We start from the raw sequence: 69,551 nt of genomic DNA on the forward strand, positions 1-69,551 counted from the left end.
CTGCCTTCGTCTGACAGAGGTGGATTGACGGGACCCGGCAGTGCAACGAACCAGGGGACAAGTAAGTTAACGCCCTAAAGTTGTGTGATTGTGTTGTTGTGAAACGCGTAAAAGGTAGAGGTGCACGGAATATAGCTTGGGTTCGAGTCCCAGGGGAAGTAACAGACTAAGAAAAGCAGAGCTTCTTTTTCGTTCATCGAAGAAGTGCGTAGATTCTTCTTTGTCTGTTCTTCCAAGCTGAGGGATCTGGCTTGGGTTAGAGTCCCAGTGGAAGGAACGTGCTAAGAAACACGGAGCTTCTTTTTTGTTAATCAAAGAAGGGTGTAGATATTTCTTTGTACGTTTCTCCGGCCAAAGAACAGCTTGGGTTCAAGTCCCAGTGGAAGGAACGGGCTAAGAAAGAACAGAGTTTCTTATTCCTAATTGAAGAAGGGCGTAGATTATTTTTTCTGTCCGTTCCTCCAAGCTGTGTTGGAGGGTTTTACACCCATCCTGGATAGGCCTAAAAATAAAAAGCGCTGGTGTTTGTGTGGTTGAGAGTGCGACTGGTAGGATAAATTGACCGCAAAGAGAATTTGGTGGAAGGTCAATTTAAACCTGCATTGAGGATCCTCAAAGAAAATAAAAATAAAAAAATTGTATAAACCTAAAATACCTAATTAAGATGGGAAACAAAACCGGTAAATCCCTAGCTCTTGAAGGAGATGAGAAGTACATGGCATGTAAATTTCTTAATTGTATGCAATACATGCCAAAGTGGAAGAAAAAGTATGGAGTAGAAGGGACGTTGAAAGTTGAAGTGTGGAAGATGGTGGTTGATGTTTTGGAGGAGAGTGTAGATAGAACGACAAAGGGACTGAAAAAGAAAAGAGAGAGAGTTGAATTGTGATAGAATGTGGTTGAAAGCTTCACAAGAGAAAAGAGAACAAATTCAGGAGACAAAACCTGGAAAGATAAAAAGTGATGAGACCGCCATTCAATTAAGATTTGAAAAAGAATTCTGGGTGCACAGTGGCACCCCATTCGATGATGCGGCTGAGAGTGCTTATCAGCAACGTCTTAAAAACGCGCTCATCACTGTTTCCCCCCCCGACTTCGGCAACTGGGTGAGGAAACATTTGGTGGAAGTAGATATTGCAAGTGTGACAACAACTACGCAATGGGCCAAAAGTTCTGATGTATTTCATCTAGGCGATGATGATGATGATGTTGACCTAGATGAAGATACAACAGTCTTCTTTCATGGGTCCCAGCAGGCCAGAGGAAGAGGTAGAGGCCAACAAGGTCGCAGGCCGCAATATAATTCAAAACCCCCATCAGATTCTGACAACTGTTGGAACTGTGGGAGACGAGGACACTTGGCAAGAGCGTGTCGTTTTGCAAAACAATACCAATCAAAGGGTGGAGGAAGGGGCAGAGGAAAAGCCAAATTGTCAGCGTGACTAGATTCCTCCCCTGTGATCTCTTTTCTCATACAGAGGAAGAAATAACAGATGTCCATATGAAAGCAAGACATGTCATTGTCAGATTATTAGAACGTTTTTTAGATTGTTAGAGCTCCTGTCCATGCAAGGAGTATGACAACGCTGTTGTATGCCCAATGACAAATGACCAGAGATCAAATTGTGTATGTACACTAAAGTTAAAATTTGCAAATCAAGTGGTAAATGAATGCAACTGGCTTCTAGAAGATAAATAAAACTTAGAATGTGCTGTCCTCGTGTGCGTGGGAGGGACCAGCTCATGATCGACCACAGGAAATGGCCAGCCTGTGACGAATCATTGGTGCTGGGATCTACCTTACGCGCGCGAGAGCTGTGCATGCGTGTTAAAATTATGAAAATTGGCTAAACTTTTAGTGCACAGAAATTTGCTAGACTGTGGTCTATCCAATTTGCACCGCAGAACAGAAACGCTTTTGAAAGATAAAAATGAGAGGAAAAGAGAGAAATCTGTTTGCGAGCAGAAACTGATCCACACTAGTGCATGTTAAGTAAGAAACGACAGAACATGCTTTCAGGAATTGGAAGAATCAAAATTGTGAAGGAAAACTTCTGATTGATTTGCCAGCAGTTTTTTTGCGTGTTGAGTTTTTTTTGGATTGGTGGATTGTTCTATCAAGAACCTTGAGATGGAAACGGTATGTGAATGTTGTGTGGTGAGCTTGGATGTATTGGGACCGATGTGATAGAAAGTCTCCTTCTTGGAGACTGCGTGTGGGATGCAAATGAGCATTGATGACTGATTGCCTGAATGAAGGGAAAATACAGGTTGAATGGTTGGCGTTGTTGGACACTTCTATCCAAAATTAGTAGAGCGACTTTGAAGAAAGAGTGATTTTGAGTACGTTAAATGCTAAGGAAGAAATAAATATATAAAGGGAACAATCAAAGTGGGTATGCAATTGTGAAATTGCCATACCAGATCGCTGAAGCAGAGGAGCTTCCATACAGCAGGTCGGCGCAGGCTGCTGAGCTAATTGCACTAACAAGAGCTTGTGAATTGGCGGAAGATAAGGAAGTCACTGTATACACAGACAGTCAGTATGCGTTTTCTACTCTGTTCTATTTTGCAAAACAATGGGAGCGCAGGGGGTTGACGACATCAACTGGTAAGCCAGTTACCCATGCCTCCTTGTTGAAGGACTTGTTGCAGGCCATTCATTTACCTGCTAAACTGGCTGTGTGTAAATGTGCTGCTCACACCACAGGCACAGACGAAGCCTCGAATGGAAACAGACTAGCGGACAGAATTGCTAAAGAAGCGGCAGCAGGGAAACATGGCCATGAATTTTTTTTAATAGATTCAGAGGACACGCAACTCATAGATAAGACTATACTGACAGATATGCAGGGCAATGCTCCAATGGTGGAAAGACGAATGTGGACGACAGAAGGAGCAATAGCGGACACAGATAATATCCTCCGCGTCGATGACAAACCTGTTTTGCCTAAGTCACTTTTTAAAGCAGCGGCAATTGCGACGCATGGGCCTTGCCATGTGTCGACAGAGGGGATGAGGTCCATCATACATCAACAATTCACTACCTTTGGTTTGGATGTTTACTTAAAAAAATTTTGTAAAGCATGTCCCGTTTGTGTGAAACATAATCCACAAGGAAACATGAGACCTAAGAGAGGCTCATTTCCAAAACCGTCTTACCCATTTCAAATCATGCACATGGATTTTATTGAGCTCACACAAAGTGGACCTCACAAATACTGCCTAGTGATGATTGATGCATTTTCCAAATGGGTGGAAATAGTTCCGTCTAAACGTGCGGATGCCTTAACAGTGGCAAAAGCCATTTGCAAAGCCATCATACCGACTCATGGCATCCCCCAAACCATTTACAGTGACAATGGTCCACAGATGAAGAACAGTCTTTGGCAGACTGCATGATTAGAACGCTCAGACTGACAGAGGTGTCAAATGCAAATTTACTGCCGCCTGATCTTTCATCCTCACAGGTCGACAACAGCGTCAAGCCAGGAGACTGGGTCTACATCAAAGTCATCAAAAGAAAGAGCTGGGCCAGCCCACGGTGGGAGGGACCATTCCAAGTCCTGCTGACTACCCCCACCGCAGTAAAGATAGCTGAACGGCCCAGCTGGATTCACCTCAGCCACTGCAAGTTGCAGAGAGTGCTGGACCCCTAATTCGGAGTGGTGGGGAAGGCTAACTTCAAAGGAGTCCTATCGTTTAGGGTGGGACGTCTCAATGTTGGTGAAGAAAACAACGATCCCCACTCCGCTAGGCGAGGGGATGTCCCGGTGTCTCTGCCATCCTAGTAGCAACGGGGCTCCATATGCCAGATGGATCCTCTGCTGCGTTGTGGTTGGAGCGTGCTATGGTCTATGGACTCAACTGAACAGACCAAGTGACAATGTTGACCGTGGAAAACGATGGTCACACGATGAGAACTTTGAGGACTGGTCATGGGACCCGAGAAACCCATACGAAACCAACACGTGGTACCGCTACGTCAAATTCACTGTGAGATCGCACACACAGGAGGGCTGCTATGTGTGTTCCAAACTCCCTCCGTCCTCCACACAAGTTCACTTGGAGGCCAGAGCAATGAATGTCACTGAAGCGAAATGCATGGCATCCATGGGAGGAGTTGGATATCAACACCGTGCTGTCACAGTCAGTGATGCCGACCCGTCCCGCCCTGGACTTGCGGAAGGTACCTGTGATCAGCTTTTCTGGACAAATCTCAATGTGACTGTTAAAGGACGAACACTGCCGCAGGTGGCCTTCACAGACCGGCCACCTGGAGTGAACTATACGTGTTACGTCCAAGGAAGTGAGACCCACAAATGCATTGACAGAGACTGCTCTCCAGGAGGGAACTGGATGGGAGCTTTGGACATCGCCACTGAGTGTCAGGATAAGAGAGCCATTTCAGGTGGTGAGGGCTCTCCGACCAACATGGCTGCACCATCAAACGGAACATACTTCATACAGAATGGCTGGTGGCTTTGTGGTCACAAGGTTTATCCGATGCTGCCCGCCAACTGGACAGGAGTGTGTGCACCAGTGTGGGTGACAGACCACGCCTACAGGATACAACATCGTCAGCTGACGACAGCACACAACACTTCTGGCCGTCGCCGCAGGGCGATTACAACCTTTGACCCCCATGACCCTGTCTGGGGTGCGAATGTTCCGGACGACCATAAAATATGGCCTGTCGGAAACAAAGTTGTTCATGCGCTTTTTCCTTGGATCGGAGTTGGAAAACAATCTCTCTTCATCGAGACACTGAACTATCGTTTTCAATCCTTTGTGAACCTCTCACTGCAAGTCGATGATGGACAAAATAGGGAGATCCAGGCTATTAGACTAATGGTCTTGCAAAACAGGATGGTTCTGGACTTGTTGACGGCAGCACAAGGTGGTGTGTGCCACATCATTGGGACTTCCTGTTGCACATACATTCCAGGAGATAACGACACGCACATCAAGGAAGCCATGAACTCACTGAGGAATTTACAGCAGGCCATGTCGGAGGATAACATCCCACATCAATGGGATTTCTTTTCATGGCTATTCTCTGGCGCGTGGTGGCAGTTGCTGTTGAAACTTGTGACTCCTGTGCTTGCTGTGCTGGTATTGTTGTGCTTGTTTACGACCTGTGTTATCCCGTGTTTGAAGTCTGCTGTGACAAGGTTTGTGTCTTCTACCGTGGCACAAGTGCATATACAACTTCTTAGAGATGACGGATGTGGTGACTGTGATGTGCTGCGAGACGTGGATTGCGTAGATGCTGTTTGGCTCAGCATTCTTTTACAGATACTTGATGATTTGACCATCGAAAATGCCTTGCAAGTGATGGGTACAATGATGTACTGTTTCTGTGTTTTTCTTTTTCTTTTTTTATTGATAACATTCTGGTCGCCTAAGGCAAAGGGGCCGTGTAACTCTTTTCCTGCGTTTAATCTGGCCGCAGGTTTTTCGGTTGCACACAAAATTTGGACTGGAGGATTGAGGGGAATGCCTCGTCTTCACTGGAAATTATTGCTGTCATTGTATTTTCTTTCTTATGTTTGAGTGATCGGGTTTGACATACTCATATGATAAAACAGGGGGGATATGTTAGGGTTTGCAGAATATCTTCATCGTATGATTATGTTGGAATGTAACCTGTAATAATTTACCTAGCTTGTCCTGTCTTACCAAAGTAGTAGACCAAAGTGCTAAGATATTTTCACCTGATTGACTAGCTGCAGAGGAAGCAATCAAAGTTGCTTTGTTTCCACAAAGTCGTAAAAGGCCCCCTGCTATGCTTTGATCAGCAGGGGAGCGTCTTCACCCCTTCCTGGGTTCTCACACCCCCACTTTCAACCCCACTGTGTTTCTTCTCAATAAATATGCACCTGATGAGGCCTGACTTCAGACTTCATTCGACCATCGCTGTAAGCACAGCGACGAGTGAACTCTCCGCCTGCAGGTGTCTGAAACGACTAACTTGTCTCCAGTGTGGTTCTTGCAAAATAAGTTAGAGTGAACACTACCCTAACACCCCTGGTAGGGTTTTTCCTTGCCCTTTTGGGAGCTTAAGATCAGGGGATGCTTTGAGAATAATTGTCAATTGTTTGTCTATGTGAAGCCCTTTGAGACTGCTTGTGATTTAGGGCTATACAAATAAACTTGACTTGACTTGACTTAAATCTGATTGGTTGAAGCAACAGTCGGATCGCCAGTTATTTTATGCTACAGGGACCGCAGATCTGATAGTGAAGGCCTCCAGGCAGATTTCTTTGACCCTGGCAGCAAGTAGTGGCTGAAATGTGATTAGTTAAATGTTTCCAGGAAAAATACAATACAGCGCTGGGATTTCATGCTACAATGCTTAAGAGCATAAAGTCCCCACTCAGAAAAAGCAAAGTTCCTTGGTCAGGGTGGGGCCAGGTCGCATGAGAGTTGATTCCATGGGCGTGGGTGTGAGTTTGATAAGAGCTGATTCCATGGGAGGTTGATGCGGTGATGGGCGATTCGCTGTGTGTGTGTGTGTGTGTGTGTGTGTGTGTGTGTGTGTGTGTGTGTGTGTGTGTGTGTGTGTGTGTGTGTGTGTGTGTGTGTGTGTGTGTGTTGGGTGGGGTTTGGCTCGGTGGGGGCTGTTGATTTTCCATCCACCTGCTTCCAGTCTTTCGGCCTTGGCCTCAACCTTTGGCCGAGTTCTTGGCTGCTTCTCCTGCTGCTCTCCCTCTGGCACCTCTGCTGGTTTTAGTGTACTTCCTGTAAACATTTTTCTCCATTCTTGCACAACCGACCTTCTGCATCCATCCACTTCACCCTCTGTCGCACATCATCCATTCATCATCCTGCCAATTTGTCATTTTGTACGGAATTATGTGAAGTTTTGGGTGTGACATAAGCTGTTAGCCGAGATGTGAACATGTAATCATGCTGCATTTATCAATTTCATTAATATTTAATTAGCTTAATGTTTCCTGACTATTTACATTTACTCACCACATACCATGCATTTGTTTATTCTTTTTACGTTCCATGCACTTACTTACTTTCGTCACATTCTCAGTTAATCATGCTTCTAACCCAGGGGTCGGCAACCCAAAATGATCAAAGAGCCATATTGACCCCCCCCCCCACCCTCACCCAAAAAAAACATACCTGTCTGGAGCCGCGAAAATCTAAAAGCATTTTATAAGGCAACATAGACTGTCAATACATGAGCTGTATGCCTACTATTAAAATAATTAAGTAGGCTACAAATACAAAGCAACAAAGCGATGCAAAACGTCGCCCCTGGATAGCCAGCGGACTTTGTTGTGCAGCAGGAGAGCGGCATATTCGCTGTCAACTTCATCTAGCAATTCACGGAACTGGCGGCGGTTTAATGCTTTTGCGATTATTTTGTTCACAATATGGATGACAAGGTTCATTACCTTCATACACTCCGGTGGGAATGTTTACGCACACAGCGCCTCTTGGTGCAATATGCAATGGAACGCAAGCAAATTTCGATCCAATGCTTTCTGTCGTAAAGTCACAAACTTTTGCGACCCTCTCATACTCGGTGCGTCGTCTACAGCGACTGAAATCAGATGACCAGTGTGTATCTCTGTCATTTAAACACTGCAGCACAGCCTCGCAGATGTCCTTCCCCCGTGTTTGGCCTTTTAGTGGTATCAATATCTTCTTGCGGCCCATTAGAGTTCACGTACCTGGATAGCAGAGCTGTCTGTTCGATATCGGTCACGTCACACGCAATTGAGAAAGCTGGAGCTGAATTGATGTCCTTGATTTGCTGATCGGTGATATTGTTTGCCATTCAAATTACCATTTCCTGCACTGTTTTTGCGGAGAGAGGCATGTCTTTAATTTTCCGAATGATCTCGGTTTTGTTTTTGAAGTCAGAAAATAGGCACTCTGATATTTTAACGAATGAATCCTTCATGTACTCGCCATCGGTGAATGGTTTTCCGCGCTTTATTATCTCCCGGGCTGCAACAAAACTTGCAGCAGTAGTAGAGTTTGGAGACGCAATCCACTTCTTGAAACTGTTCTTTCGTTCCTCAAATTGCACCTTTCCTCTCAGTTCCAACTGGGTGATCGGCAGCAAATTTAGCATGCTTTAGCTGAAAATGTCGCTCCAAATTGCTCTTCTTGTTATATTTGACAACTTCTCATTGCAAATCAAACATTCAAGCAATCCTTCAGCATTGGCAGTGAAAGCAAATAGTTGAGTCCATTCTTTCTTAAACCCTCTGTTCTCATCAGCAATCTTTCTCTTTTTGCCTTTTGAATACATGGCCCGTCACTCACACACACACCTGTTTGTTTACAACTCGCCTGTGCTGTGTCGCTTGCTATGACGCAATTTTTCGCCATTCTGAAATTCGGTATTTTTAATATATTTACAACTGCATACATTTTCTACAGCATAAGAATGTTTGTGTCATGATTATCATCTAAAAACCATATTTAAAAAAACAAAACAAAACAAAAAAAACATATTTTTCCATTTTCACGCATTTTTGCAAGAGCTCCAGGGAGCCGCTAGGGACCGGCGTGCTAAAGAGCCACACACACACACACACACGCACGCACGCACGCACACACACACACACACACACACACACACACACACACACACACACACACACACACACACACACACACACACACACACACACACACACACACACACACACACGTTTACTCATTCATGGTTTTGAGGCTTTCCATTTCGTTACCTCCCATAGAGGGCAGTCTTTTGTGCCCCAGGCTCTCGGCCCCTGAATACGGAAGTTGAGCGCTCGCCACTTCCTGTTTTAGTCGGCGTGTTTGTGGTGTTATTCTAAGGCTTTTGTCCCAGAAGACAATTACCGATTTAGCACATCGAGGTCGCCCGAACATTCGACAGCGGCTATGGTAAGAACCGCATCAACACTTACAACTTACACTTATAAACGTTTAAATGAAGCGAACTTGCTAGCATCGAGTGACTGTCCGAGTGGTGATTTTGAATTTCTAGCCTGATCGTAGCTGATTTGTTCATTAATTTGCATTGTGATGAGTCGAGCGTGGTCGTCCACTTTGTCCTAGGCTTTGCCACAACTCGGTCACACGGCCAATGTTAACTCATCGAATTTGTCGACGAGTTGTTCTTGTGCGGGTCACACCTGACCTGCATAATTGTCGTTTTATCTCTTTTGCACGATTAACTACGGAGACTCGGACATTACAAGGGACATAAATGCATGTCGCAAACGTCACAAAATGATGGACGCGTGGGTTGGCAAATGTAGTGCACCCATTTGTTCGAACCTGCTCAAATTTACTTTAGCGAGAGGAGTGGAGCTCTATTTGCATGCACAACCGTCCAAAGATTATGTTGGTGTCGATCATTTGTAGTCTTTGGCCACAATTGAGCGTTTGGTGTAAATTGGAGCAAATATGATCATTGTTGGTTATCTGTGACGGGGGAGTTGTAATGTTGTTTAATGACACATTTGAAATCTGTATGTCTCTACACAGGCTCGAAATGCTGAGAAGGCCATGTGAGTAGGCATGCACGCGCACGCACGCACACACACAAACAAATGATGTGTCCAGTTGTTGGAGCCGCTCGAGTTCTACGGCAACCAAGACCTTAGAACAAAATGTAAAAGTAAAGCGAGAGTCGGTGAGAAATGTGATCATGTCAATTGTGCAGTGTCAAGAAGTCTCGGGAAGGTTCAAGTGTGCGCTAATGCTCATCAACAATCGTTCTGCAAATACCGCAGTTTTTGTTTTTTTATTACCATGGTCGTCCGTCCGGGATGCTCTTTAGTTGGTCAAAGGCAGGTAGGTGGAGGTCGTCGGTGGTTATGCTGACGACCGCAGGCGTCAATGTGCCCTTTTTCAAAATGCGCTGCAACGTCGTCAAATGCTCAACCTGCTGCCGGTGTCATCGCGGCCTTGATATTTTCCTTTGTTTCAGGACGGCCTTGGCTCGCTTCCGACAAGCTCAGCTGGAGGGAGGAAAAGTCAAGGTTGGTTGCATCTCATACACTGGACCTCCACGCGCCTTTACCTGGCTTTACCCTTAAGGATAATTGTGTGTGTGTGTGTGTGTGTGTGTGTGTGTGTGTGTGTGTGTGTGTGTGTGTGTGTGTGTGTGCGCGCAGGAGCGTCGACCTTTCCTGGCGTCCGAGTGCAACGATCTTCCCAAAGCGGAGAAGTGGAGGAGACAGGTAGGTGCACCCGCTCGCCTTTTGGTGCACGACTGAACGCCGGCTCCACGGCATCCGCTTCTAACGTGTCTGTTTGCGAGCGTCTTTCAGATCATCAGTGAGGTTGCCAAAAAAGTGGCTCAGATTCAAAACGGTCAGTCCGAGCACCAGCGGGACCGGCCCAGCTGTCTGTCTGACATGTCTTTGTCTTTTTGTGCGTACACAGCGGGTCTGGGCGAGTTCAAGATTCGAGATCTGAACGACGAGATCAACAAGCTGCTAAGGGAAAAACGGCACTGGGAATATCGCATTCGAGAGCTGGGAGGCTCGGACTATAAGGTCGGCACCTATGCCGCATGTGCCCTTGAATGGCGCCCCTGTCCAGCGTACCTCACGGCCAGTGTCTGTCGGTCTGTCTCTCTCTGTGTCTGTCTGTGTGTGTTGCAGCGCTTTGGGCCCAGGATGCTGGATCACGAGGGCCGGGCAGTTCCTGGCAATCGTGGCTACAAATACTTTGGGGCAGCCAGAGATCTGCCCGGAGTACGAGAACTCTTTGAGAAAGAACGTAAGTACATGCCCTCGCACTTCCATGCTAGCCCGATGTGATGTACAGCTCACATGCTCAAATGCAAATGCTCATTTAGGTGTGTGTGTGTGTGTGTGTGTTTGCGCGCACATGCGTGTGTGTGTGTGTGTGCGCATGTGTTGGGTGTGGTGTGTGTGTCGCGTGTGCGGCCAGCTGCTCCCGAGCTACGCAAGACTCGCGGTGAGCTGATGAAGGACGTGGACGCTGAGTACTATGGCTACCGAGACGAAGACGACGGCGTCCTGGTTCCGATGGAAATCCTACACAAGAAGCGAGGTGGCTGTCACTTGGCAGTTTTTTTTCCAAACGCATGTATTCGGCCCCACTTAGAATGTGTGTACTTGTGTGCTTGTAGCCGTGGCCGAGGCGATACACAAGTGGAGGGTGGATTGCCAATGTCTCCCTTCAGGGGACAACAAAGTGCCGGAAGACAACGAGGACGACGAGCCCAGCATCTATTGCGTCAACAACCGCCAGGTCTCCACGCACGCAGCAGCTCAAACATAAACATGACGCCCCCTGCTGGTTATGTCAAGCATAACCAGGCGCGTGCCTGTTTGTTTTGTGGGCCTTTGTGCGCCAGCCAGAGGACGACGAGCACGACCAGGAGACTCTGGAGGAAGGCGAGGGGGCCGTGGCCTTCTTCGCACACGTCCCCGTTCCCTCGCAAAAAGAGGTAACGCACACGCACGTGCACGCATGCAACACGTAGCAAAACGCGCAAATGGTGCGTGCGCTCACCTTGATTGTATGCCTGTGCAACAGGTGGAGGAGGCTCTGGTTTGCCGGAAGAAGATGGAGCTGCTGCAGCGGTATGCCAGTGAAACTTTGCAGCAGCAAAGTCAGGAAGCCAGAACGTTGCTGGGACTGTGACATGCGCACCTCCCCCACACTCGCCTGTCTCATAGCGGTGGTCTTTATTTGCAGAACGTTCTCAATTTGAATGTTTTTTATTTTTCCCCACAATAAAATTTGTTCTTCAGAAAGCGATTGAGTGCAGACGAGCGTCCTGTCGCCACTTGCCGTGGAGTGAAAATTGCATCATCAGAGTGCCAGCAGTGGACCGCGGCGAGGTCATTTTTGGTCATCCACGGTGAGCGCTGACGGTACGGCTGGACTTTGCCGCCTCATTGCGATTCCCCAAAGGCAAGATTAATCAAAATGGCAGCCATGGTCAGACGAGCGCGACGTCCAGAATGTATCGTCGAACTTTACCTCGCCTTTGCGGTCGGGCCTCAAGTAGACAGTTGAGCAGTCATCGAAGTCAAGTTGCTTTTTTTGCCCTTAATCACATAAACATCTCAAAGGGCTTCTCATGCCCACAGCTGACAAAAAATGGCAACGTTGGGGCTCTCCCGAGTAGCCGACGTGCTAACGGGATTTCCAACGGGAACCGACAACTGGGCTAGCATGCAGGTCGCTTGGTTGCGGCATGAGCAGCGGGGCATGTGACGGGTCGCGCATGTGACTGGTCACCCATGTGACGGGTTGCGCATGTGACAGGTCGCATGTGAGGCGGTGATCTAACCCAAGTCAGCAGCAGTCAATCAGACACAAGCAACCTTTTGTCAGCACTGGCAAATCGGGCCAAGGGCGGTGAATGGGCGTCACGTGCTATGCTGTGAAATCCCCATCTAGCATCTTAAGACATTATTTCCTCAGCACTCTGATTGACTGTTGTGCGGTAGCCCCGCCCCCAGGTGATGATGTCACACGGCAGCACTTCGTTAAGACGTTTGGCGGCTGCACGATGGGCGGCATTAACGTCTTTGTCGTCATGTGGTGCGCGCGCCTGCAGCACGCGCTCAGGACAGTGGCGCGCTGCACCGACGCTCTGCAGGTCAGTGCGCCTGCGTGATGGATGAAGGAGAAAATAGTCGAAAATGAATGGTGGGAATTTAAGCGATAATGGTGGACAGATCCAGGCGAGTCGCCGGCTCTTGCTGTTGTCTCGTTCCACCTCGTGCTCCTTTAATTTGCTGTAATCAGGAAGTTGTAGGATTTGAAAGGCTACCTGACGCGATGGGTCTGTTGTAACTTGATTGCGTTTCAGCTTTGAGAGTCGTATTTAGTGTAAATTGTTGCCTACCGATATGTCAGTCAGCCGGTGAGGGGAGATGAAAAGGGTTGAAAGACAAGAGTGGCACAGCCGGGTGTGTCGCCCTGTGTTGTGCCGGCAGCAGCAGCACCACCTGCCGCCGTCCCCTAGGTGTGAGGCTGGCATCCTGCTGGACGTGGATGGCGTGCTTGTGCGCGGCGGCTCAGTCCTCCCGGCGGCACGGCGAGCCTTCCGGAAGCTGCTCGACTGCAGCGGCGACTTCCTGCTACCCGTTGTGTTCGTCACCAACGCATCAAGTTGTCGGCCCGAACGCAAAGCGCAACAGCTGTCGTCACTGCTCGACGTGCAGGTGGGTGACGAGACGTCTGTATGCCCGTGCGTGCGTGCGTTGAACGGGTTCTGTTTTCTGTGTTGCGATCGGATCCCAGTTGTGACCTGTGTGCGCAGATTAGTCCCGACCAAGTGGTTTTGTCCTACAGTCCTCTGCAAACATTGACGAATTTCCACGACAAGTGCGTGCTGGTGTCCGGACAAGGACCGATCACGGACATCGCGCACTCGTATCCTTTCTTCGGCTTGACTGGCAGTCGAACCGGGCACCGCCCACCACTTTGTAGCCGAGCCCTTCACCTCCGCGAGTCAGTATGGGTTTCAAGAAGGTGGTGAGCATGGAGCAGCTCCGAGAACAGTACCCTCTGCTGGACATGGTCGACCACAGCAGGATGCCCAGAGCAGACGTACGTCCGCCACCGAAGTACACGCCTTAATGCATTCAATTCGTCAAACGTCACCATCGTGAGCAAAACCACAAACGAAAAAGTATGTGTCAAGTATAAAATGTAGATATAATGTACAGTACGTAAGTCAACACGAGTACAACATATATCAAGTAACCAAAACCCAAAACAACAGATAGCCTATAAAAGACGCAAGGTCGCTGACTTGTGTGCGGGGCTTCAGCGATGGATTTCGCCGTTTTGCGTGGGTCTTGCAGCCGGTTCTCAGAGAGCTCTTAAGCCGCTGCCACAAATATGGATTCTTACAGTCAACGTCAATGAAAATGTTTTCTTTCGCACCATAGCAAGCCAACAACGTGGCTGAGAAATATTGGTTGACTGAAGCATTCGCTGCAGTCAGGAAATCAAATGCCCATAGTATGTCAAAAGGAACGTTTCCAATAGTAAAACATTATTTGTGGACATTTCTGAGACTTTAACGGGATGCGCCATCGATGGCAGTGTGCGCAACGACTTCGGTCGTCGGTGGCAATCGATCGAGCTCTCCGTGAGGTAAAAGTCGACTGTGGCATGCCGTGAATCGTTTCTGGTTCCAACCCCATCGATGAATGCTGTCTGAAGTGACAAGTGGGTTCTTTTGTGTTGCAGTCCAACGTTGCTCACAAGTTCCCCCAAATTGAAGGTAAGAGCACTACACGTGCGCCTTATGTCTCGGATCCCTTCTAGCGCTTTATTGTTGATGCCTCTTGGTTTTCGACAGCCGTGCTGCTGTTTGGCGAGCCAGTGCGCTGGGAGACCAATCTTCAGCTGCTGGTGGACGTGCTGCTGACCAACGGACGTCCGTCGGCTGCTTACGATTGGTCGCCGGCCCAGCTGCCCGTGCTGGCCTGCAACATGGACCTGCTGTGGATGGCCGAGGCACCCTCGCCGCGGTAAGAAAAGAAAACAAAACAAAACAAAACAAATGCAACTGTTCCATTGACTTAGTATGAATCCACATGCGCAGAACTGGTTTAGACCTTCATGGGGCCCTAGGCAAAAATATGTCAAGCCCCCCTCCCCGAAGACTAGGGAGACAAAATTTGACTGACCCAAATTAAGTTTAATGTGAAAAAAATGAACAATTACCGTATTGGCCCGAATATAAGACCACCCTGATTATAAGACGACCTCCTCTTTTTCAAGACTCAAGTTTGAAAAGAGACTTTTTGAACACTAAATTAAATTTTTATACCGAAAAAAATTACAGTACATCTGAAACAAATGATTATAATATATTCGAGAGAAAAAGCATGTTATTTTGCCTCATTCAAATCATGCAAAAACTCTCCATCACATCTTAATATCTGAACATTTAAATATGTTAACTAAAGTGCAATTACATTTGTAAATGAATGACTTCTTGTTTTTGAAATGTAAATAAGCCAATCTACTGTGCTAAAACAACAACATTGCAATAACTGCATTAACCATCAATGTGAAGTCTAACTGTAGTCTCGAAACAAATCTGAAAAAGGAAAAACATTGCAATAAAATAATGCAAACTGCTACCGCTATTTTTATTTGTATTCTTCGTGACAGGGGTTCGCTTTGGCCTGTTAAGTTCAGCATTCGCTTTAAAGATATCTGGCGCCATCTAGCGTTGTGAATGGGTATAATGTCTAGGCCCCAAATGTAAGATGACCCTCACTTTTTCAGTCTTATTTGAATGCAAAAAACACCGTCTTATATTCGGGCCAATACGGTACTCGGTTTTTAATAATCAGTTGCTCCACCTCCTACTCAGTAACTGCATCTACATGAGTGTACAAATACAACTTTATTCAACAAAACATCGGGAGACAGATGGATTGCTCCTCATTGCAGCGTCCAGTCAGTCACTCTGACACACAGACACACACCCTTCCTCCCTCTCACACTCCCCCCCCCCCCCCCAGTGGCCAACCAGTCAGAGACTAAGAGCCACATTTTTTACTGTGTTACCGCAAAGAGCCACATCATAACCCCCCCCACACACCTCTGCTCAGCCAAATTTATTGACATTTTCATGTCACGCACCAACATGATAATGACAGAAATTGACTCCTACAGTACTAAGACCACAGGCCAGTCATTTTCAACAATGAACATTGTGTGCACTGTCACACACAAACTCTCAGTTCAACAAAGTCCACAAACAAAAACATAATTTACAATAGCGTTTTTTCACTTACTATGCATTTTGCTTAGTGCATTCCTTGCCTTGAACAATCGTCTTCAAATCAGGCTTGTATTTCGTTATTGCTACACGAAGCAATTCTTTTTGTAGGATGTCTGATACCATTTGTTTTAGTTTGTCGTTTTCAGGAGACAAGATTTCAACATCGTCACTGAGGCATTTTTTAACGAATGGCATTTTAGCCCGTGCAATGTTCCAAGCCAGTTGATGCGATGGAAGCGTGGCAGTCTGAGTGCTTCGTAATTTTTGGGAAAAACTGTACCTGTTTTTCTGCCTGACTTTTCAAAGTGTCCAACTTGCGCTTGCGAAATTCTGTCCCTTTTGGAAAGCTCTTATCGATATTAGGATGCAGTGAGCTGAAGTGGCGCTGAAGATTTGAAGCTTTGAAATGCGCTATTGATGTCTGACATGTCAGGCAGAATGGCTTGCCATTGCGTTCAACAAAAAAATATAAACTTTCCCACTCTGGTTTCGTTTAGCTGTGTATTTTCTCCCTGCCATTTTGAGAGTGAAATTGACACTATTTGTTTCCTCAAATGGGTTTGCCCCTCCTCCTTTGCGGGATTTCACCTCATGCGCATACGCGTTTGACGGAAATACCATATTAATAATAATAGTAATAATAATACATTTTATTTATAAGGTGCCTTTCAAGGCACTCAAGGTCGCCGTACAGACATAAAATAGCATAAAAAATGACCGGGGATATTGAACTCAAACGAAGCAACACGCACAAAAAAAACCCACAAACACAAACGTTGATATGAACGTAAAAGAGCCGCATGAAACCAGGCAAAGAGCCGCATACGGCTCGCGAGCTGCGGGTTGGCCACCCCTGGGCTAAACGAATAGGCTAGTCAGCTGATGGTTCTCAACTACTACAACTTTTGAAACAACAGCAAAACACTGACAACAAAACACCCTTTCCTCTCTCACACTCTCTCCCCCGTTGATTCAATTGAACAGACTTAAGTTGCACAGGCTAAATGAAATCGAAATGCTAGTCAGCTGGTGGTTCTCAACTAGTACATTTCAAAACAACAGTAAAACGTTAATAATAAACCCTAGTTTACCACGCATTTGCGTACTGACTGTATCGAAGACCTGGGCACATTTTAACTCGGCATTGTGCAAGATTTTCATTCCATACGAAATTAACCACAGAAGAAGGGGAATGGGTAGCCGAACCATAAAAAGGGAGGGGTTAAGTTGCCTTGCTTACCTGACTGCTGTTGTCTTTCCTCATTGTCATAAAGACGCCTCTTTCTTTTTTCATTCCCCGATTTAAAATGCAGCAACATCTTTGCGGCTACGAGTCCAGGACACGCTGCTGCAAGCCATGCAGCGCTACTAGTTTACAACACACATGACATAATCAGTAATGATGTCGTGCGAGGCCTAACGCTTACAGCAGGGGTGGCCAATTCCGGTCCTCGAGGGCCGGTGTCCTGCATGTTTTATAGGTCTCCCTGCTGCAACACACCTGATTCAAATGATCAGGATTGTTGTCCAGCTTCTGCAGACCTTGCTAATTATCTGACCATTTGAATCAGGTGTGTTGCAACAGGGTGACATAGGAAACATGCAGAACACCGGCCCTCGAGGACCGGAATTGCCCACCCCTGGCTTACAGCATAGTGCGCGTATTGGGCGCGCTGCTCCTGCACACGCGGTCACCGATGAGACCGAAAGTGTTGTGCACGATGGCATTGTTACAAGAGCCCCACAGAAACTCTTGAACGACTACAGTGGTGCCTGCCTTGAGTTATGAGTTGAAACTGCTCCGACAATCGACCTCAATCACGCTGTCCACAACGGCCGGTGCATTGTTTGACGTGTGAGGATGAATTCCCCAGACCTGTTTCTTTGAGGCTTAACCTCAGCAGGGCACAGCAGAGACCAGGGAGAAGCTGCTTTGCTCTCGCTTGTATGTCCAGAAGCTGTGCTGTTTGGCAAATGAGAGTCCCTGTGATGACAAGGGTGCGTGTGGCGTGCGTGTGGCAGTTTTGGCCACGGCATGTTCCTGCTGTGCTTGGAGTCGGCGTACAAGAAGTTGACGGGACGAGAGCTGAGCTACCGGGCGCTGCTGGGGAAGCCCAGCCTGCTTACCTACCGCTTCGCCGAGCACGCGCTCATGCGCCGAAACTGCCACCACAAGGTCCAAACCATCTACGCCGTCGGGTGAGCACTAGCGCAAACCTATGTCCAATTGAAGCATCCTTTGTTCATTCTGTAGCTTGAGCTCTGGAGAAATGCGGGTGCCTGTGGCGCTCGGAACATTGTCAACAGACAAGTAACTCATCGAAACGCTATTTCAGCTTTCCGTCGGCAGGTGTTCACTGATGACAGTGTTGTCAAATTGTTAGAATGAAGTCAGCGGAATGTTAATATTGTATGATCCTATTATGTTGCGCAGTTAGGACCTAGGTGCCAAAATCTGACTGGGTGGTAGTTGTACAAATGTTAAGTGACGTCCAGTGGATTTCTTCTGCTCTTTTACAGCGACAACCCCATGACGGATGTTTATGGTGCCAACCTGTACAATCGCTACCTGTCTGAGCAACATAGCGCTGCCGCTGAGACGGCAGCCCGGGAGCCCGGCGAGGAGGAGCCCGGCGAGGGGGAGCTGGCGTCTGCCGCGCGCTGTCGATCTGTCCTGGTAGGTGGTGACGACATGACCCGCTCGGAATCCAAGGATCCCGTCCCCCGAGCCCGCTCGACTATCCGTCGGCTACCGTTGCAGTGATGACCCCAAACAGTTGCTAATGTAATGCTGTCAGCCTCAACGAGACACACGGTGCTCAGGCCCCTCCGGCATTGGCACTCTCAACGACAGTTGTTTTGCCAGCCCCCCTTCCTGAGCAAGAGTTCAGCATCCACAATTGGATGTCAAGTGGCACGAGTGGAATCAGGTCCTTGTCGTAGCGATGTCCCCATTCTTGCTCCAAATGTAAACGTGCCAGTCATGGGAGCAATCTGAAAGTCGGGAACAATTTCAAGAGGAAACGGTGGCGACGGTGAAGCCTCTCCCTCATGCGTCCTGACGGCCATCTGAAGGCTTTTGTGTAAGGCCATACAACATTCACTTGGTTACTGTTGTCTTTTTACATTCCCGATGTCTCGTCTGCTTTAATTGTCAGCTTTCGATCAATCCATGTACCAAAGAGGAAACATTTCTAATTGTCCTTTTCGCGCTGAACTGAAAGAATCAGAAAAACAAACAACTCAGCTGCAGTGTGAACATGGCCCGCTTTGAAGTGCGTTTGGCGATCGTTTCCAAGCGGGAAAAAAACGTGCTTTGACGCCTTGCGTCTATGCTGTGAACAGGTGTGCACGGGCGTCTACAAGCCGGCGCCCGCCCGGGAGAACATCTTCTTGCACGGCCACCGGGACATGAGTGCCGAGGCCGGCTTGCTGGAGCCCACCTACGTGCTGGAAGACGTTGAGGCCGCCGTTGACCTCGTGCTCCGCAGGCACCTCTGACGCCGTCCGCAATCGCTTGACACACCATCACGCCAAAAAACAATCCCAGTCCCCGTGGACCAACGGCGCGGCGCAGGTTTGTTCTCTTCACGCCGGTAACAACTAAAAGTCTACACAGCATTGCTGCAGTCTGGATTGGAACTCACAACCTCACAACACAAATTGATGATTCAAAGTATTAAAAAACAAATTGACAACATAAGAAGAGGGTTGTGCAAACGGTAACAGAAAAAACCCTGCAAATGATTGACAAATATAATTGCCATGAAATTAGATTTTTGTTCATTTGGAGAATAAAACATTATAAAAAAGTTTAACAAAAACTAAAGGATCTGAAGAAGAAATTTATATTGGATGTCACTGTGTTTTTTTTTTTTCAGGTAAAACTTTCGATTTGAACCATATTTCCTTTTGGTGTGAGTCTATCACTATTGGTAAATGTTTTATCCCGTCTTTTTTTTTTAAAAAACAAAACATTGTTCATTAGAAGAATAAGTTAGAATGTTATAACAATTTTTTAATATGTATTAACACCAAGAATGCTATAAAAGAGTTGTCATTTATTGAAAGACTTGGTCTATGAATTATTTTTTTGCTCTTGCGGTTCTTCAGTTTTGATTGAAAGGCCCCATCATGTTTTGTTTAATTTGTGTCTGAGTGTATTGCTCAATATGTTCAAGTGGAATATTATGGAATGTTTTACCAATTTTTTTATGTCAATTTAACATACAAAACACCAAGAATGCTACGAAAGGCGTCATTTATTGAAACACTTGTTCTGTGAATTATTTTTTTGCTCTTGCAGTTTTCGTAGATAGTTTCGATAGAAATACCCCACGATATTTAATTTGTGTCTGATTGTATTTCTCGATATGTGCAACTGTGACCTCCTGCGCGATCTGAGGCGGGTGGGGGGGGGGGGGGGGGCGTCGTCGACCTCTTCGACATGGCGTCCGGGGCGTGACAGACCAGAACGGGAAGCGTGTCGATGGGCGCGCATGCGTAGTCGCGCTTTTCTCTCCCCTGTAAAGATGTCTGAGCAGGCGGGGAGGGAGCGGAGGAGCCCAAATCGACAGACAGAGCCCGCGACTCGTAGCCGTTCAAAGAGTCCAGGTAAGGCCAGATGGCTCGCAGAGCTGCCCCGACGCTACCCGAACGCGTTGGAACCTTCCGGCTTTGAATTGAGCCGCACAAAATGCTCGCACGGGGGCCCTGTCGCCACGAAAGGTTCAAAACGGTGCGCAGTACGCGAGACGCTGTGGCAGGGGCGTGTCCGCCATCTTGTCTGAGCACAAGCGGCGCCCAAACGGCAGCGTCTCCCGACGGACAAGATGGCAGCCAACCGGCCCGATACTATTGCTGAGTCCGAGCCGCGCGCGTTCCGCTCGTCAGCCGGGCGGGCGGCGAATCAAACATCAGGACGGTTTCCTGCGCGTTTTGTCCTCCCCCTTCCCTGCCTTTCGCCGTTCACTTCTGGCTAGCTTCCTCCTTCTCGTCGTTCTCCTCCTCCTTGTTTGGCGATGAAAGCTGCACTGCGCATGCGTGTGACAATGGCGCTCATTTCTGTGCAAGCAAAACAACAATTGAGCAAACCTTTTCACTTGGCCTTTTAACCGAATTCCGGGGTCTCCACAGCGGTGCGGTTGTGTTGCGATGGTTCCGAACTGAGGTGATCGAAGGACGGCGTTGCTGTTGCCTGATGCTCGGGTGGCGGGTTATGGCGCTTTTCTCTTTTGCCTTGAATAGCCCTGACATTCAAGACGTCCTTTTGATATGAACGCGAGCCTGCAAAATGCCTTTATATACTACACGTGTTAAAAAAAAGAAAAGAAAATACTCACGCTGATGCAACAGTGTTAGTTGGACGTCCTTGACGTGTGCACAGTCTGAGAACTCCAGCGGACGGTCGCATCTCGTGGACACAAGTAGACTCCCACAACTAGGTTAAAATTATGAGCGTCTCTAAGTATTGCATGTCCATAACTTCATTCAAAAGTCAGACATTTGAAATTGGCAGTGCAAACCCATAGTTTGATTCAGTTTCTGGTTTGGCCCGTAACAAGTCAGAAAAATGCTAATCATTGTTTACCCAGGTCACCCAAACGAGCTTTAAGGAAAAACACTTTAAGTCAAACCACAGCTGTAAATTGGTAACACAAAATACCACAAATTATACATACCGGTACTTATATGTGCAAAATGTATGCAAGGGGGAAGTGATAATAAGCAGAAAATTGGTTTCAAATGAACGGAACGTTACATTTTAATGTACCACCCTTGAATTGTATTGCACTGCTTTTATGATTATGAGAGCTGCACGCCAAGTTGAAATCAGTTTTTGGCTGATGTGAGTCCTTCCGTAGGCGGCACGGTGGAGCACTGCATGTCCACCTCACAGTTCAGAGATTGTGGGTTCAATTCCACCTCCCTGTGTGGAGTTTGCATGTTCTCCCTGTGCCTGGGTGGGTTTTCTCCGGGTTTTCTGGTTTCTTCTCACATTCCAAAAACATGCTTGGTAGGCTGATTGAGCACTCCAAATTGCCCATAGGTGTGAGTTTGATTTGGCTTTTACCCACCGGACGAGGTGCAAACCAATGTTGTAAGCAGAGACTACAACTAGGCGCCGGGTGCTTGCACTACCAGCCTGTTTATATACTTGCGGAGACGGTCTCCAAAAGAACCTAATGCAAGTCAGCCAGAGTCCTGGTGGACGCTAGCTCCAAGCTAAAACAACCCGTCGTAATACTGTCATTGAACAAAGGCAAGCCGACCGGGGGGAGGCACTGACTTCTTCTCTTACTAAAGATGTGTTTGATGTGTTCCACATGGGGGAAATTGTCACAAATGTACAAATTCGTCTAAAAAAACACATGTAAGGAAGGAGAATTGCCATAAAATCGTGATTGGAATTTTATTTAGAAAAAATGCTGCTATGATATTTTTGCTATATCGCCCACCCTCATTGTGTTTTGTTATCGGGATCGGTTTGACGGTGTTGTCTTTGGTGCGGCGTCAGGTCAACCGATGCGCTTGTGACGGACGAACAGCCGAGATGTCCAACGAGAGCCGGGCATCGCTGAAGGGGGAGGGCGCCATGGTGCATTCTCCCGGTGCCTCTGCTGCCTCGCACGTCCTGCCTCTCTCGCCTTCGGCCGCCGCCAAGCCACCCGAACTGCCAGGTGCACGCCATCTCTCTCACCATCATGCGGATCACTCTCGCTGCTGTCTCTGTGTCTGTCTCGCTTGTCTGTACCTCTGTCCGTTTCGCGCCCCTGTCCTGAGTGTCTTGCCCGTCTGCCGGGCCTCTCCCTGCAGATGAGCTGATCCAGGCGGGCTGGTCCAAGTGCTGGTCTCGGCGGGAGAACCGTCCGTACTACTTCAACAGATTCACCAACCAAAGCCTGTGGGAGGTGCCGGTGTTGGGCCAGCATGACGTCATTGTAAGTGGTCAATAAGCCCGGCCGTGGCAAATAGTGCACACCCCTACCTGAAAATCTTTCGACCTGCCAACAGTCATCGACACCAGGGTCCGAACTGAACGGCGGCCCATTTTAGGCGAGTCCAAAAATTACAAACCCAAATTGGATGACGTTGACTCATTCCGCCTTTATAACCCTAATATTCTAGTCTTTAATCCACTGACAAGATAGGAAACGGGTAACGCTTGCATGTCAGTGTCTCTCTTCTAGTCAACCTCCGCGTTTCATCCGTGACATGTATCGAGTCATATGATGGGAGTTAAAGGTGGTTTGGGTCGAGTGCGGCTGAAAATGGGTGGATTCGCCGCAATATCCCATTACCGTGTCTCGAAAAAGCGTCTTATTTTGGCCTTTAATCTGCCAAAGTCCAGATGATGACGACGATTCTTTTGCAAAGGGCTAGTATGATCGTCGCTCTTGTTTGACACAGAAAGGTGTCAGTCCCCCATCATTTTGTATTCCTTGATAATCAACCTGTTGTTCGCTGCTATATATGTGTGCATGTGTCTGTCTGCGTGCAGTCGGATCCTTTAGGCCTGAACGCCGCTCCGGCAGAGGGCGCAGACGGTAACCTTGGCAACGGCCAGAGGAAGAGGCGCAGCTCTGAGGAGCAGGCGGCCGGGCCCAACAGCCTGAAACGGGCCAAGGTAAGCTCAGCGGGGACTTTTGTTGGAGACAATGGGAGTCCTCTCTCATGACCCGTGTGTCCCGTCCCATTCAGGCCGAGCCCACTACGCCCATCTCGCCCAGCGTGGCCGGTGCAAAGCCCTGGAGCGCTGCACCTGATGACAAACGAGGCACGGCGGCTGTGGCCCCCGGCACGCCGAGCCCCACCCCTGCGATCTACAAGCCGACCGCGTAAGTCATAATGTTGGGCGGCAAGCCGCGGTTACTGTCGGGCAGCGCTCCTCAATCTTTGCACGATGAGCGGAACCCCAAAACTACATGGTTTGTACTCCGAGCACCGTCGCACGATCAAGGGGCCTGAGAATAAGGATAAAACAGGGAAGAAATACTAATCTCGTATCAGTTTCCGAAAACCTTTTATTTGACTTACGCCAAAATATATTAAAAAAATGCAAAGAATGATACTATAACAAAGGTGTTTCTAAACAACATTGCAGAGGATGAAAATAAGCATTGCACTTAGAGCAATAAATAAAATACTTAGCTCTCAAAGTAGAATCAATTAAAATGCGGCGGAGGTTTGACTCGTCAAAAGTCAGGCAAATATTCTCGGAGGTTGAGAGCCGTCCGTCCTCAATTCCGCCGTATTGCGCAAAGGCTCAATTCAAACGGGCCCTCACCAAGTTGAAGCCAAAACAGTGTGCAAAGCGCGGGTGAGCGCTCAGCCTCAGTCAAGCCGAGGTTTGTGGGGCATTTGGGTTTCCTCCTGACATGTGGCGCCGGGGATCACAACCGCTTTGTGCGTTACTGTCGACCTCAACATCCCACCGCCGACGTGCCCGGACACCCGGATAGCGCGTCGCACCCCCTCGTGCGTTTTACACTGGGGATGGCCGGCAGAAGATTTTGGCGTGCCGATAGCCATCCTCTTCTTTGAGTGGCCGGACCCGATTTGTATGCACCGCTTGTGTGCTGCCACCAACATCAACCGACTTTGGCCGGCATGGTGGCCACTTTCTCCACGACGCCATTTCACGCGTACAACGCATTTAGCCACTTTAATTGACGGAGGAAAATTTACTGGCACGAGTATCACGTGCATCATTGCCTTGTCGTTTTTTGCAGTGCAAGCAACGTAGGGCTTCACTTGGTTATGTCGTGCATGTGTGTGTGCTGCCCCAGCATCTACTGGGATCTGGACATCCAGACCAACGCCGTCATCAGAGAGCAACCCCCCGCCCAGCACCTGCCCCCCCATCCCGAGATCGAGCTGCAGAGAGCTCAGCTGGTCACCAAACTCAGACAACACTACCATGAGCTCTGTCACCAGAGAGAAGGTGCGCACGCACACACAAACACGGCATCCCGCTCCACAAAGGGATATAGACGTCAAAGTCGCAACTTGTTGATTGGCGGACGAATCGGCACTGCTTCATTTCCAGACCTCGTGGAAAAACTTGGCATTTTTCCGTTTTGCCATGAAAGCAAGGCTGAAAGTCGTATCTATTATTTTTTGGGAAGGGCTAACAATTTTCCCACATATGTTCCAGACCAATTTGGAAAGGGAAGCCTCGCGAATTCCTCTTCCTAGCTCGGCTTGCTTTTATTTTGTGTCCTTCCATGTAAGAACATTGCAAATGCAAGACATGGCCCTCTTCAGCAAATGCCCGCGGAGAAAAGTTCTGCCATTGGGCGAAGGAGGAGCCAGTGCAATCAAAGTCTTGGAAAGATAAAGTGATGATGAAAGTCATGATTGGTGGCAGCCTTAACAAATTTTTTTTGCACTACAAGAAATGCAAAGTTTTAGCCAAAGTTCCTTTGCAATGCAAAAAGTGCAAATGAAAGTCAAGCTTGCTGTGGCGCGGGACGTTATTAAGTCTTGCGCGTCTCGAACGGAGCGCCGAGTGACTTAGGCCAAGGACGCCGAATCGGTCGTCCGGTGTGGCTCTGGCCTTTGACTTGCGCGTGCGCCGGCGCCAGGCATCGACCCACCTCGGGAGTCATTCAACCGCTGGCTGTTGGAGAGGAAAGTGCTGGACAAAGGTTGGGACCCTATGTTGCCCAGCGACTGCGAGCCTGTCATCTCGCCGTCCATGTTCCGAGAGGTCATGAACGACATCCCCATCAGGTTGCGAGCGCCGCCGTTGGTGACCGAAATGACCGACGTCCCGAAATGACCCTTTGTGGTGTCCGGCAGGCTGTCTCGCATCAAATACAAGGAGGAGGCCCGCAAGCTTCTCTTCAAGTATGCCGAAGCGGCCAAGAAGATGATCGACTCCAGGCACGTGACGTTTCCGACTTCCACCCTTTGGCCGCCTTGCCGCTGACACTTTCTGTTGCAGGAATGCCAGCCCGGAGAGCAGGAAGGTGGTCAAGTGGAACGCCGAAGACACCATGAGCTGGTTGCGCAGGGACCACTCAGCCAGCAAGGAGGACTACATGGTACGGCTGCCCACGTGTGTGTGTGTGTGTGTGTGTGTGTGTGTGTGTGTGTGTGTGTGTGTGTGTGTGTGTGTGTGTGTGTGTGTGTGTGTGTGTGTGTGTGTGTGTGTGTGTGTGTGTGTGTGTGTGTGTGTGTGTGTGTGGTGTGTGTGTGTGTGTGTGTGTGTGTGTGTGTGTGTGTGTGTGTGTGTGTGTGTGTGTGTGTGTGTGTGTGTGTGTGTGTGTGTGTGTGTGTGTGTGTGTGTGTGTGTGTGTGTGTGTGTGTGTGTGTGTGTGTGTGTGTGTGTGTGTGTGTGTGTGTGTGTGTGTGTGTGTGTGTGTGTGTGTGTGTGTGTGTGTGTGTGTGTGTGTGTGTGTGTGTGTGTGTGTGTGTGTGTGTGTGTGTGTGTGTGTGTGTGTGTGTGTGTGTGTGTGTGTGTGTGTGTGTGTGTGTGTGTGTGTGTGTGTGTGTGTGTGTGTGTGTGTGTGTGTGTGTGTGTGTGTGTGTGTGTGTGTGTGTGTGTGGTGTGTGTGTGTGTGTGTGTGTGTGTGTGTGTGTGTGTGTGTGTGTGTGTGTGTGTGTGTGTGTGTGTGTGTGTGTGTGTGTGTGTGTGTGTGTGTGTGTGTGTGTGTGTGTGTGTGTGTGTGTGTGTGTGTGTGTGTGTGTGTGTGGTGTGTGTGTGTGTGTGTGTGTGTGTGTGTGTGTGTGTGTGTGTGTGTGTGTGTGTGTGTGTGTGTGTGTGTGTGGTGTGTGTGTGTGTGTGTGTGTGTGTGTGTGTGTGTGTGTGTGTGTGTGTGTGTGTGTGTGTGTGTGTGTGTGTGTGTGTGTGTGTGTGTGTGTGTGTGTGTGTGTGTGTGTGTGTGTGTGTGTGTGTGTGTGTGTGTGTGTGTGTGTGTGTGTGTGTGTGTGTGTGTGTGTGTGTGTGTGTGTGTGTGTGCTTTTGTCCTTCTCTCTCTTTCTTAAGCTCCCTCTCTGCTTTTCTGCTCTCATCCTCGCTCTGTCTTCTTCTGCATTTGCCGGCATCAAGCAGAAACTCCAATGCGACAATGTACCTTTCGCCACTATTGGTCAGTGGCCACGTGTGGCTTCAGAACGCTTTGCGCCTTTTGTGGCTCTGCTGAAAGTGACAGCCGGCCATTTCCCCTCTTCCTTCCTCTTGCTTTGCCTTTGGACAAAACAAGCGATGACGCTAGCCGAGCTTGGCACTAGTAAAACGTTGGGGCTATCATGCTCGAGACCTCAAGGCGTTTGAGGTCTGAATGGGCGCGAGGGGGAGCAAAGGGAACTACTCTGCATGTCGCAAATGTGGCTTCAATGCCATCACACGCACGCGCTTGCTGAAGAGTGCCCTGGCCTCGTTGGCGTAGGACCGTCTGGAGCACCTCCGACAGCAGTGCGGTCCTCACGTAACGGCTGTGGCCAAAGACTCGGTGGAGGGGATCTGCGCCAAGATCTATCAGTTGTCGTCTGACTACTGCAGGCGCCTTCGACACACGCACCTCAGCCTGCTGCAAGACCCGCCCGCAGGTACTCAGTACACGAGTCCAATTGTTGGGAATGGTGTAAAGTGGCCAAGGGCTAATGTCTGCTGCAAAAATCTTTGTGTTGCGTGTTCAGATGCGTCCGCGTCCTCCTCGTCCCCCCCCCCGCTGCCAGCATCGTCCCGTCTGGTGTACTGTTACCCGTTGCGTTTGGCGCAGCCGTCGCCGTCACTCCCGCGTGTGGAGCTTCACTTTGAGAATGACGTGGCCTGCCTGCGATTCCGAGGGGAGATGGTCAAAGTCAACAGGGGACACTTCAGCAAGCTGGTCGGTACTCGAAGCTGCGCGCACCCTTGGCAAAAGTACTTTAGGAAGAGTGACCAAAACCACTCACCCTAAAGTCACGCCCTTACTCGGCAACTAATCGAATAGCAAATTTGTCGAGCGCTCGTCTCGTGCCGTCGATTGTTGGACTTCACCTTGGCTGAGTGCCTCTCAGCAATGAAGGTTTTCTGATAGAGCGCCCACCTTATTATAGGACACAGAAACTTCCGCTACTTTGCCAAGTAATCCATGTTTTCGACACATTACAGACAAAAGTGCTAACTCGGTCACTCAATGCTCATCTGTCTGTGCATTTGCAATCGTGTTGTGTTTTGCAATGAAGGGATGGAAATGAAATCACCTGGTTGTTTTTTTTCACCCTCTGTTTCATTGGTTAATTGACAGATAAATCGATCGAGGCTACTCTCAGCCCTAATACGCCGCTGGTGTGCGTGTGTGCGTAGGAGCTGCTGTACAGGTACAGCTGCATCGACGACTCTCGCTTCGAGAAGTTCCTGTCGAGGGTTTGGTGCCTGCTCAAGCGATACCAGGTCAGCCGCGCGCCAATCAAACTCGCCGGCGTTTCCAATCCCACGTGCGCAAGGATGACGCCCGCTTGCTGCGTGTCCGCGTGTGCAGGTGATGTTTGGCAGCAGCGCCAACGATGGCGCCGGCCTGCAGGGGGCGCTGCCAGTGTCTGTGTTTGAAGCTTTGAATCGCCACTTTGCTGTTTCTTTTGAGTGTTTCGCCTCGCCGCTTAACTGCTACTACAAGCAGTTCTGCTCCGCCTTCCCCGACACCGATGGCTACTTTGGATCCCGAGGGTGAGGCGCTTGCGGCCGCTCATGTGCGCTCATGTGTTTAGTAATTGCGTGTGCCTTCGCAGGCCGTTCCTGTCCTTCCGTCCCGTCAGCGGCTCGTTTGAAGCCAACCCGCCATTCTGCGAAGAGCTGATGGATGCCATGGTGGCACACTTTGAGGTGATTTGGAGTAGCAAACATTGAAGCCAGCAAGCGGCTGCGTGGGCACCCGAAACGCCAAAATAGGCCTGAGGCGTCCAAATTCTGACAGATTTTCTTGTCCTGATGAAACTTACACTCCCTTCCATTTGTAGTTAAATTCATGATAGATTTTTTTTCCCTTTTCTTGGGGGGGGGGGGATATGTGGGTGTAAAGACAATTTATGCGAGCCTGCAGCTCAGAAAAAATTTATGTGAGCCTGCAGCTCAGAAAAAGCACAAATGGCAGAAGGGCGTCTGTGTCGGGAGTGGCAAGAACGTTGCCAAATGCTGTTGCGCTGAGAAACATCTATCCTGCAAAATACTGTCTGCAGAAGACACAATTTTTTTTAAATGCAGCAACCGACATTGGGTATGATTTCTTTTTTTTTTTTTTAACCCCTTGCTCTATTTTCAGCCATTTCCTTGTTTCTTCTTTTGGGATGTATCCACTTGCGAAGCCCACATGATTCTCAGTTTTGAGAGGAGGTTTTCAGATATACATTTGCAATGGGGCATATCAGTCATGGTGCCATCATCATTTCAGTCTGGCTGGGCCCAGGAGGGCGTAGCACAAGCAAATGTGCACGTCGCCGTGTTGGTGGAATAAAAACTCTCTGGGACCATGTCTTTTGAGGCCTGTTTTGTTCATTTTGCAACGTATTGCTTGCGTTGCACCTACGGGTGACGGAGCGCTAAGTCCGTTCTCATTGACCCAGGCGATGGCATGATGACGTACGGACGGACTGACGAGCCCGTCGTTGTCAATTTGTAACATACATGAAATGTCATACTTGAGATGAAAAGACATTATTTCGCAACCCGTTGGTTACAGTCGACGTCGGGCCGGCCAGTGTTGGAAATGTAGCCTCGTTATGTTTGAGAAATGAGCATTAGCATACCATTTGATGGCACGCTCAATCAAGGGGGGTGGGGGCATGAAAAGCTCGCTGACGTGGCCGGCCGTGTGCGTGTCACCCACCCAGGACCTTCTGGAGCAGTCCGGCGAGCCGCTGTCTTTCATCGTCTTCGTCCCCGAGTGGCGAGACCCTGTGACACCGGCTCTGGGCCGCATGGAAGCCAGCCGGTTCCTGCGCCACCAGATGAGCGTGCCTGCCTACGAACACGAGTACCGCTCCGGAACACAGCACATCTGCAAGAGGTGCCAAACGCAATCCATTGCTCACCATTCTTCCAAACAACTTTGCATGCTGCCGCCTAACCCGTCGTTGGAAATCCAAAAATTTCCCCACGAAAGGGCTTTTTTGGTTTTCGGCCCAAGCGGAATGCTACGATGGCGCGAGCAAAGGCCTCGAGCGCTCCGGCTGGGCTGACTGCTGAGAAAGGCCAGCACTGTCTGAGCCAACCGATTACCGGGAAGCACGCTAAAATTTGACTGAGAAAAAGAAAAGAAATCCAAACACGCGGTTAGGGTAGTGCTGCCTCCGTGGGGGAATGAACCTGAAAATGCCCCGCCTTGATCACCAGGTCGACCAGGACCGCTCAAATTGCACGCGTTGCTCAGAGGGAACTTGCCATTTGGCAGCGACAGATACGGAAAGAACGTCACCCTAATTCATTAGGGTGGTCTAAGCATCAAGGCACCAAAAAAGAAGTTGCTACATATGTTTGATAAATGAACCTGTCAGAGCAATGTTGTGCTCCCAATGATCAGAATTGTGGCAGTTCCTCCAAAATTGGCATCGCTCAAGCCGCCCTCGCAAAAAGCAACAATCTGTCTATTTCGGAAGGTCCGCACACGGTGGTGGCCCAATGCGGCTCTGGGGTTTCCCTCACTGGCTAAAGCAAAGCTCGACTCGTACTAGCAGGCCTGAGGGAAGGCTATTTCAAACGTGCAGTCAAATGCCGCAGACTCTTAATGGGGGTTCTGACGGGGACAAAGCCACCGTTTCGGACAAGCGCTTAGCTAAGAAACCGTATGAAAGAAATCGTTCAAATCAACACTGGGCCCAACTTTCCCATGGGAGAGGCTGGCTCATCTGAATTAAGTTTAAGTACATGCGTGTGTGTACAGGGAGGAGATGTACTACCGGGCAGTCCACGGCACAGCGGTGCTTTTCCTTCAGAATGCGGCGGGCTTTGCCAAGTGGCCTCCCACGCCGGAGCGGCTGGCCGAGCTGACGGCGTCCTACCGGCCCTCGCGGTCCACCCCTGCCGCCGGTCCGCCTCAGTTAGCCTCCCCAGGCCCCGCCCACCAGCTGCCAGCCGACCGAGACTCGTCCGCCCTCAACAAGGCTGGCGACAGGGTGAGCGATGCGCACGCATCGCCAGGTGGCCATGACAAGAACAACAACGGTGGCAGTCCGCAGGACAAGATGGCCGCCATCTAAAGGCAGGCACATGCCAGAGCGCTCGGCGATACAGGCTAGTCATGTAACGTCTGGGCATTGGTTGGCAAGGCAGCTATCGCATTCTTTTTCTTTCTCGAATGGCCAGTTTAAGTTTGAAACGGACGTGTCGGCCGGCATCAGCGAGCAGCCCAGCCCCCCTTTTGCACGTGTGCTGTTGCACAGACTCCTTTCTCGAGCCCAGAAAAAGAAAAACACCTTCACGGATGTGCTGGCCTGCGTTTTAAAGCAATTGTCGCCAACATCCGAACACAAGAAACCGTAGCGGCTGTGCTTGGGCCATTAAATGTCTCTGCAGTCTGCGTCAAACGGGCCACGCACGCACTGCCATGCCTGCAGACATCTGCCCAATTTAGTCATTTTCCAACGACTGACAGGCCGAGGTCGGCGTGGCAACAAGTAACTATGCTCACTTCAGAAGAGATCATTGCCGAAAATGAACGTAGCCCCAAACGGCAATGAGGATACGCACCAACCGATTGGCCGCCCGCCTGCCTGCCCTGTAAATGCTGTACAGCAAAGGTCATGCTCATTGGGGGCTTTATTGTCATCGTTTTTGTATCACAATGTTTACCATAGTTTGTTCCAAACTAAACCAAAGTGTTGAGAAGAAAAGACAAGTCTATATATTGTAAACGTACAGAAAGAAGTGTTTGATAGTCAACCCAGCAAGTTTTTTCTTTTATGTGGTGAACTCAAACGCAGCACCTGTGCTTACATGAAAGGTTTTCTTTTCACAAGGACAAGCTGAACGAGATGCAAAAATGACTTTTGTCCTCTTGTAAAAAAACAACAATTTATCCAATGAAGTCTAGATTTTTTACAAGAGTTTTCACAAGTAACAAAGAGAAAGTCGTATGTGACAGTTTGTGTTGTGAGCGTTTGTCATCTTGTGATTTTTTTTTAATCCAAATGACGCCAATCAGCTCTTTGTTCTTTTTTAAATTGGCCCTGCTTGGCTAAGCGCAACAAGTACGTGCTTGTACATAGGAAAACGTGGGACTGCAGAATGTACGTAAATGCGCTACGAACAAAATGCAGTTTGAGTTTCAGTAAAGTTATATTCCATCCTTCGGCACTTGTCCTCTTTTTAGACAGCAAATTATGTCACTTTCGAATCAAAACGTTATTAATAGAAATAAATGAGCTCTCCTTGTGTGTATACGATGGTTGCTTTTAGTCGGTCCAACGAATAACCAAAATCCGGCAGTTATCAGCATTTGGTGCAAAGTTCAAGTTATCCATGAACAATATGAGAATTCTTTCACACTGTCAGATTTTTTTTATTTATTATATAAATCACACACACATACACACCGTCAAATGCAGGAATCTAATTCCTAGAGCCTGCACAGTGCACACAAGACAGGGGTACCATCAGCCATCCCCAGTAGCAGTTCTGAATTGCGATCGCAAGCAGTCGCTTGCCACGTAGCCACCAGAAGCTATTTGCGCAAATTTGCGTCCAATCCGGGAACCAAGGACGCGTTCGGAAAAGACTCCGCACGAGTTCAAGAGTGTTTTGCCCGAGTTTGCTGTTCGGAAACTCAGAGTCCACCTAAACGGAGTGCCAGTGTGCGCACTCGGCGCCCCGGCTTGGCGCTAGTGCTGGCTGCTTTCGGAAATGAGCGGAAGTAGACCGCGCTGTGCCTTTTTAATCTCAGTGCGAATTTCCCAGCGTATTCGAGAAGTCACAGGTGACCCATCCCTCGCACGGAGAACTCGATCCGAATAACGTTTTGGCGCCGTTTGCAGTCACTCGAAGTCGTTATATTAGACGTTTAACGACACTTGTTCCTAGCTGCCGCTAACGGTTTATTTGGCGCTGTTTTCAGAGCTTATAGCTGCTGTTAGCCTAGCCGCTCGTTCGCGTGCTAGCTGGAGGGCCTTTGCGATGGAAGGCAAACAAGCAAAGCGATCGCAGGCGGACGAAAGCCAGCAGCCGTCGGTAAGAGGGACAAATGGGCGAAACGAAGACGCCCATGCGCGCTACTGACTACTGAATTGGTGACTACTGAATGGCGTCTTCCTCTTTGTTTGGGTCAGAAGCCGTGGAACTTGATGATTAAACACAGACACGTTCACAGGAGAGGACGACGCTCGCACATGGCCGTCAGGTAACACACTCGTAGTCTGTTGCAAAGAAGAGGAAAGGGACGGACGGTGAAGGGGAAATTAATACCATTGACGCTTGTTTCATAGGGATAATCTCATTTAGGTTGCCGATTGGAGTTGCCGTAGAGCAGTGCTTCTCAATCATGTTCTGTGATGCCCCCCCCCCTAGGGAGAAAACATTTCGCGCCCCCCCCATGGTATTAACATTAAAGTAAACAAAAATAAATAAAAAAGATCAACTTACAATAAAGAATAACTTTATTAATAACAGTTTTTTAGTCTGTAACAGAACAGATTCAATGTGCATCACTTTGCCTGAAATTAAAAAATCAATTATAATCATTTAAACTATAAACATTCTTGATCAACTGCCATTTTATGCTAAAAAAAATACAATAAAATAATAATAAACATACTTAATATTGAATTAAATAACAGCAATAAATATTAAATTCAAAGTAATCAGCAACTAACTCAGGAGCACAATATATAAAACATTTTAACCTACAAAACAAAAATGTGCTGTTTTTTTAATCAAAATGAGGCAGCATGACGGAGACCATTATCCACAGCTGCAGGTAGTAACAGCTCTTCTGCAATGTTGTGGGTTTTTTTTTTTTGCACTGAGCAATTTGGTACGCTGCTTTATATGATGCTTACAGTGCTTGCTGATTGACTGAAGTAGCATTCACAAAGTGGGATGATTGTTGGCAATATTCAGCCCGTTTTCGCTGAAAAACCTCGAGCATCCTATCAGCATGATTGGGGTGCAATGACTTTAAGTGCCGCCTTAATTTATTTGGTTTCATACTGTCCGCTGCCAACATTGTAAGGCACAGTAAACACACCGGTCTTTCCTCGTCTCCCATCGTAGTCACACTGAAGCCGAGCGCTACGTACGCTTCGTCATATTTTCTTGTCTTAGCTTTCATGTGACTCTCAATTCTCTTATCTCCGTCTCTCTCTGTCGTTCTTTTCAACCCAGGGACATGCGGTCAGAGGAGGCAAGGGAGGCTACACCTCCCCTGCTATCATGAAAAGGGGAAAAACAAATTCAATAGTGTTTATTATGAAGTCATTTTCCTTTTAATTTCAATAATTTTGTATCATTTGACGTCAGTGACTCCCCAGTCATGAACCTCACCGCACGTCACTGTTTCAACCCTGTTAAATATTTTTCCATGGTGTCCCACTGCACTTTTTATCGCCTGCTCTGTGCTGTTTGTGCGCATGTTCCGTGCGCTCTATACTGTAGAGCGAATACTCCTTGCGCACACAATTACAGCGATACCGCCACTCCCACCTAATGCAGTGGATGTCTAATTATCCTTTAACACGCCCGGACTGATCATCGGGAGAACCGGGAGTATTCCCGAAGCGCCGGCCTAGGATAGGCCTGCTGGCCTGCGTCTCTCTGTTTTTTTGTTTTGTTTTGTTTTTTTAAGTGCCGGTGCGGCGGCGCGCCTATCAGAGAGACAGGCCAGGTCACTCAGGCCAGGAGCATGTGAGGAGGGAAAGATGATTGGTTTGTATTAATTAACACCCGCCCCCACAGTCCGTATCAACCACACAGCGCGTGTGGAGGAAGGGGTGTGTTACTATGTCAGGTGCTGGCTGCTGTAGCTAGCGAGCGGTGCAAGTGAGGTTAATGGACTTCGAACATGGTAAAAAGAAGAGGAAAGGCGGTGCGGAGAGGGACAAAAAAAGAAAGGCGCTGGCTGGAGGTGGACGCGGCCAAATGCAGAAAAGTTACGGATTTGTTCTGCTCCCCCTGCGCAAAATGTAACTAATTTATTGTCCTAAAATCTGGGGTGCGCATTATACATGGGTACAACAATTTTCCCTCGAAATAAAACTTGAAATCACCTTTCTTCTTGTTTGTTGTCAATCGCGCATCACATTCAGCCATCCTGCACAACACACTTAGTCAGTAAAATTCATAATTGACGACACACCGTTTGATGCGATGGTCCAATCCTTGATGGTGTGTTATTGTCAAATATTGTTTGTTTTTTAATCTCCATCGCAAACCGGATATCATACGGAGGCCGCCATTACAGATGCGCAGAACGGATGCGCAAGACACGTCCGCTATATAAAGAGCGAGAGTTCAGTTCGCTACCTAAATGCGTATTACAGGTAATATTTTATTTCACAACACTTTGCCTTGTTCCTTTCCTCTCTGCTGTTCACTTCAAACACACTCCATACGAACACAATGCTCTCGTATCAGACGCTTGCTCGATCACCTGCTCGTTTGCTGTCATAATGTACCCTACACAAATCCGAAACATTTCTCCGCTATCGAGTTTGCTAGCGCATGCGCAGTGATACTGACCGGCAGAATAACATCCGGTTGTTCCCAAAGATGATCTTTTTTCTGAAATAATTTTACGTTTACGGACTTAAGTAAGTAAGAGTCAAAATTTGGGTGCGTATTATACATGGGTACAGGCTTTTTTCCAGCATCGACATGCCATTTTTAGGGTGCGTATTATACATGGGGGCGTATTATACATGGAAAATTACGGTATTTAAAAAAACAGATATTATTAAAAATGAACACAATTTGCAATTCTAGTAATGACACACGAATTTGATGCACAATTTGTCTTCACGGGCCACATAAAATGATGTGGCTGGCTGTATCTGGCCCCCGGGCCTTGAGTTTGACACCTGTGGTTTAGCCCAGTGTTTGTCAACCACTGTGCCACGGCACACTAGTGTGCCGTGAGTGATCGTCAGGTGTGCCGTGGAAAATTATCCAATTTCACCTAATTGGTCTAAAAATATTTTTTGAAAACGAATTAATTATCTGCAGATAATATGCCATTGTCGAGTGTCTGTGCTGTAGTAGTGACTGGCAGCGTAATCATGTAATGATTTCTTATCACTAGATGGCAGCAGGGAGCAAATTGCATTGTATGTTAAGACAAGAGATGCATGAATGTGACAGATACCAGTGAGAGCATTGTGGCTAGCAAGACTGTGCTGACGGTGATGGAGAAGTTTTTGAAAAGAAAAAATGCTAACTCCGATCTGGGGCCTGGACAAAATTCAGACCCAGATGAAGGCCCTAGTATGAGAAAGAAGGCAAATACCGTGAGCTCGAGGCAATACAATGAGAGTTATATTTCATTCAGATTTACTTTTACCGGGGATGCAATGACACAGACTCCGTTGTGCTTGGTATGTGGTGAAAAGCTATCTAACAATGCTATGGTACCAAGCAAGCTTAAACGCCATCTCCAAACAAAACACCCTTCGCTTCAAAACAAGAATGCAGACTATTTTGTTCGCCTGTGTACACACATGGAGAAACAGGCAACTTTTATGAAATAAAACACAAAAGTAAATGTGAGAGCCCTTAACACTAGCTACCACATAGCTGAACTTATAGCTAAATCATAAAAGTCCCACACTGTGGCAGACGCATTAATATTACCCGCCTGCAAAGTCATTGTAAATGAGATGCTCGGACCTGAAGCAGTTAAAGAAATAGCCAAAGTCCCTCTCTCAGATAAAACAATTTCCAGACATAGTGATGACATGTCTGCAGACATCGAAAGTGTGGTTTTGGAAAAGATCCGTATCAGTGAGAAATTTGCGTTGCAACTTGACGAGTGTACTGATATTAGTGGACATGCTCAACTCTTGGCCAATGTGCGTTTTGTGGATGGAGACGCAATCAGAGAAAACTTCCTATTTTGCAAGGCATTGCCAGAAAAGACAACAGGAGAGGAAATTTGTCGGGTCACATCAGAATATCTTGAACAAGGAGGACTTAAGTGGGAAAACTGCACGAGTGTTTGCACTGATGGAGCTGCAGCCATGGTCGGGCGCAACAAAGGCTTTGTAAGCAGAGTGAAGGAAAGAAACCCAGATGTGATTGTTACGCACTGTTTCTTACACCGTGAGGCACTCGTGGCCAAGACTTTACCAGCAGACCTAGCCCCTGTGTTGAATGATGTTGTGCACATGGTAAACTTTGTGAAGACACGACCTGTGAAAAGTCGCATCTTTGCATCTTTGTGTGAGGAAATGGGTGCGGAGCATAAGATCTTGCTGTTTCATACGGAGGCCCGATGGTTGTCGCGCGGCAAGGTGCTGGCCCGTGTGTATGAGCTGCGGAAGGAACTCAAAGTGTTTCTGAAATGAGGGGTCAGATTACGCACAGCTGCTTGCAAGTGATGAGTGGTGTGCAAGGCTGGCATACTGTATTTTTTGGACTATAAGTCGCGTTTTTTTCCAAAGTTTGGGTGGGGGGGGCGACTTATACTGAGGAGTGACTTATATGTGAATTTTTTCACAAATGTTCAAAATTCTAAAGGAAAAAAAATGAAACCGCGATGTAGCAAGGGATTACTGTAATTTGAATTTCAAGTGACATCAGCGGCGCGGCGGTTGTTTACATAAAGGACAAAGATTCGATCACGGGATGACGAAGATGACAAAGGGCCGCACCTACTACCGGCATCATTAGCGGCTTTGTAAGTGACACGGAGGACGAAGAGTTTGAAGGATTTAATGATTTGGAGTGCCACAGAATGTTTGAAAAACTATTATGGCTTTTACGCACGCCTGGTCCTACTCTACGGAGCTCTCTTTCACCTCAGTGGATGGAAGTCGGGGGCCGGCGCTCGGCCGGATGGCTGTCCGGGCACGGTGGGTGGGGCTTGGACATGGCTTTTACGCACGGCCAGTCCTACTCTAGGGAGCTCTCTTTCACCTCCGTGGATGGAAGTCGGGGGCCGGCGCTCGGCCGGGTGGCTGTCCGGGGACGGTGGATGGGGCTCGGACACTGCTCCTACGCACGCCCGGTCCTACTCTACGTAGGCCACATCCGTGGCTGGAAGTGCCACCTCCGGGGATGGAAGTCCACGCCGCCACACGCCTGGAAGTCCACGCCGGTGCTTGGAGCCGTGTGGCGGTGAACTATTTATGTTATCCATCCATCCATCCATCTTCTTCCGCTTATCCGGGGTCGGGTCGCGGGGGCAGCAGCTTCAGGAGGGACTCCCAGACTTCCCTCTCCCCAGCCACTTCATCTAGCTCATCCCGGGGGATCCCAAGGCGTTCCCAGGCCAGCCGAGAGACTTAGTCTCTCCAGCGCGTCCTGGGTCGTCCCCGGGGTCTCCTACCGGTGGGACATGCCCGGAACACCTCCCCAGGGAGGCGTCCAGGAGGCATCCTGATGAGATGCCCGAGCCACCTCATCTGGCTCCTCTCAACGTGGAGGAGTAGCGACTCTACTCCGAGTCTCTCCCGGATGACCGAACTTCTCACCCTATCTCTAAGGGAGAGCCCGGACATCCTGCGGAGAAAACTCATTTCGGCCGCTTGTATCCGGGATCTCGTTCTTTCGGTCACGACCCATAGCTCGTGACCATAGGTGAGGGTAGGAGCGTAAATCGGCCGGTAAATTGAGAGCTTTGCCTTTTGGCTCAGCTCTCTCTTTACCACGACGGACCGGTACAGAGTCTGCATTACTGCCGAAGCTGCACCGATCCGCCTGTTGATCTCGCGCTCCATCCTCCCCTCACTCGTGAACAAGACCCCAAGATACTTAAACTCCTCCACTTGGGGCAGGATCTCATCCCCGATCCGGAGAGGGCATTCCACCCTTTTCCGATCGAGGACCATGGACTCGGATTTGGAGGTGCTGACCCTCATCCCGACCGCTTCACACTCTGCTGCGAACCGCTCCAGTGAGAGCTGGAGATCACGGCCTGAAGAGGCCAACAGCACAACGTCGTCTGCAAAAAGCAGAGACGCGATGCTGAGGTCCCCAAACCGGACACCCTCAACGCCTCGGCTGCACCTAGAAATTCTGTCCATAAAAATTATGAACAGAATCGGTGACAAAGGGCAGCCTTGGCGGAGTCCAACCCTCACCGGGAACGAATCCGACTTACTGCCGGAAATGCGGACCAAACTCTGGCAACGGTGATACAGGGACCGAACCGCCCTTATCAGTTGGCTCGGTACCCCGTACTCCCGAAGCACCCCCCACAGAACCTCCCGAGGGACACGGTCGAACGCCTTCTCCAAGTCCACAAAACACATGTGGACTGGTTGGGCGAACTCCCATGCACCCTCGAGGATCCTGTTGAGGGTGAAGAGCTGGTCCACTGTTCCACGGCCAGGACGAAAGCCACACTGTTCATCCTGAATCCGAGGTTCGACCTCCCGACGGACCCTCCTCTCCAGCACCCCTGAATAGACCTTACCAGGGAGGCTGAGGAGTGTAATTCCCCTGTAATTGGAACACACCCTCCAGTCCCCCTTCTTAAAGAGGGGAACCACCACCCCAGTCTGCCAATCCAGAGGCACTGTCCCCGATGTCCACGCGATGCTGTAGAGACGTGTCAGCCATGACAGCCCCACAACATCCACAGCCCTTAAGAAATCCGGGCGGATCTCATCCACCCCCGGGGCCTTGCCACCGAGGAGTTTTTTAACTACCTCAGTGACTTCAACCCCAGAGATTGGAGAGTCCGCCTCAGAGTCCCCAGGCCCTGCTTCCACAATGGAAGGCGTGTCGGTGGAATTGAGGAGGTCTTCGAAGTATTCTCCCCACCGACACACGACGTCCCGAGTCGAGGTCAGCAGCACGCCATCTCCACTGTAAACAGTGTTGACGTTGCACTGCTTCCCCCTCCTGAGACGCCGGATGGTGGACCAGAATTTCCTCGAAGCCGTCCGGAAGTCATTCTCCATGGCCTCGCCAAACTCCTCCCACGCCCGGGTTTTTGCCTCAGCAACCGCCGAAGCCGCGTTCCGCTTGGCCACCCGGTACCTGTCAGCTGCCTCCGGAGTCCCGCAGGCCAAAACGGCCCGATAGGACTCCTTCTTCAGCTTGACTGCATCCCTTACCGCCGGTGTCCACCAGCGGGTTCGGGGATTGCCGCCACGACAGGCACCAATGACCTTACGGCCACAGCTCCGGTCGGCCGCCTCAACAATGGAGGTCCACTCGGACTCAATGTCCCCCGCCTCCCCCGGGACGTGGGAAAAGCTCTGCCGGAGGTGGGAGTTGAAGCTCTTCCTGACAGGGGATTCCGCCAGACGTTCCCAGCAGACCCTCACAGAACGTTTGGGTCTGCCAGGTCGGACCGGCATCTTCCCCCACCATCGGAGCCAACCCACCACCAGGTGGTGATCAGTTGACAGCTCCGCCCCTCTCTTCACCCGAGTGTCCAAAACATGCGGCCGCAAATCCGATGACACGACTACAAAGTCGATCATCGAACTGCGGCCTAGGGTGTCCTGGTGCCAAGTGCACACATGGACACCCTTATGTTTGAACATGGTGTTCATTATAGAAAATCCGTGTCGAGCACAGAAGTCCAATAATAGAACACCGCTCGGGTTCAGATCGGGGGGGCCGTTCCTCCCAATCACGCCCTTCCAGGTCTCACTGTCATTGCCCACGTGAGCATTGAAGTCACCCAGTAGAACGATGGAGTCCCCAGAAGGAGCGCCCTCCAGCACTTCCTCCAGGGACTCCAAAAAGGGTGGGTACTCTGAGCTGCCGTTTGGTGCATAGACACAAACAACAGTCAGGACCCGTCCCCCCACCCGAAGGTGGAGGGAGGCTACCCTCTCGTTCACCGGGGTGAACCCCAATGTGCAGGCGCCCAGCCGGGGGGCAATAAGTATACCCACACCTGCTCGACGCCTCTCACCGTGGGCAACTCCAGAGTGGAAGAGAGTCCAGCCCCTCTCGAGAGGGCTTGTACCGGAACCCAAACTGTGCGTGGAGGCAAGTCCGACTATATCTAGTCGGAACTTTTCTGCCTCGCACACCAGCTCGGGCTCCTTTCCAGCCAGAGAGGTGACATTCCATGTCCCAAGAGCCAGCTTCTGCAGCCGGGGATCAGACCGCCAAGGTCCCTGCCTTTGGCCGCCGCCCAGCTTGCAATGCACCCGACCCCTTTGGCCCCTCTCACAGGTGGTGAGCCCATGGGAAGGGGGACCCACGTTTCCTTTTCGGGCTGAGCCCGGCCGGGCCCCATGGGCGAAGGCCCGGCCACCAGACGCTCGCCTTCGAGCCCCGCCTCCAGGCCTGGCTCCAGAGGGGGGCCCCGGTGACCCGCGTCCGGGCGAGGGAAAACGTGATCCATTAATTTTTTTCATCATAAGGGGCTGATGAGCCGTGCTTTGTCTGGCCCCTCACCTAGGACCCGTTTGCCATGGGTGACCCTACCAGGGGCATGAAGCCCCAGACAACATGGCTCCTAGGATCATAGGGGCACGCAAACCCCTCCACCACGATAAGGTGACGACTCACGGAGGGGTATTTATGTTATAGTTACCGCTTTTTTCCGTGTATAATGCGCCCCCATGTATAATACGCACCCTAAAAATGGCATGTTGATGCTGGAAAAAAGCCTGTACCCATGTATAATACGCACCCAATTTTTTTTTTTTTTTTTCTTTTTTTTTTTTTTAAGTCCCAATGATCGTCACACACGCAGGGAGGCAATGGGTCCCATTTTTATAGTCTTTGGTATGGTCTTAACTAGGCTGGATGTATTTTTTTTTGTTGGCGTTGATTTCTCCGACTGCCCGTAAAGGCACCACCGCGATCAGATGAAAAGAGAGGAAAGTGACGTGCGGACATGTGAAAAAGGCGGCTCTGTATGGGAGAGACGTTGAAGAGGAATAAAAACACCCTTGGAAACCAAAACTTGCCCCTCGTCGTTACTCGGAGCCGCAATAAATGTTTCGGATTTGTGTAGGGTACATTGTGACAGCAAACGAGCAGGTGATCGAGCAAGCGTCTGATACGAGAGCATTGCGTTCGTATGGAGCGTGTTTGAAGTGAACAGCAGAGACGAAAGGAACAAGGCAAAGTGTTGTGAAATAAAATATTACCTGTAATACGCATTTTGTTATTTGCTGATTGTATTAAACTATCACATTCATTGTCAGTCAAGAAGAGAAGAGAAGAGGACTATTATCCCTTCTTTGACGAAATGACCAGAGCACAGTACAAACACACTATTGTTCTTGTAACGTGTTTTGTATTTAAGTCCTGTCTGCCCCTCGCTCACCGTCGGATCATTGCATGTGTTACTGTCATGACGTCTGTTTGGTTTCTGTTCCTGTCTTTGGTAATGTCACCCTGTCTTTTTGTTCCAAGTCTTTGTCAGTCAGTCCTGTTGTTGGTTTTGTTGTACCATGATTTTCTTAAAAAAAAAATAATAAAAAAATAAAAAAATTTAAAAAAATTTGTACCCATGTATAATGCGCACCCCAGATTTTAGGACAATAAATTCGTTAAATTTTGCGTATTATACACGGAAAAAAACGGTATTTGATATATTTTATTTCGTGTAGCAACTTGTATATGTTTTTATCGTTACAGTTCAGTAGTTGTTGGTTCGTTGAACTCTTGTTTTGTTAAATAAAGAGCCGTTTACCAAACCCACGTCTTCCCTGGTACTTTGTTAACGCTACAATATAGTTATATACCGTAATTTTCGGACTATAAGTCGCGTTTTTTTTCATAGTTTGGGTGGGGGGGCGACTTATACTCAGGAGCGACTTATATGTGTTTTTTTTTTTTTTCAAAAAATTTCAAAAAAAAAAATTCAAAAAAAAAAAAAATGAAACCGCGATAAACGAACCGCAATGTAGCAAGGGATTACTGTAATTTGAATTTCAAGTGACGACAGCAGCGCGAAACCATCTGCGTCACTCCAATTCATTAAATCCATCAATCGTCCTTTGTCAACAATGCGTGCGCGCCGCTGACGGCTTTTGCACTTAAAAATATTCCACAGGCCCATATAACGATATATAAATTATATATCAAATAACTATTATATAAGCAATAATGTTATCAAACCATCTGTGCACTCTAAATCATTAAATCCATCGATCAAATTCCTCGTCCTTTGTCAACATCGCCGCGCGTGCGCCCTGACGCCAGCCTCGTCGTTATTCCACAGATTTACTATATAACTATATTGTAGCGTTAACAAAGTTCAAGGAAAGACGTGGGTTTGGTAAACGGCTCTTTATTTAACAAAACAAACTTACAGGCGTGTGGCGGCGTGGACGTCCAGCCACGGAAGTGGACGAGAGCTCCATACGATAGGACCGGGCGTGCGTAGAAGCCATGACCGAGCCCCATGCACCGTCCTCGGACAGCCACCCGGCTGAGCGCCGGGCCTCGACTTCCATCCACGGAGCTGAAAGGCAGCTCGGTAGAGTAGGACCGGGCGTGCGTAAAAGCATTGTCCGAGCACCATCCACCGTCCCTGGACAGCCACCCGGCCGAGCGCCGGCGCCCGACTTCAATCCACGAAAGTGAAAGAAAGCTGGACGAGTGACGCGCGACGTCGCGCTGCTGACGTCAGCAGCGCGACGCGACGTCGCGGTCGCGCGTCAGCAGCGCGACGGTTGTTTACATAAAGGACAAAGATCGACTCGTCCAGCTTTATGTAATAGTTTTTTGAATAACTCTGAATTTTACGTCAGGGCCGTTCTCAGCTCTTAGTTTGTGTTTATGTCACGTTAGCATAGCTATCGTTTAGCCTGTTGTTGCTCGTTCATGACTGTTCTTGGTGTTGGATTTTGTCGAATAAATTGCCCCCCAAAATGCGATTTATACTCCGGAGCGACTTATACCGTAATTTTCGGACTATAAGTCGCGGTTTTTTTCATAGTTTGGGTGGGGGGGCGACTTATACTCAGGAGCGACTTATATGTGTTTTTTTTTTTTCAAAAAATTTCAAAAAAAAATTTCAAAAAAAAAAAAATGAAACCGCGATAAACGAACCGCAATGTAGCAAGGGATTACTGTAATTTGAATTTCAAGTGACGACAGCAGCGCGAAACCATCTGCGTCACTCCAATTCATTAAATCCATCAATCGTCCTTTGTCAACAATGCGTGCGCGCCGCTGACGGCTTTTGCACTTAAAAATATTCCACAGGCCCATATAACGATATATAAATTATATATCAAATAACTATTATATAAGCAATAATGTTATCAAACCATCTGTGCACTCTAAATCATTAAATCCATCGATCAAATTCCTCGTCCTTTGTCAACATCGCCGCGCGTGCGCCCTGACGCCAGCCTCGTCGTTATTCCACAGATTTACTATATAACTATATTGTAGCGTTAACAAAGTTCAAGGAAAGACGTGGGTTTGGTAAACGGCTCTTTATTTAACAAAACAAACTTACAGGCGTGTGGCGGCGTGGACGTCCAGCCACGAAAGGGGACGAGAGCTCCATACGATAGGACCGGGCGTGCGTAGAAGCCATGACCGAGATCCATGCACCGTCCTCGGACAGCCACCCGGCTGAGCGCCGGCCCTCGACTTCCATCCACGGAGCTGAAAGGCAGCTCGGTAGAGTAGGACCGGGCGTGCGTAAAAGCATTGTCCGAGCACCATCCACCGTCCCTGGACAGCCACCCGGCCGAGCGCCGGCGCCCGACTTCAATCCACGAAAGTGAAAGAAAGCTGGACGAGTGACGCGCGACGTCGCGCTGCTGACGTCAGCAGCGCGACGTCGCGCTGCTGACGTCAGCAACGCGACGTCGCGGTCGCGCGTCAGCAGCGCGACGGTTGTTTACATAAAGGACAAAGATCGACTCGTCCAGCTTTCTTTCACTTTCGTGGATTGAAGTCGGGCGCCGGCGCTCGGCCGGGTGGCTGTCCAGGGACGGTGGATGGTGCTCGGACAATGCTTTTACGCACGCCCGGTCCTACTCTACCGAGCTGCCTTTCAGCTCCGTGGATGGAAGTCGAGGGCCGGCGCTCAGCCGGGTGGCTGTCCGAGGACGGTGCATGGATCTCGGTCATGGCTTCTACGCACGCCCGGTCCTATCGTATGGAGCTCTCGTCCCCTTTCGTGGCTGGACGTCCACGCCGCCACACGCCTGTAAGTTTGTTTTGTTAAATAAAGAGCCGTTTACCAAACCCACGTCTTTCCTTGAACTTTGTTAACGCTACAATATATATTATCTATATATAGTAGATCTGTGGAATAACGACGAGGCTGACGTCAGGGCGCACGCGCGGCGATGTTGACAAAGGACGAGGAATTTGATCGATGGATTTAATGATTTAGAGTGCACAGATGGTTTGATAACATTATTGCTTATATAATAGTTATTTGATATATAATTTATATATCGTTATATGGGCCTGTGGAATATTTTTAAGTGCAAGAGCCGTCAGCGGCGCGCACGCATTGTTGACAAAGGACGATTGATGGATTTAATGAATTGGAGTGACGCAGATGGTTTTATTAACGTGTTATTTATGTAATAGTTTTTTGAATAACTCTGAATTTTACGTCAGGGCCGTTCTCAGCTCTTAGTTTGTGTTTAAGTCACGTTAGCATAGCTATCGTTTAGCCTGTTGTTGCTCGTTCATGACTGTTCTTGGTGTTGGATTTTGTCGAATAAATTGCCCCCCAAAATGCGACTTATACTCCGGAGCGACTTATATATGTTTTTTTTCACTTTTTTGGGCATTTTATGGCTGGTGCGACTTATACTCCGGTGCGACTTATAGTCCGAAAATTACGGTATATGTTTTTTTTCACTTTTTTGGGCATTTTATGGCTGGTGCGACTTATACTCCGGTGCGACTTATAGTCCGAAAATTACGGTACTAGATCTGTGGAATAACGACGAGGCTGACGTCAGCGGCGCACACGCGGCGTTGTTGACAAAGGACGAGGAATTTGATCGATGGATTTAATGATTTGGAGTGACACAGATGGTTTGATATTATTGCTTATATAATAGTTATTTGATATATAATTGATATATCGTTATATGGGCCTGTGGAATATTTTGAAGTGCAAGCGCCGTCAGCGGCGCGCACCCGGCCGGCATTGTTGACATAAAGGACGATCGATGGACTTAATGAATTGGAGTGACACAGATGGTTTTATAAACGTGTTATTTATGTAATAGTTATTTGAATAACTCTGAATGTTACGTCAGGCCCGTTCTCAGCTCTTCGTTTGTGTTTATGTTACGTTAGCATACGTTTAGCCTGTTGTTGCTCGTTCATGTCTGTTCTTGGTGTTGGACTTTGTCGAATAAATTTCCCCCAAAATGCAACTTATACTCAAGAGCGACTTATATGGTTTTTTTCACGTTATTGTGCATTTTATGGCTAATGCGACGTATATTCCGGAGCGACTTTTAGTCCAAAAATTACGGTATATATTTATCAGGACGACTTTCGTTAGGGGGGCCCCTTGACATATTTCTACCTGGGGCCCCATGGAGGTCTGATCAGAGGTGTTATCAAATGCCAAATAAAATGTATTCAACTTTGAAATTTGAGTGTGATCAAGTGGCGCGAAAAGCAATGGCTGTAAAAAGCATTGCATCTCGCCAATGATGTGACAAGCTGCACTCCCATGCTAGGCCATGGAAAGAATTGAAAAAAATAATACTCCCAAAACAGGAACATGCACCCCGACAAATTGTTACAGACAAAATGTGGAGTAACTGTTATTTCTTATATTTATTTCGACACTCGAAAAGCAAGTATTTCTTTTGACATTTTCTTTAATGGTTAACGCCGACAACTAACAGAATTATGAATTTGTGGGTATGTATGGGTGTGTATAGTTATACAGACCCACAGGTGTCCATGGACCTCCTGAGAGCGGTCCTTCAACCCAGCTTCAACGATGACATCATGGCCGTGTTCCGAAAATACCACACGGTATGCTGCATGTGCGCGCGCGCGCGTGTGCGCACGTATGTGAGACGGGCTTGTGTTGTTGTTAATGCAGTTCTTTGAGAAGGCGGCGCATAACGTGAAGGAGAATATTGGTGACGAGGTGCACGCAGATCAGCTCATCAAGGAAGCATGCAGGAATGTTCTGGAACATGTAAGCCTGTGCATGCGTGCGCGTATCTGACGATGTTGCAGTTTGACTGTGTTTGTGCTTTGGTGTGAAAGAGACGCAGTCGGTGTATTTCTTTGCATTTGTAACTGAGTTTCTTGTGTGCGGCAATGACAATTACTTTTTTCCTGTGCACGTGGCCACGGTTATCACCACAGGCCAAAGTTTTGTTTGCCGAAAGTGAGGCAAAGAAGCCGAGTTGCGAGGTCAGCGTCAAGGTAGGACGGATGAAGCAGCAGCGACTCCCTTCCTTGGGCGAGTGGTCTCCGAGTCAGATTTTTGCTTGCATGTGTTGGCAGCGTCCTCGAGGTTGCGAAGAAAGCAGCAGCCAGAGGAGCAGTCCGGTCCACAAAAAGGTGCGTCCCTGTCCTTCACCGTCCGTCCTTTCCGAGCCCTGTTTTGCTTCTTGCGCTGCTCCAGCCCAGCGTCCTAATCACATTCGTGTCCCCATGCTTTTTGACTCTGGTGCTACCATACTTTGATTTTCTTGTCCGAATCCATTCCCAAGTTGACTTGTGGGTGTCTCCCACAAGTTTGGGCAATATTTCAGATGCGTTTGTCTTCTTGTTTTGTTTTTTGCAACCCGGCCATCATGTTCTCATCCGGTCAGGTCAGTGGAGTTTTTCGGCTGCCAGCGTAAGTCATGCCAAAACTGATGTTGGCTTTTTGTGTGTGCACATTGTCGCCGTCCTTAGAGGAAGAACCGCACAAGCGGCGCCGTAGCGTCTGACCGATCATTGAACATCTCCGCTCAGTGAGTATAACGGCACAGGCGGCGGGCGACCTCCAAATGGGCCGATTAAAACGTGTATGTGTGTGTGCGTGTGTTTATTTTTCAGCGTGAAGGCAAAGTGTGAAGCCATCAAGAAAGAAGGACCAAAGGTGACAACACAACACACTTTTGCCCCTGACGCAGAGGGGAGTGTTTTGTCCGGCAGCTGTCTTGAATGAATCTTTGGCAGCGGAATGCAATGCCGGTCTCTGTTTGGCTTTTGAGCTATTTCCGTTTTCTTCAAGAATATCAAATGTGTATGTATGGAACCAAAACGGTTGAATAGGTACGAGCTTTGGGAGGTGCAAAAGCAAGCTAAGAGGAACCAAACGTGATGCGTTGCTCCTCCGGCAGCTCTTGGGCACACCTCTTGGCGGCCGACTCTCTCAATCATGACAAATGGCAAAAAGGGTCGCCACGTAGCTGAAGAGGAGACCAGAGGCAGCCAAGTCGCGAGGTTACCCTAGCTCAGCGGAATTGCAATTTGGCCTATCTGGAGGGAAAACAAAACTGACTGCAGTTTGGGGATTAGCGTCAAACTGTAACTCAAGACAATGTCTTTTGTTTGTGTTCTTTAGTGGGAGCCGTCCAGACTGAATGAAAGCAGCACTTTTGTTTTGGGGTCCAGAGCTAACAAGTAAGTCGGCACTTGTTTTAGTTGTTGTTTTCAAGTTATAAGCATTTCTTGCTTATAGAAAGAAAATTTTCTAAGATGAGTTTATCTTACTTTTTTTTGCCATTGTGGGATGTATTTGTCCCGCTACCCAGTTAGGGGGGGCGGCGATTCTCCCGGCAGTTGCTGCAGCAATTGACGGAATCCAGCAAGATGACTTTGGCAGCATATGTCACAGACCAAACTAGAAACTGGACCATCATAGATGTTGCTGCTGCATTTCCCGCACTGTCAATTTTCAATAACATCCTCTTCGTATACTGTATAATAAAGGGATGAAAATTTGGGTAGAATTTTTTTTTTTAACTCAACAATTAATGGAAAATTGATTGTTTTCAAAGCCAAATGGCCATACGTATTTTAAAAAAGGCTTACTTTTCTGGCACAGGGCATTGGGAATGGGCGGGACCAGAGGACGAATCTACATCAAACATGCTGACCTCTTCAAGGTGCGCGCACACACACACAACTCCCACTTGGCATGCGACAAGTCACAGAACGTGTTGCGTGTGCACTCGTCAGTACGCGGCGGACACCAGGGACAAGCAGTGGCTGGCCGAGCGTCATCACATGAGGGCGACGGGCGGCAAGATGGTGAGGCCGGGCGCCGGCAGCTGCTGCTGCGTTGGCCGCTGCTCCTACCGCGGGCCCCACCAACACTGATTAACGGGATGCGTGCGTCTGCTTGATCTCTCAGGCCTACCTGCTTATCGAAGAGGACGTCCAGGATCTGGCGCGCGGTGACGATTACAAGTAAGTGGGCCACTGCCGTGCTCTTTTGCCTCAGCAACATGCCACGTTAAGCACGTGTGCGGGCGCGCAGGGACTGCCCGGATGTGAAGTTGGAGGAGATGAAGCCCTTCTCTGTTCCTCTCTGGATGGTGGAGAAAATGCAGAGGGCCATGGAGGCGCAGAGGGACACGGAATTCTGAAGCGCAAGTTGCCAGATCCTCCATGTGTATTAAAAAACAAAAGCCGAAATGTCAAAAGTCGCTTGTGCTACTCCAAGTGTGTGCGTCTCGGGCTCCCTCTAGTGGTATGAATGCAAAGAATGAAGCCACCATTGCTGTTGGAAACCCGTGTGATTCGATGGTGAGCGGATGTGGTGGTATGTGCGTGTGTGTGTAGGGGCCTCTTAAGTGCACTCATATCTCTGGAGCGGCTCTGGAGCCACGGGTTGCCAACCCCTGCCCTAGGGGTTCGGTAGAGCCTCCACTGCGGAGGGCCAAACACACCTGATTTTTCGTGTAAATTCGTGATTACGCATATCCAGTGGCGGGCCGTGCATTTCACACCTAGGCCGTCAGCAGTGCTCCGTCTGAATCAATCCAACCCTCAATAACTATTTTATGTCTATAAAACTTCTACTGCAAGTACAGCTGTGACACACATAAAAAAGCATAAAAAATAACCTGATAAAATTGCAATATTATTTAGGAATAGAGCAACATTTTACTCACCAAAATTCCTGATTATTTGTACACAAAATCCATCCTTTCTTTCTTCAAGAAGATTTCAATTACTCTGTTGTGCAGATTATCCATGCGTTTCATTTCCATCAAGAAGTCCTTTTCTATTGCCATCGAAGCTAATGCTGAAAGTCGAGCCTGCCCTGTCATATTTCTGGCATAAGTGTAAATCCGTGTTGCTCTCAGCAATGAGAGAAAGAAGCGACGCATAGTTTCCTCTGTTTTTGGATCCAGCGCTTTGGCTTTCATTGAGCCCCCGAATTGAAAGTTCCTGCTTGCTTCAAAAAATGACACAGTCTATCAGTCTTTTTAAGATTTCCCTATTTTTCTTCACTTTTTCGTTGTGGTGCTCCGTTTAACTGCGTACTTGTTCGCTCAGCTGTAGATCCACTCTGGTTTCCCCAAAAGTTATGGAAAGCACCGTTGCTTGTAATTGTCCGGCAGTGCTTTGATGCCTCGTTGCTGCCTTGGTTAGGCAAGTAAAATTTACAAATCCAGTGTGGCTCCAATCACCATTCGATCAGTGGCAAATAACAAGCACTCCCAGCAATACAATTTGCAGCGTTCCTCGGAGACTGTAACTAGTGGACTGAAATCCTTTTTCGGGTTGTGACAGGCTTGCGAGCTTCGCGATTGCCCGACCTTGCTTAACAATGTCAATTTTTTTCTTGAAAAGTCCGTCTAAAAATGGCTTTGATAGTACCGTAATTTTCGGACTATAAGTCGCGTTTTTTTTCATAGTTTGGGTGGGGGGCGACTTATAATGAGTGACTTGTATATGTTTTTTCAAAAATTTCCCCCCCCCCCAAAAAAAAGTGGAACCGCGATGTAGCAAGGGATTACTGTAATTTGAATTTCAAGTGACGTCAGCAGCGCGACGCGGCGTGGCGCGGCAGTTGTTTACATAAAGGACAAAGATTGATCACGGGATGACGAAGATGACGAAGGGCCCCACGTACTACCGGCATCATTAGCGGCTTTGTTTCTAAGTGACACGGCGGATGAAGAGTTTGAAGGATTTAAGGATTTGGGGTGACACAGAAGGTTTGAAAAACTATTATGGCTTTTACCCACGCCCGGTCCTACTCTAAAGAGCTCTCTTTCACCTCCGTGGATTGAAGTCGGGGGCCGGCGCTCGGCCGGGTGGCTGTCCAGGGACGGTGGATGGGGCTCGGACATGGCTTTTACGCACGCCCGGTCCTACTCTAGGGAGCTCTCTTTCACCTCCGTGGATGGAAGTCGAGGGCCGGCGCTCGGCCGGGTGGCTGTCCGGGGACGCTGGATGGGGCTCGGTCATGGCTTTTACGCACGCCCGGTCCTATTCTATGGATCTCTCTTCCACTTCCGTGGCTGGAAGTCCACGCCACCACACGCCTGGAAGTTTGTTTTGTTAAATAAAGAGCCGTTTACCAAACCCACGTCTTTCCTTGTACTTTGTTAAGGCTACAATATAGTTATATACTAGATCTGTGGAATAACGACGAGGCTGACGTCAGGGCTCACGCGCGGCGGCGTTGTTGACAAAGGACGAGGAATTTGATCGATGGATTTAATGATTTAGAGTGCACAGATGGTTTGATAATATTATTGCTTCTATAATAGTTATTTGATTTCTAATTTATATATCGTTATATGGGCCTGTGGAATATTTTGAAGTGCAAGCGCCGTCAGCGGCGCGCACCCATTGTTGACGAAGGACGATCGATGGATTGAATGAATTAGAGTGACACAGATGGTTTTATAAACGTGTTATTTATGTAATAGTTTTTTTAATAACTCTGAATGTTACGTCAGGCCTGTTCTCAGCTCTACGTTTGTGTTTATGTCACGTTAGCATACCTATCGTTTAGCCCAGGGGTCTCAAACTCCAGTCCTCGGGGGCCGCATTCCTCCATGTTTTCCAAGTTTCCCTCGTTAAACACACCTGATTCAATTATCAGGCTCCTGCAGAACGTGAGGATGAACTGATCATTTGAATCAGGTGTGTTTAACGAGGGAAACTTGGAAAACATGTAGGAATGTGGCCCCCGAGGACTGGAGTTTGAGACCCCAGGTTTAGCCTGTTGTTGCTCGTTCATGTCTGTTCATGGTGTTGGATTTTGTCGAATAAATTTCCCCCCAAAATGCGACTTATACTCCGGAGCGACTTATATATGTTTTTTTCACGTTATTGTGCATTTTATGGCTAATGCGACCTATATTCCGGAGCGACTTTGTCAGAAAATTACGGTATAGTGTTGCTTGCCATTCATTTACCTGTTCGATTATGTTTCTCAATATGAAGATTTGCTCTGTTGTTCCCCTACCTGTCCTGTAACCTGCTTGTTCCTTTCTCAGCCTGCAACCGATTCCATTCTTTATTCGATCTACTATAATCCTGCCCAGTATCTTTCCCACTACAGAGAGCAGGGTTATGCCTCTTGAGTTTTTGCATTCTTTGAGATTTCCCTTCTTTGCTAGTTTGATGATTAGTCCTCTCTTCCACTTTGTTGGGATCTTCTCATGTTTCCATGTTTTCTGTAACATTTGGTGTATTTTCATTGCTGAAAACGCTACATCTGCTTTTAATAAAAGCTCAGGTGACTCACCTGTCAAGCGTGAACTCATCCTGCTCATTGTCACGAACGCGACACACGGAAGCGCGACGCACTGTGAAGTTCTTGGATCGGATATTCTTTTACACCAAGTTTGGGCTGTGTTCTTATGTTAAAACTCATTCTCACGCCTGCACATGAAGGACTGGAAAATAACCCAAATCAAGAAAACGTAACCGATCTAAGCAGATCGTGAACCCGCAAGTTTGTTAGCAGACTGCTAACAGCTGATTTACCGGAGAACAGCTGATTGAGCTGTCAGAGAGCTGCGACCAACGTGAGCAATATGGGGCCGAAAAAAAACCTAACCATGTCCACGGAGGAGGTTGAGGACATAAAAAGGTCACTTGACTTCCTTTTGGAAGAAGTTTCTGCTGTAAGGATGCAGCAGAAAAACATCTTGGCACTGGTGGAAGAGGTAAAGACGCTCAATGCTGAGAAGGACAAGCGGCTTGCCGACCTTGAAAGTCGGGTAGCGGACATCGAGCAATACACAAGAATAAATGACATTGTCATCACGGGAATAGCAATCAAACCAATATCTTATGCAAGGGCAGTGACGGCAAGTAACGATGGCTGTGAGCAACATGCAAGCTCAGCCGAGCAACAGGTAGCTGAGTTTCTGCAAACTAAAGGAATAACTATGGACTCCAACCAGGTCGAAGCATGTCATCCACTGCCCAGAAGAAACAGTAACAACAAGCCTGCAGTCATTCTGAAATTTGTCAACAGGAAGCACAAAGTTGCACTTCTAAAGCAGGGTAAGTTGCTCAAAGGTACAGACATCTACATAAATGAACATTTGACAAAGACCAATGCGGATATTGCAAAGAAAGCACGTCACTTGAGAAGAATGAAAAAAATACAGAGTACATGGACCAGAAATTGCAAGATATACATCAAGCTTAATGGATCACCAGAAGAGGCCAAGATACTGATGGTGAGGAGTATTGAGGAACTGGAAAAGCTCGAATAAGTATCCTCAACTGGAGTGGACTTGGAACTGAATGGAGGTAACAACACAAAACACAAACATAATGCTCAGGGACACTACTCAACCTACATCAAGCAACAATGGACAGGTAACATGGATACATGAACAACTCCAACTAACGTTTGATTACAGTTATACCAGCTCAGTGGCCTAGTGGTAGAGTGTCCGCCCTGAGACTGGAAGGTTGTGGGTTCAAACCCCGGCCGGGTCATACCAAAGACTATAAAAATGGGACCCATTGCCTCCCTGCTTGGCACTCAGCATTAAGGGTTGGAATTGGGGGGTTAGATCACCAACTGATTCCCGAGCGCGGCACCGCTGCTGCTCACTGCTCCCCTCTCCCCCAGGGGATGGATTAAAATCACATGGGGATGGGTTAAATGCAGAGGACAAATTTCACCACACCCAGGTGTGTGTGTGACGATCATTGGGACTTTAATCTTTAATCTTTAAAGCAGCACTCTGGACATAGATCAGGACATCGACCCAGACAATAATTTCTTCTCCACCACAAACAACACATGTTATTATTACAGCAATGATCAGTACAATACGGACATCTTAACAAAAGATAAGCTATCTATTATCCATTTCAATAGCCGGAGTCTATATAAAAATTTTAGTAGCATTCGGGATTACTTAAACACATTCAAACAATCATTTAATATAATAACTATTTCTGAGACCTGGATTACGACTGAGAAGGGAATGCACTTTGAGATGGAAGGCTATGAATTCATATGCAACAACAGACAGAGCAAAGCTGGGGGTGGTGTTGCAATCTATGTTGATTTGAATATGAAATTCAAGATTGTAGAGGCTATGACACAGGTGGTGGACAATCTTCTTGAATGTCTCACGATACAGATTTGTGTTGAAAAGAAAAAAGACATTATTATAAGCTGTGTCTATAGAGCTCCTGGTTCTAGCATTGAGACATTCACAGAATGGATAGAAAGTGTGATTATACAAAAAGGCAACAAAAATATTTTTATTTCCGGGGATTATAACATTGATCTATTAAATCCAAATAAGCAACAAAATATTGATGATTTTTTAAATTTAATGCATAGCCTGAGTCTCTTTCCTACAATCACTAGACCCACGAGAGTAACATCACAGAGTGCTACTCTGATAGATAACATATTCACCAATATAATAGAAAACAGGACAACAAGCGGGCTATTAATTACTGATATTACTGACCACCTTCCAGTGTTTACAGTATATGACAATAATTTCAAATCTGAAATTGGGGTGTATAAACAACAAAGAAGAATTAGGACAGATGAGACAATTGCTACTCTAAAACATGAATTAATGGAACAGAACTGGGATGCAATATATAAAGAAAAAGATGTAAATAATGCATACCATAAATTGATGACTATATTCACTTCATTATATAATAAGCATTGTCCAATCAAGGAATATAATAAAAAAACTAAATATAAGGACAGTCCATGGTTGACGAAAGGCTTAAGAAATGCCTGTAAAAAGAAGAATTTACTCTATAGGAACTTCATAAAACAGAGAACAGAAGGCGCTGAAGATAAATATAAGAGATATAAGAATAAATTAACTAATATTATAAGATTAAGTAAGAAAGAATATTATAAGAATAAATTACTCTCCTAAACCACATTATTAGAGAAGGTACCGAACAACATAAATTACCTAAATATTTTGTTATAAATGATACTGAAAATTATAATATGGAAGAAGTGGCAAACAGTTTTAATCAGTTCTTTGTAAATGTTGGGCCTCAAATAGCAAAAAACATACCGATTCCAGCGCCAGATGTAGGCAACAGAGATAAATTAATAGAAAGGAATCCTCACTCAATGTTTTTGAAGGCAGTTGATGAAAATGAAATCATTAACATTGTAAAACAATGCAAAAATAAAACATCTACCGACTGCAATGGGATTGATATGATGTTAGTTAAGCAAATCATTGAGGGGATTTCAAAGCCACTTGTGTACATCTGTAACTTGTCATTTTTAACTGGTACATTCCCAAAGAAGATGAAAATTGCTAAGGTCATTCCTCTTTATAAAACTGGGAGCAAACACAACTTTACAAACTACAGACCTATCTCAATATTGCCACAACTCTCAAAAATATTGGAAAAGCTTTTTAACAGTAGAATGGATGGATTTTTGGAAAAACAAACTATTTGCAGAGAACCAATATGGTTTTAGAGTAAACAGATCAACAGCACAGGCATTAATGGAATCAATCGAGGAAATCACAGATGCAATAGACAACAAACAACATGCAGTAGGAGTTTTCATTGACCTCAAAAAAGCTTTTGACACAATTAATCATAATATACTATTCAATAAATTAGAAAAATATGGGATAAGGGGATTAGTATTAGACTGGATAAAGGATTATCTGCGAGAACGGCAACAGTATGTAAAGTTGGGTAATCACTGTTCTGGATATCTGGAAATAGCTTGTGGTGTTCCACAAGGGTCAGTTTTAGGCCCTAAATTATTTATTTTGTATATAAATGACATGTGCAAAGTCTCTAAAGAACTAAAACTCGTCAATTTTGCAGATGACACAAATATCTTTTGTTCAGGTGATGACATCCAACAAGTGGAATCAATGCTGAATGAGGAAATGAAAAAAATAAAAATGTGGTTCGACTGGAACAAATTATCATTAAATGTAAGTAAGACCAAGTTTATGGTATTTGGCAAAGCGAATATAAAGATACGAATAGAAATAGATGGAAATGAAATTGAAAGGGTGCAGGAAAACAAATTTCTTGGGGTTATAATAGATGACAGGCTTAGTTGGAAGCCACACATCAAAAATGTAAAGTCTAAAATTTCAAGAAGCATGGCAGTCATATACAAAGCAAAAGAATTACTGGATTATCATTCACTTCGTACACTTTATTGTTCTCTAGTCTTGCCCTATTTGCATTACTGTGCTGAGGTTTGGGGGAATACTTATAAAACTTCACTACAGCCACTTATCATTCAGCAGAAAAGAGCAATAAGGACTATTCATAAAGTCAACTACTTGGAACACACAAATCCACTTTTCATACAATCCAAACTATTGAAATTCACTGACATAGTATCTTATCAAACAGCAATCATCATGTATAGGGCAAAAGCAAAACAACTACCAGATAATATCCAAAACTTATTTAGGCATCGGGAGGGAGGTTATAAGTTAAGAGGGAATCACAACTTCAAAATCTTAAACATAAGAACAACCTTAAAAAGTTTCTGTATAACTATAACCGGGGTCAAACTATGGAACAATCTAAGTGAGGAACTCAAGCAAAGTCCAAATATCCACCAGTTTAAAAAAGTGTACAAAAATATGTTGTTTAGCGGGTACAAAGGCTAAGAGTGCCAAAGGGCTACACACAAGTAAAAATGAAACAGAACAATAAGTGTGAAAGTTTGTCTACTTGTTTTATATTGTAGAATTACAGTATAGTATGTTGAATCGTTGGTTTATAATGGATGAAGTGAGAAAGGGGTAGGAATCTAAAAAGCTATGCTTCCTCCTACTCCTTTTCGAGCATTCTTTATTTTTTTATTTACTTATGTATTATTATTAATTAATTAATTAATTTATTTAATTTATTTATTTCTATTTGGTTTATTTTTTGTTTGTTTGTTGTATGGACTTATGTGGCACTTTAGAGTGTTATTTGTTTTGTTTTTTTGTTTTTCTTTTTTGTTTTGGATGTTCGAAATAAAGATATCGAAATAAAAAAAATAATTCGGCTGTGATGGAGTCAATTTCTGCTGCCTTGCCATTCTGCAGTCTTTTTATTGCTTCTTTGACTTCACTTAGTGTTGGTTCATTTACCGTGATCTCTTCAGCTCTGTTGCTGAATTCACATTCGTCTTCTTCAGTTATTGGGTTTTACGGCTCTGTTCTATTCAACACTTTTTTGAAGTGTTCCGTCCATCTCATCTTAATCGCATCCCTTCCACTAACGAGGTTACCATCCTTGTCTAGTACTGCTGTGCTCTGCCTGGGTCTCTCGTTGCACAGTGTCTTTGTTAGTCCATAAAGTGTCTTCATGTGTTGTTTTCTTGCAGCAGCTTCAGCTTCACTTGCAATGTCCATGCATTTCCTTTTGTCTGCTTTTATACTTCTTTTCACCTCTTTGTTCTTCTCTGCATACTTCCCTTTTAACTGCTTCTTGATCCTTTCGGAATGTGTTCCCAGGATCTTCTTATTTATTTCATCTCTTTGCTCTACGAGGCTCCATGATTCCTTGGCCACTCAGCAATGCCTTTACAAAACCCTGCATGTTTTGTGAGAAGAATCACACATTGCAAAGTTTGGCAAGATTAGAAAAAAGGGCATAATGAAAGAGTGGACTTTTTGAAAAAGAATGGACTTTGCTTCAGTTGCTTAATGAAGGGTCATCTGACCAAAGAATGCACAAAGAAGATGACTTGAGATTTGCGCTCTGAAGCATCCATGCCTGCTGCATTTCTCTAGGAACATTACAAAGGAGAAATCAGTTGGAACTGAGGTCACCAAAGCCAGTGCTATCAGTGAACCGCCAGAAAAGGAGACTAGTGCTTGTACTCGGGCTGGAGACAAGTGTGTGCTTGCCATTGTTCCTGTGCGAGTGAAAGTCAGCAAAAGTGGCAAGACTGTACGAAAGCCGTGGCAAGACTGTACGAAAGCCGTGGCAAGGCAGCTGAATGTGCAAGGCGGACGCACAGATCTTATGTTAAGTACTACCAGTTCCAAGAGCATGGTAAAAAGCTACGTTTTCTCAGACTTGGTGGTCAGCAGCCTTGAAGACAATTTCATCGCACTGTCAAAAGAGTACACAGAAGAGCATTCCCGTGTCTCGTGAAAACATTGTCAAGTGGCCATACCGCAGTGAGGTTAGGCTGCCTCAGATCAATGCCGGAGTCAAACTCCTCATAGGAACCAAAGAATACACCATCTTGAAGCCATGGAAAGTGATTCCAAGTAAGAACAATGGACCATATGCCACCAAAACTGCACTTGGATGGACCCTGAACGGGCCTCTTAGAGAGACAAACATCACAGCTTATAATCTTGCGCAATGTCATGCTGTTGTGAGCAGAATAGCCATCAACAATGTGGAGCATTTGCTTAAAAAAACAGTGTGACCATGACTTTCCTGAGCGCCACTGTGACGAAAAATCGAAATGTCTCAAGAGGACCACAAATTCATAAAGTCTGTGTCCATTTTTTCTCTATTTATGGATGGACACTACGATATCAGTCTGCAAACAAATAAGATGCCGAACAACCGCAGTTCAGTGATGCAGAGTGCGTTAAACCTCAAAGGCAAGTTGAAAAGGAATCTTGAGTTCCATGAAGAAGTACAGCCTTCATAAATGACATGCTGAGAAAGGGGTATGCCGTTGAGATTCCTACGGCACCACTGAACTCTCAAAATGGAACACTATATTCCCCACCACGGTGTATATCACCCACAGAAGAAGAAGCTCTGCGTTGTCTTTGACTGTGTGGCCAGGTACCAGGGAATCTCGCTGCATAGTGAGCTACTACAGGGACTGGCTCTAGCAAATTCACTGGTAGGAGTGTTTCTCCAGTTCAGGCAATAACCAATTGCCATCACTGCAGACATCGAGGCTATGTGCCATCAAGTCCGCATTCCTGTGGATGACACCGACCTGCAGCGCTTCCTGTGGTGGCCAGCAGGAGAATTAAGTCAATTGACGCATCCAGCTGGATGCGTCAATTGACGCGAATCACAACTTTGCGTCATGACTGCTTTATACGTGTTTGTAGGAAAATTCAGAAAAAATCTGAATTTTATTTATTTACCATGCTTCGTACAAAAACAAAGAAAAAAAACTTTACATAAGTTGTGTGCATGATACAGCAGTTTATACCGAGAACAGCTAGATGCGTCAATTGACGCAATTGAACATTATAGCATGCACAATATAGTTATCCACATAAAGTTCTTTCACTAGCATTTCAGTCACAGACTTGCATGTTTGTGCCTGTCCCTGATATCAGACAGCCTTATCTTTGCAGGCCATGCAAATTTTAGCCATGCGTTTTCCACATACAGGACCTTTTCAAACATCACGGACGGTTACAGTTCTGTTGCCGCTACACCCCACTTTTATCTGACAAGTCACTCTGTCCCCAAACTGTTGACTCTCTGCTCATCCTTTCCCGAGATATGGCTTCACACCGAGGCAGTACTTTGTTCCAACTTCAGCTAGGATCCAAAACTTGATTCCAAACTTGTCGGGTTTATTTGGCATATATTGAGCGAACCTACAGCGAGTTTCTGTTGGAAACAGCTCTTCATCCACTGTCAGTGAATCCTGTGGAATATATGCCTTCTGGCTGTACTCAACAAATCTGTCCAAAACCATGACATCAAACAAAATTTGTCTTTCTTGACCCTCTCTCGACGAGTGGAGCGGACATCAAAATGGTACTGTTTTACTCTTCTGAATCGGTCACGAGGCATTGCTTGACGAAAGGCTTGGCTTCCATATTTTTCTGACAACAGCAAATCTAACACCCTCTTAAGTACAGCAACCCAATAAATGCTTCAAGCTTGAAGGAATGGGGTCGAAATACAAGAAGTCCTGCCTAGCTACAAAAACAGATATGCTCAAACCTCGTTGAATAAGCAGACAAGTATATTCACATACCAAATCAATAAAGAAGACATAACTACCGTAATTTTCGGACTATAAGTCGCGGTTTTTTTCATAGTTTGGGTGGGGGGGCGACTTATGTGTTTTTTTTCAAAAATTTTCAAAAAAAAAAAAAAATGAAACCGCGATAAACGAACCGCAATGTAGCAAGGGATTACTGTAATTTGAATTTCAAGTGACGTCAGCAGCGCTGCTGACGTCAGCAGCGCGACGCGGCGTTGTTTACATAGAGGACAAAGATTGACTCGACGGAGCTCTCTTTCACTTCCGTGGATTGAAGTCGGGGGCCGGCGCTCGGCCGGGTGGCTGTCCAGGGACGGTGAATGGGGCTCGGACAATGCTTTTACGCACGCCCGGTCCTACTCTACCGAGCTGTCTTTCACCTCCGTGGATGGAAGTCGAGGGCCGGCGCTCGGCCGGGTGGCTGTCCGGGGACGGTGGATGGGGCTCGGTCATGGCTTTTACGCACGCCCGGTCCTATTCTATGGAGCTCTCTTCCATTTCCGTGGCTGGAAGTCCACGCCGCCACACGCCTGGAAGTTTGTTTTGTTAAATAAAGAGCCGTTTACCAAACCCACGTCTTTCCTTGAACTTTGTTAACGCTACAATATAGTTATATAGTAGATCTGTGGAATAACAACGAGGCTGACGTCAGGGCGCACACACGCGCGGCGTTGTTGACAAAGGACAAGGAATTTGATCGATGGATTTAATGATTTAGAGTGCACAGATGGTTTGATAACATTATTGCTTATATAATAGTTATTTGATATATAATTTATATATCGTTATATGGGCCTGTGGAATATTTTGAAGTGCAAGAGCCGTCAGCGGCACGCACGCATTGTTGACAAAGGACGATTGATGGATTTAATGAATTGGAGTGACACAGATGGTTTTATTAACGTGTTATTTATGTAATCGTTTTTTGAATAACTCTGAATTTTACGTCAGGGCCGTTCTCAGCTCTTAGTTTGTGTTTATGTCACGTTAGCATACCTATCGTTTAGCCTGTTGTTGCTCGTTCATGACTGTTCTTGGTGTTGGATTTTGTCGAATAAATTGCCCCCCAAAATGCGACTTATACTCCGGAGCGACTTATATATGTTTTTTTTCACTTTTTTGGGCATTTTATGGCTGGTGCGACTTATACTCCGGTGCGACTTATATTCCGAAAATTACGGTAGACATTTTTATATATGGTGATGACAAAGGTTTTTATAACTTCATGATCTGTATTTCTGTGCACTTTGAAAACCAAATGTTTTTTTGATATATTGCCTGAATAAAAAATAAAATAAAAAACCGCGAGGAGGTGGAATATGCGTCTACATCCGTGACAAATGGTGCCGGGACTCTGTAGTGGTATGCAAGCACTGCTCGCCACTGGCGGAGTTTGTGATCATTAAGTGCCGTCCTTTTTACCTGCCAAGGGAATTTACTGCGATTCTGCTAGTCGCGGTATACATCCCGCCTTCCAACATCGAAGGCGACAGGATCGCGGCTCTTAGTGAACTGTACCAGGCTGTCAGTGAACAACAGACGGCGCACCCTGACGGTTTCACCATCTTCGCTGGGGATTTTAATCATGCTAACCTGAAGTCTGTTTTTCCGAGGCTTCACCAGCATGTTAATTTTCCAACACGTGGTGACAGCTTCCTGGACCTGGTCTACTCTACACATAAAGGAGCTTTCAAAGAGGAGCTCCCCCATCTTGGACTTTCCGACCATCTCACTGTTATGCTTTTGCCCGCATACAGACAAATGGTGAAAGCATCCAGGCCGGTTCGCAAGCGGGTAAGAGTGTGGCCTGAGGGTGCCTCTGATGCGCTTCGAGACTGCTTTGGCACTACTGACTGGGAAATGTTTAAGCAGGCGGCCACTTGCAACGATCGGACGGACATAGAGGAGTATACTGACTCTGTTTCCTCTTACATCACGAAGTGCATTGATGATGTGACCCACTCGAATTTCATCGTCACTCGGGCTAACTGGAAGCCATGGCTGACAGGGGCTGTCCTCAGGCTGCTGAGGGTTAGGGACAAAGCCTTCAGAGCGGGGGATGAGGCTGGCTTGAGGACAGCGAGGGCCAACCTGTCCCGGGGCAGGAAGCGAAAAGGGCGTTCTCTTGCAAGATTACCGCCCACTTCAAGGACAGCAGGGACGCACGGAGCCTTTGGCAGGGCATTCAGACCATCATGGACTACAAGCCCGCGCCGCAGAGCTGTGAGGGCGACATCCGTCTGCTCAACGATCTTAACCGCTTCTTTGCTCGCTTCGACGCTCAGAACAGCACTTGCCCGCTGAAGACCCCTCCCCCTCCACACGAGCAGCCCCTGTGCCTCTCTGCTGATAGCGTGAGGAGGGCGCTTGCCGCTATCAACACCCGTAAGGCGGCGGGCCCTGACAACATCCCAGGTCGAGCGCTGAAGGACTGCGCTGGGGAGCTGCCACCATCGTACCTGTGCCGTAGAAACCTGCTCCTTCCTGCTTCAATGACTACCGCCCCGTGGCACTGACGCCCATCATCATGAAGTGCTTTGAGCGGCTTGTCATGGAGCACATCAGATCCATTCTCCCCCCCACCATAGACCCCTTCCAGTTTGCGTACCGAGCCAAACGGTCCTCTGAGGATGCCATCTGCTCTGCCCTCCACTCGGCCCTCACCCACCTGGAGAGAAAGGGACTCGTATGTGAGATTGCTGTTTGTGGACTTCAGTTCTGCCTTCAACACCATTGTGCCACAACGACTCATCTGCAAACTCGACAAGCTGGGCCTCAGTACCTACCTCTGCAACTGGCTACTGGACTTCCTCTGTCAGAGGCCTCAGGTGGTACGTGTTGGCGACAAAATCTCCGCCAGCATCACGCTGAGCACGGGGGCCCCCCAAGGCTGCGTGCTCAGTCCGCTGCTCTTCACCCTGCTGACGCATGACTGCACTGCAACCTACAGCAACAACCGCAGGTTGGAGGTTGACCTTCTGACCACGTGGTGCAGGGACAACAACCTCCTGCTGAACGTCAACAAGACCAAGGAGATTGTTGTTGACTTCCGGAAGGGTCACACCCAACACCTGCCGCTGACCATCGACGGTGCTGTGGTGGAGAGAGTGAGCAGCACCAGGTTCCTGGGGGTGCACATCAGTGAGGATCTCTCCTGGTCCACCAACACCGCATCACTGGCGAAGAAAGCTCAGCGCCGCCTGTACTTCCTGCGGAAACTCAGGCGGGCAAGTGCTCATGACTACATTCTACCGTGGCACCATTGAGAGCGTCCTCTCCAGTTGTATCACTGTTTGGGGTGGTAGCTGCACTGAATACAACATGAAGGCCCTGCAGCGCATAGTGAACACGGCTGGTAAGATTATTGGTGCTTCACTCCCCTCCCCTTTACACCTCCCATCTCACCCGCAAGGCGACCACGATTGTGAGTGATGTGAGTCACCCCGCTCACTCTTTGTTTGATCATCCTGCACCACCTGGACACCCCAGGAACGTACGCCAGGATCCTGTTCGTGGACTTCAGCTCGGCGTTCAACACCATCGCTCCTGACATCCTCCAACAGAAGCTCATCCAGCTTGCGGTGCCTGCCTCCACCTGTCAGTGGATCACCAGCTTCCTGACCAGGAGACAGCGTGTGAGGCTGGGGGGCATCACATCTGACACCCGGACCACCAATACTGGAGCCCCTCAGGGGTGCGTCCTCTCCCCACTGCTCTTCTCTCTCTACACCAATGATTTCTCCTCAGGTGACTCTCCTGTGAAGCTCCTGAAGTATGCAGACGACACCACTCTCATCGGACTGATCCAGGACGGTGATGAGACTGCGTACAGACAGGAGGTGGAGCGGCTGGTCCACTGGTGCAGCCAAAACCATCTGGAGCTGAACCCGCTCAAGACCGTGGAGATGACAGTGGATTTCAGGCGAGACCCTTCACCACTTTTACCCCTCACTATCCGCAGTAATACTATTCTCTCCACAGACACCTTCAAGTTCCTGGGAACCACAATCTCTCGGGACCTGAAATGGACCGGCCACATAGACTCTGTCCGGAAGAAGGCCCAGCAGAGGCTGTACTTCCTGAGACAGCCTAAGAAGTTCAACCTGCCGCGAGAGCTTCTGAAGACCTTCTACACTGCCATCATCCAGTCTGTCCTCTGCACCTCCATCACTGTCTGGTTTGGATCGGCCTCCAAACAAGAAAAGCACAGACTGCAACGGACAATCAGGACTGCAGAAAAGATCATTGGAATCAACCTCCCATCTATTCAAGACTTGTACGCCAGCTCAGTGGCCTAGGGGTAGAGTGTCCGCCCTGAGACTGGAAGGTTGTGGGTTCAAACCCCGGCCGGGTCATACCAAAGACTATAAAAATGGGACCCATTGCCTCCCTGCTTGGCACTCAGCATTAAGGGTTGGAATTGGGGGGTTAGATCACCAACTGATTCCCGAGCGCGGCACCGCTGCTGCTCACTGCTCCCCTCTCCCCCAGGGGATGGATTAAAATCACACGGGGATGGGTTAAATGCAGAGGACAAATTTCACCACACCCAGATGTGTGTGTGACGATCATTGGGACTTTAACTTTTAACCTGTCCAGGACCAGGAAACGTGCAAGGAACATCTCTACAGACCCTTCTCACCCAGGTTGCAGTCTGTTTGAACTACTCCCCTCCGGACGGCGTTATAGAGCTCGGTACGCCAAAACCAGCAGACACAGAGACAGCTTCTTCCCCCAGGCTGTTGCTCTGATGAACTCACACCACTCATAGAGTCATTACTGTGCAATAACATCCTGCTCTTCACACCTTTTTGAATTTGTCTACACTGTTTTTGCCATTATTCACATGTCCTGAGTGTTGTTAGTCACCTAAATGTTGAACAGAGTGTGTGTTTTACCGAAGTCAAATTCCTTGTTTGGCACCCTCAAACATGGCGAATAAAAACTCTTGAATCTTCTGCCCTCTGGGAAGAGGTACAGGAGCCTGCGCTCCCGCACCACCAGACTCACCAACAGCTTCATACTCCAGGCTGCTAGGATCCTGAACTCTCTCCCCCCTTCTGTGTAGTGTCCTGTACTTTTTGCGCTATATATATATATTGTTGGCGCCGCGGTAGTGGCGACACGTTTGCAGCAGCTCCGTCGACTCGTCTGTATATTGTCTCGTTTTATGTTCTTTTTTACTCTTTTTTTTCTTTTTCTCAGTACTGTGTTTTCTTTTTTTACCGGGCAGAAACATGTTTGCAAAAACAGTGAGGCAGGCCCTTTTATTTATCCTATTTTTCACCTGGTTCATCACTCCAGCATTCACTGAAGCAGGCAGTAAACGCTCCATTGTTTACACCCGTGGTCAGCTGTTAGCCCTCTGTAGCCAAGGGAAGCTAACAGGCTACAAGCCCAATGTTTCCCCCGAGCTGAAGAGGAGGAAAAGAGGACAACGCTCGGGTGTTATGTGCCGGAAAAAGAAACGCCGCTTCAAGCCCACACTCCCCACCATCATCACCGGGAATGTGAGGTCCATTTGCAATAAGATGGATGAGCTAACTGCGCTAGCACGGCACCAACGGGAATACAGGGAATGTAGCATGCTGCTTTTCACGGAGACCTGGCTAACGGAGCAAACACCGGACTCTGCCGTCGCTCTGGACGGATTCAACCTGATAAGGGCAGACAGGACACGAGAGAGCGGTAAGAGGAAAGGAGGGGGGCTTGCTGTGTTTGTGAACGATAGATGGTGCAACCCTGGGCACATCACTATCAAAGAGCAACTCTGCAGCGCGGACATTGAGCTGCTAGCCGTTAGCTTGAGGCCACACTACCTGCCGCGGGAACTCTCGCACGTTATCGCGATAACTGCGTATGCCCCCCCCCAAATGCTAATGCCGACGCAGCCCGCGATGTCCTGCACAGCAGTGTAAGCAGGCTGCAAACACAGCATCCACATGCCCTCCTTCTTATTACCGGGGACTTCAATCATGTGTTGCGGCTCCGAGTCACGACGAGGGACAAGTTTTGGTTTCCAAAACTGGTGTTTTATTCCTCTTCAATTTCTCTCATACAGAACCGCCTTTTTTACATGTACGCACCTCACTCCTCTCTCGTTTCTCCCTCTCTTAACCGATCGCGGTGGTGCCTTTTTGGGCCGTCGGAGAAATCAATGTTAACAAAAGAAATACATACAGCCTAGTTAGAAAAACACCAGAACGATCACCATGACAATTGTGAACACACAGAAAGATAATAAATAACTGGAACATCACTCAAATATTGGTGATCCCGTTGAGAGTCTCACACCCTCCCCCACTTAAGAAAAAAAGTGTCATCTTGACCTAACACATCAAGGTAACCAATTTACAGACCGAATAGCACGGAATAGACCGGTAAACCGGTTTGAAGCAATTTTTTTTTTTTTTTAATACCCCGACCAATATGCATTACAGTTGTGTATACTCCTGAAAAATTCAGTGTAAGCATTCAACCACCCAACATTTTCAATAACCAATTATAAGACCTGCATACACTTGTGGCATTTGTCCATGTTCATGTTACAACTATGACGTCACAAATCATATATACAAATATAAGCATTCAACACCAAGCTCGCCAGAAACCCCTAACATCTAAACATTTAGTGGCTACTGTCCTCTCTGTGAAAGTCGGTTGACCCAACGTATTGTAAGTCAAAATTTGTGGCTTCCGTCTTTCCCTTTTTGAGTACCACCTTCTCTGCTCTGCCGCTCTTGCGTCTTCGGAATCCGTCTCATCGGATATATCACCTGCATCTGCAGTGTACTCAACTTCCCTAACAGATGGAGAAGGGACTATCTCGACCCGTTCCTCCTCCTCAGCTTGTTCGGAACGCTCTTCCCGCACGGAAGCATCTCCCGCGATCTGTGGGACAAATTCTACTGCAGTGGGGTCCAGCAAACGCAAACCGCGCGGCTCATGGACAGACCATGTGGCAGCATCCAATAAGTCCTCATCTAGATCCACCTCACTTTCCACCTGCTGCATCTGTTGTGCTTTTGTTCTCCCATTTTCATCAAAGTGTCTTTTTTGTTGTTTTTTTCTTTTCCACCATCCTATCTTCCTGTGGAGTTAGTGGAAGAAAGTCACAGGGCAATAACAAATTCCTGTGTAAGATCCTTGTTCTGCCTGTGCCATTTTCTGGCTCCAACTCGAAAACTGGACTGTCCTCGCCCTTTTGGTGTTTGATGACGTAAATCTTGCCTTCCCAATATGAGCGGATCTTTCCCGGACCTCCCTTCTCAACGACATTTCTGACAAGAACGCGGCTGCCCACCTGAAGTGGTGGACCATAGATTTTCCTGTCGTACTGTCTTTTACCTCTATCGGCTGACTTAACTGCATTCCTGGAGGCGATGTTGTAAGCCTCAATCATCCTGCTCCTCCATTTTCCGACATAGTCTTGGTAGGAGCCTGGGCTTTCTTCCTGCTCAATGCCAAAGAGAAGGTCCACCGGAAGCCTTGGTAATCTACCAAAAAGTAAGAAGAATGGTGAGTAACCAGTGGCCTCATTAGCAGTACAGTTTTAGGCATGTACTACTTTGGGAAGGTGTGTTTTCCAGTCCAATTTTTGCTCTTCGGTAAGGGTTCTCAGCATAGAGAGGAGAGTCCTGTTGAATCGTTCTGTTTGCCCATTCCCTTCAGGATGATATGGAGTTGTGTGAGATCCCTTTACACCGGACAACTCCTTCAGGTGACTTAACAGCTTGTTTTCAAATTCTCTCCCTAAATCGTGGTGGAGCTTTTCTGGGAAACCAAATCGAAGGCAAAAGTCATTGAACAATCTTTCTGCCACAGTCTTTGCTGATTTGTTGGTCGTTGCATATGCCTGTGCAAAGCGTGTATAATGGTCCATGACCACTAGAATATACTCACAACCACCCTTACATTGTTCCGGATGGAGAAAATCAACTGACACTAGCTGAAAGGGGTGAGTGGTTACGATATTTTGCATCGGTGCACGCGCTTGCCTGTTTGGTTTTCTCTTCTTCAGACACTCGCATACATTCATGACAAAGTGTTCAATGTCTCTTTGCATTTTGGGCCAATAAAAACGGTCCCTTACCAGCTTTAGTGTTCTCTCTGAGCCCAAGTGGCCCATTTGTTTGTGCAGTTCATCCAATACAAGGGGGTGGTATATCGAAGGGAGAAGCAATTGTTTTTTGGTTGCAGTTACTCTGAACAAGGTCCCATCCTCCCTGATCTTGAGCTTGTCCCACTCTCTGGCCAATGCCTTTACCTCTGCACTCTCAGCTTTCAGCTCATATGCTAACGGTCTCCTTTTTTTCTGCAAGTGACTATATATTTGACCTATTACAGCGTCCTGCCGCTGAGCAGCGCAAATCTCTTCTCTGGTCAATGGCTGAACAGTATGTAGCAGTCCCTCAGCTCCTGTTTGCTGCTGAAGCACATCTAAGGAAATTGCGCTGAAGATTGCTGTGCCAATATGCCCTGTCGGGTGGCTGTTACAACATCCTGGTTGACAGACTGTGTACAATGACTCATATAGTCCTCGATGTCAATGGCCATCCTCGATAACCCATCTGCATCTGCATTCGTTTTGCCAGGTCTGTATTTTATGGTAAAATTGAAATCTGCCAATTCTGCTACCCACCGCTGATCAGAAGCATTCAATTTGGCCGTTGTTAATACATAGGTCAGCGGATTATTGTCTGTGTAGACCACAAAAGATGGTGCGTGTAACAAGTAATCCCTAAAGCGCTCACAGATGGCCCACTTCAGTGCCAGAAACTCCAATTTACCCGCATGCATGTGGTAATTTTTCTCCGGTGGTGTTAAGGTTCTGGATCCATAAGCGATAACTCTTAATCTTCCATTGCTTCGCTGATAGAGCACGGCTCCCAACCCCGCTTGAGAGGCATCCGTGTGTAGCACAAACGGATGATTCAAGTCTGGGTAATTTAGGATAGGAGGACTAGACAGTTTGTCAACCAGATAACACAGAGCCTGATGGTGAGTGTCTGTCCATGTAATCGAGACAGAGGATGACAACTGTCCTCGACTGTGTTTGTTTTTCCCCTTTCCTCTTTCCTTCTGCCGCTTTGGGTTTTGGGGCACATTGGAAGTGGTTGATGGCGCTGCTAGGAGTTCGTACAAAGGTTTGGCAATGCGTGAAAAGTCTTCTATATATGGCCTGTAGTAGGAGAGAAAGCCCAAAATTTGCCTCACCTCGCCCACATTACAGGGCTGCCTATCTTTTAGTGCCATCACGGGAGCAATTTCTGCGGGATCCATACTATGACCTTCTTTCGACACAATCCTGCCCAAAAACCTGACTTTAGGCTTGAAAAGTTCACATTTCCTAGCACTTAGTTTGACACCATGCT

The 69,551-nt window shown here is 47.5% G+C and overlaps 4 protein-coding genes across 15 annotated transcripts; all 4 read left to right on the top strand.

The window, feature by feature from the left end:
* The first annotated feature begins 8,749 nt into the window (after positions 1 to 8,749).
* Positions 8,750 to 11,763, top strand: isy1 (ISY1 splicing factor homolog). The gene is made up of 11 exons (XM_037252614.1): positions 8,750 to 8,904; positions 9,511 to 9,533; positions 9,956 to 10,007; positions 10,143 to 10,208; positions 10,299 to 10,341; positions 10,414 to 10,526; positions 10,635 to 10,752; positions 10,927 to 11,049; positions 11,129 to 11,250; positions 11,357 to 11,449; positions 11,539 to 11,763. Exons 1-11 carry the CDS (start codon positions 8,902 to 8,904, stop codon positions 11,644 to 11,646), a joined length of 864 nt encoding a protein of 287 aa, XP_037108509.1. The 5' UTR covers positions 8,750 to 8,901; the 3' UTR covers positions 11,647 to 11,763.
* A 142-nt stretch (positions 11,764 to 11,905) lies between these two features.
* Positions 11,906 to 19,839, top strand: zgc:77375 (uncharacterized protein LOC402927 homolog). 3 transcript variants are annotated; one of them, XR_005098054.1, is made up of 9 exons: positions 11,906 to 12,613; positions 12,954 to 13,181; positions 13,280 to 13,392; positions 13,476 to 13,569; positions 14,218 to 14,251; positions 14,330 to 14,501; positions 17,725 to 17,968; positions 18,290 to 18,446; positions 19,115 to 19,252. XR_005098054.1 is itself a non-coding variant. In XM_037252566.1 (9 exons), the coding sequence occupies exons 1-9, from the start codon at positions 12,374 to 12,376 to the stop codon at positions 19,268 to 19,270; spliced, it is 1,371 nt and encodes a 456-aa protein (XP_037108461.1). In that variant the 5' UTR covers positions 11,922 to 12,373; the 3' UTR covers positions 19,271 to 19,839. The 3 variants fall into 3 exon arrangements, 2 of the variants coding, with proteins under 2 accessions (XP_037108461.1, XP_037108462.1); XM_037252566.1 differs by having other exon boundaries at positions 11,922 to 12,613; positions 17,792 to 17,968; positions 19,115 to 19,839; XM_037252567.1 differs by having other exon boundaries at positions 11,922 to 12,613; positions 12,957 to 13,181; positions 17,792 to 17,968; positions 19,115 to 19,839.
* Positions 19,840 to 20,281: 442 nt separating this feature from the next.
* On the top strand, positions 20,282 to 32,046 carry pcif1 (phosphorylated CTD interacting factor 1). 5 transcript variants are annotated; one of them, XM_037252524.1, is made up of 16 exons: positions 20,282 to 20,383; positions 22,287 to 22,449; positions 22,586 to 22,710; positions 23,271 to 23,396; positions 23,471 to 23,607; positions 24,502 to 24,713; positions 25,357 to 25,504; positions 25,574 to 25,657; positions 25,719 to 25,818; positions 27,166 to 27,325; positions 27,416 to 27,606; positions 28,068 to 28,154; positions 28,243 to 28,427; positions 28,490 to 28,583; positions 29,588 to 29,763; positions 30,637 to 32,046. In XM_037252524.1, exons 2-16 carry the CDS (start codon positions 22,323 to 22,325, stop codon positions 30,950 to 30,952), a joined length of 2,268 nt encoding a protein of 755 aa, XP_037108419.1. In that variant the 5' UTR covers positions 20,282 to 20,383; positions 22,287 to 22,322; the 3' UTR covers positions 30,953 to 32,046. The 5 variants fall into 5 exon arrangements, with proteins under 5 accessions (XP_037108419.1, XP_037108423.1, XP_037108420.1 ...); XM_037252528.1 differs by having other exon boundaries at positions 24,559 to 24,713; positions 30,637 to 30,952; XM_037252525.1 differs by lacking the exon at positions 20,282 to 20,383 and adding an exon at positions 20,407 to 20,746.
* Positions 32,047 to 32,375: 329 nt separating this feature from the next.
* On the top strand, positions 32,376 to 50,191 carry LOC119123441 (deoxynucleotidyltransferase terminal-interacting protein 1). 6 transcript variants are annotated; one of them, XM_037252594.1, is made up of 14 exons: positions 32,378 to 32,667; positions 32,806 to 32,918; positions 33,020 to 33,087; positions 46,709 to 46,805; positions 46,876 to 46,974; positions 47,148 to 47,207; positions 47,289 to 47,345; positions 47,685 to 47,743; positions 47,829 to 47,871; positions 48,340 to 48,398; positions 48,823 to 48,883; positions 48,957 to 49,028; positions 49,132 to 49,187; positions 49,258 to 50,191. In XM_037252594.1, the coding sequence occupies exons 1-14, from the start codon at positions 32,595 to 32,597 to the stop codon at positions 49,364 to 49,366; spliced, it is 1,026 nt and encodes a 341-aa protein (XP_037108489.1). In that variant the 5' UTR covers positions 32,378 to 32,594; the 3' UTR covers positions 49,367 to 50,191. The 6 variants fall into 6 exon arrangements, with proteins under 6 accessions (XP_037108490.1, XP_037108489.1, XP_037108488.1 ...); XM_037252593.1 differs by having other exon boundaries at positions 32,379 to 32,667; positions 33,017 to 33,087; XM_037252598.1 differs by having other exon boundaries at positions 32,380 to 32,734.
* Positions 50,192 to 69,551: the final 19,360 nt, after the last annotated feature.

This window comes from Syngnathus acus, chromosome 5, assembly GCF_901709675.1.
Source record: "Syngnathus acus chromosome 5, fSynAcu1.2, whole genome shotgun sequence".
Classification (NCBI taxonomy): Eukaryota; Metazoa; Chordata; class Actinopteri; order Syngnathiformes; family Syngnathidae; genus Syngnathus; species Syngnathus acus.

Coding starts and splice junctions, on each gene's coding strand:
- isy1 (XM_037252614.1), top strand. Junction 10,008..10,142: donor TGGAGGGAGGAAAAGTCAAG/GTTGGTTGCATC, acceptor GTGTGCGCGCAG/GAGCGTCGACCTTTCCTGGC. Junction 10,209..10,298: donor CGGAGAAGTGGAGGAGACAG/GTAGGTGCACCC, acceptor AGCGTCTTTCAG/ATCATCAGTGAGGTTGCCAA.
- zgc:77375 (XM_037252566.1), top strand. CDS start 12,374: ATGGGCGTCACGTGCTATGCTGTGAAATCCCCATCTAGCATCTTAAGA. Junction 12,614..12,953: donor GCTGCACCGACGCTCTGCAG/GTCAGTGCGCCT, acceptor TTGTGCCGGCAG/CAGCAGCACCACCTGCCGCC. Junction 14,252..14,329: donor CAAGTTCCCCCAAATTGAAG/GTAAGAGCACTA, acceptor GGTTTTCGACAG/CCGTGCTGCTGTTTGGCGAG.
- pcif1 (XM_037252524.1), top strand. CDS start 22,323: ATGTCCAACGAGAGCCGGGCATCGCTGAAGGGGGAGGGCGCCATGGTG. Junction 25,505..25,573: donor ATGAACGACATCCCCATCAG/GTTGCGAGCGCC, acceptor GGTGTCCGGCAG/GCTGTCTCGCATCAAATACA. Junction 25,819..27,165: donor CCAGCAAGGAGGACTACATG/GTACGGCTGCCC, acceptor TCGTTGGCGTAG/GACCGTCTGGAGCACCTCCG.
- LOC119123441 (XM_037252593.1), top strand. CDS start 32,595: ATGAGCGGAAGTAGACCGCGCTGTGCCTTTTTAATCTCAGTGCGAATT. Junction 46,806..46,875: donor TGTTCCGAAAATACCACACG/GTATGCTGCATG, acceptor TTGTTAATGCAG/TTCTTTGAGAAGGCGGCGCA. Junction 47,346..47,684: donor GCAGTCCGGTCCACAAAAAG/GTGCGTCCCTGT, acceptor CGCCGTCCTTAG/AGGAAGAACCGCACAAGCGG.